This window comes from Perca fluviatilis, chromosome 3 (assembly GCF_010015445.1).
Source record: "Perca fluviatilis chromosome 3, GENO_Pfluv_1.0, whole genome shotgun sequence".
In the NCBI taxonomy this organism is placed as follows: Eukaryota; Metazoa; Chordata; class Actinopteri; order Perciformes; family Percidae; genus Perca; species Perca fluviatilis.
The window spans coordinates 38,044,686-38,104,078 of NC_053114.1; the positions used below are offsets into that span (position 1 = coordinate 38,044,686).

The 59,393-nt window shown below is 40.7% G+C and overlaps 1 protein-coding gene and 1 long non-coding RNA gene across 4 annotated transcripts; one reads left to right on the forward strand and one right to left on the reverse strand.

The window, feature by feature from the left end:
• Positions 1 to 3,474: 3,474 nt before the first annotated feature.
• LOC120556172 lies at positions 3,475 to 16,162 on the forward strand. 3 transcript variants are annotated; one of them, XR_005638818.1, is made up of 4 exons: positions 3,475 to 3,584; positions 3,714 to 3,794; positions 11,417 to 11,446; positions 15,648 to 16,162. It is a non-coding gene; the product is annotated as an uncharacterized LOC120556172 (long non-coding RNA). The 3 variants fall into 3 exon arrangements; XR_005638817.1 differs by lacking the exon at positions 15,648 to 16,162 and adding an exon at positions 13,611 to 13,673; XR_005638819.1 differs by lacking the exons at positions 11,417 to 11,446; positions 15,648 to 16,162 and adding an exon at positions 9,294 to 9,882.
• LOC120556171 (collagen and calcium-binding EGF domain-containing protein 1-like) lies at positions 11,766 to 48,922 on the reverse strand. Its single transcript, XM_039795587.1, has 11 exons — positions 48,574 to 48,922; positions 45,541 to 45,621; positions 19,994 to 20,046; positions 18,119 to 18,253; positions 17,720 to 17,857; positions 17,229 to 17,362; positions 16,966 to 17,080; positions 15,612 to 15,751; positions 14,862 to 14,897; positions 14,371 to 14,406; positions 11,766 to 13,767 (listed from the first exon to the last, which is right to left on the reverse strand). Exons 1-11 carry the CDS (start codon positions 48,684 to 48,686, stop codon positions 13,579 to 13,581), a joined length of 1,170 nt encoding a protein of 389 aa, XP_039651521.1. The 5' UTR covers positions 48,687 to 48,922; the 3' UTR covers positions 11,766 to 13,578.
• Positions 48,923 to 59,393: the final 10,471 nt, after the last annotated feature.

Here is a 59,393-nt window from a genome sequence, read left to right on the forward strand (position 1 = left end):
GTGATTATGTTTAAGAAGTCCTGAAAGAATTTGTGCTCAGCTCCATTAGTCTATATTTTCGTTTGCTCTAATATGATGACAATAGCTATGAGGAGTTTATATCGGTAATCACTGTGTCTTCCCGTACAAATCCTTCTGGCACTTAGGAAGTAACGTATTGTACATTTCCTTGTACATGTGACATTACTATTTCATGTGGTACAAGCCTTATCACAACCTGCTATGGCTGTAATGAAGGGGTGAGCAGCTGAGATACCTGGCCTTTTACATAAGTAATCATAACACTCGTTTGTTTGGTGTGAATATAAGAAGGCAAAAATGTAACGTGCAAACTAAGGCTATGTTATGCCAGATTAATTTTCACTTTGGGGTTCAGATCTGGAAAACACTGATGGAAAGTTGACTGATCCTGACAGATATGTGTCTGTAAACTCATGAACACAACGTCTAAAAATCAGAGGCAAATACCTGTGACAGCCCAAAGAATGGTGTAAAGGACAGAAGTGAATGTTTTGTTCAGCCGTATTAAAATCTGTCTTTCCCAAGCAAGCGACTGTTAGGCCTTGTCAGACCACAGTGAGCAAAGCCAAAAGTGTAGATTGGTGTTGCGCAAAAGGACTCCAATGAGCTACTTTTAATGATAGTGGGAGATGTGACACCCTTGTCAACATGCCCGACTTCACGCTGTGAATTTAAGTATAGCTCTCTGACTTCCAGTGACCCCTGCATAATTCAGTACATACCGGAAAACAGGTAAACATAAGTGTTTTCACGAATTACAAAATACATGCACACCAGATTAGGATATTCACATGCCCCGTCAGTTATCTGGTACAAAGCTGGTCCACTGTTGTGCACTGGGGATAATTGTTCCTCCTTAATGTAAGGTTTAACAATCAGTCTGGACTCTCTTACATTTTGGCACAAGATATCAGCAATTGAAGCTACTTACCAGAATTTCGGGAGCAGGGTCACACCTCAACCGCGCCTTACCTAACCCTCTGCTCTAATTCGCTCTCACATTCTGCACCCCTCCCTTCCACCCTGTTTCTTTCTTCCTCTCCTTTCTCCTCTCCTTTAGGTCCTAAGAGGGTCTGCTGTCGCCGGGTGCTACAGTGGATTCCCTCCTGAAGCATCCTTACAGCGCAGTCTGTCGGATGACCACAAGCGACTTCAGGCCTTGCACACCAGTCATCATATTTCATCAATAAATAGTTCAAATGTATCTGGTTGATGGTGTGGTCCTTGCTAGTGAATTGGCTGCTTCTTTCCAAAAAAAAATAATTTAAATATCAGCATAACTATTACCCTTCAATAAGCTGTAGGAGTCAGCGGCGAGGGTATAAGTGTGTATGAGTCACAGTTATGCAATAGAAGAAAACTTGCTGATAGATAAATGCTCACACAGTATTTAATGTAACCCAAATTACAGTTACCAAGGATTGAGTAATCGATTGAGTACAAAACATCATTCCCATTGAGCAATTGAGCATTGAGAGCAGTGCCAGGGTTAATTACATGCTCTTGTTTCATTAACGACCTTTCATGAACCAGCAGGCTGCTCTGTTATTACCTTAACTATTATCAACAGGGCCATGCTGTCTCAAAGAAAGAAAGAAAGAAAGAAAGAGAATAAAAAAACAGTCTTGAAACAACCTCTTTGGTGTTGCTGTAGCAAAACCATTAACATCTAACAGGCTGGCAGCACTGATGTCCTTACATATACTCCATTTAGTTTCCCATGTCAAGAATTTTATAGATCTAGCGGAAATGCCACTGTGCCCTCAGGCTGAATCCATCAAAGAGACACGATGAAACGCCACCACAGCCTGTTGATGTTTCCTGATTTCTATGATGGACTGTAAATCAAAATTCCTTTTTGAACTGTCTGTCAAACATTTTTATAAGTGGGACGTTTCCCGTCTTACTCCTCTACACACCTGGTGATGCACACACACAGTAGCATCCATGCACCCATACCAGCACATATACTGTACACGTTATGCATTTGCATAAAGAATATTTTTTACCACTACACCTTCAACAGCTGATCATGGTTTTTTTTAACAATAAAACACTGATGCTTTCATCTTGCCTGCTTAAGTGTAGTTGCCCCAGTTGTGTTATGCAGTAGGTAAGTAAGTGCTGTTTCTCTTATCTTCAGATCAGAAAGTGTTTTTAAAGCCATTTTGGTCCTTTAATTAGTCGAACAGTTGCTTTTAACCTGAGGAGGCTTTTTTTTTTACTGCAGATGATATTTGATATGTGTAATTTGACAGAAAATCTTGTTATGAAAAATCTGTACTTTTCCTGTCTTTTAAGTTTCACCAGCAGAGATCTAATGGTGTTGAACATTTTTAGGTTGACTCCTCATGCCTTAAAAAAACTCAGGCTAGTTTAACTTCAAGTGTCCCCCTCTGCGCTGATCTTTTTCTTTACATAGGAAAAAAAGAAAAAAAACATAACACAAAAAATTTACAGGTGCAAATGCTCATCCTGCACCTGTAAATTCCTATCAAAGCCACATATGTTTAGACCGCTGCTGAACCAAATCTAAACATCCACTTTTTATTTTTTAATAGCCGGTCATGGGTAAAGCTGAGTGGACTCTGACATGTTTGGTTTTCTTCCCAGTCAACAGATTGTGAAATGATAGGAAAACCTCCCAGTGCTTACAGATATAAAGAGTAATTAGTAGTGCTGATAACAATCTATCTACTGTGGATACCATTTGGGATCTTGACAGGTTAGTGGGTGCTTAAAAATTGGGTTGCTCATTTGTACTGTGTTTTAATAATTGTGTCAGTGTGAACATTTAAACAAGATGAATTCACTAAAGGAGTGCCTGGATCAAGCAGGTATCAAGTCTTTACAAGTTGGTTTTCACAGGGAAAACCATTGTTTGGAAGGTAAAAAACAAAGACATTAAGTCTATTATAACAGTAACCCTTTCTTTATTTAATATGAGAACAGTTCAGCAGTATTCAGCACATGTAAAGGGGAGAAATACAATCATAAAAAGAGAAAATGGCAGAAAAATACAAGCTCCTGGTGTCCAGGCCAGCAGTGTAAATCTGCGAATGTCTGCGGCTATGGATACATAACAATTGTAAAAAGGGCACTATCTCCATGCCAGTTCCAGGCAGCTGCTGTCTAAGCAAGACTTTTGTTATGTTGGGAGTAATTTTGTAATGCTGCGGGTGTCTGCACAATAATAATTGAACTATCAGCATGTTTAACAAAGAAGGCCATATCACAGATACCACTATCCTGCCAGAAAACTCAGTCTACCGGGGCCAAAAACAACAGTTTGTGATGCTGAGCTGTGTGTTTCTGGAACATGTGTACGTTCAAAGGTTGTTTTAGTCGTGCAGCAGATAACTCAGATTGGACAGATAGGCTAGCTAGCTGGATTTACCCTGCAGAGATCTGAGGAGCAGTTAACCATCGTCCTCATAAATCAACCGGAGTTTAAAATTCCAACACAAAGAAAGCCCTAGGTAATGGACATCCGGCCTAAATGAGGTACATCCGGCGGAATTTCCGTTGTCACCGGAGCAATTGAGGAAGTGGAACTAGTTTGTGTATGTCCATTTCTCTGCACCAGTGTCAGCAGGATAAGTGGCTGTGCCTGTATCTGTCTTGAAAATCAAAGTGATTTGTACAGAGATAATGAATGCTCTGGGTGTCTTAAACAGATCTTTTGCCAACAGGAGTGTCGTTGGTTGATTTAGTGGTTCGTCGGCGTACCATCACAGTTACCCAGCTGTGGTTTGGCCCCAGAATATCAACAGGTAAGTGGGAAGGAGATCAACTGCCATTGCAAAACCAAACACTGTTGTCATATGTTACAACTTGCATTTGTTTTGTAGGTAACACTTTACGATTTGAAGAATGTGAATATACGTCATTATAGCAATGTTATTTTCCCATTTCATTAAACTTGCCCGTGTAAGGTGCTGCTATTATGTCGCTGTCAGGGGAATGATTTACAGGGTGACATTGTGCAAAGAGTTGCTGCAGTTAGAACAAATTCAATTTGGAAATTTGAGTGGACATCATGTGCACATAAACACTGGTGACGTTGTGAAATTGGCCAATAGATGGTACGATCGCTTGAAGTGGAAGCAGCGGAAGTGTTCATGTTATTAACAATGTATCAATCACTGATATTTGTGTACATAGGTGGGGGTGGGTGCCTGAGCCCACGGCTGTTTGCATATTACACAGAGCAAAGGGGAATTGTATTTTTTATGTCTTCAAAGTTCAGAGTGCTAATGTGTAACAGGTAAAGTACTTGCAATAGGTGACCTTCTGATTATGTACCAATCTGTCATCCAAGAGGCCGCCATTTAGTCTCAATAGCTAAAGTACTACCTACTCAAAGTATGCAATGTTTCAGGTAAAATGTCTGGACTTGTTGATAAAGCTAATGCCAAGAAAGAAAACTTTTATTAGTTCCTCGAGGGGAATTTTTTCTACACTCTGTTGTTATTTTACACATTACACACACACACACACATGCACAAACAGGGAGACTGTCGTCCCCCCCACCCCCAAAAAAACCAACCACATAAGTTGTTTGTTTAATTAGCAATTATGACTCATATTTACCTTTATAATGGTTGGTACCCTCTAGTGGCTGTAGTAATTATGACAGGAGCAAAGCAGAAAGTAAGGTTACAAAGTATAAGAGTGCCGAATTCCACATAAGAAGGCAGGTTCGTGTGGTGGATGGATCAAACAAACTTTCACCCAGGAGACGGGGGTTTGTGTAAAAATAAAAGGTGAGGATTTATTTTATTTTTTTAACTTTACGGAACAAATGGAGACCATTACCTTCTGTGGTTCAGATATGAGGACAGAAAACGCTCCCGTGGGTCATATTTCCTGCCAGCGCTAGGGACGCTAATTTATGCTCCTGTGAGTCATATTAGAGGGTAGGGATAAATGACCTATAACGTTGTATGGTTTGGAGAACTTTTTGGAAACAAACTAGCCTACATCCACGACATTCCACTGCCGGGATTGCTCCATTGCCAGCCGGAAATTCCGCCAGATGTCACTCTTTTTGGCCGGATGTCTGGTTTTATGAGGACTATGGTTCATAAGAAAGCTTTTTTGCACACCTCTTTTGTCAGGCAGGTGCGTAGGATTTACCTGATGAAGGTCTGAGATCGAAACGTTGTATTTTTTCTAAATAAATTATTGCTTGCGTAATGGTCAGTGTGCGGGATTTTCTCTAAAAAATGAGGACTATGGTTAACTGCTCCTCAGATCTCTGCAGGGTAAATCGAGACAGCTAACTGTCCAATCTGAGTTTTCTGTTAAAAACAACTAAAACAACTTTTGAACGTACACGTGTTCCACCAAAACAAGTTCCTTCCTGAGGCTATTTTGCAGAAGCACCGCAGCTCTGCCCGGTGCTTAGCTCCATGACGATTGTGATTGGTTTAAAGAAATGCCAATAAACCAGAGCACGTTTTTCTCCCATCCCGGAATGCTGTGTGGACTAGCCAGACCCTCCTCCGCAGCGCTGTGGAGGAGGGTCTGTCAAAGCGAGACTAGAGACAAAACCACAGAGCTTAACAGTGACAGCCCAATTTTGAACGGCTCTGGTTCCCGGAAGTGATTTTACCCATTCATTCACTTAATTAACGTTTCAGAAAATCCTCATATGAAGAGCTTTAAGACTGGAACCAAGCCAACCAACTAGTGTTGGTTACTACAGCCACTAGAGGGCACCGCCATTAACATGTTAGGCAAAACAAATTGAATAACGGAAAAAAAGGCAAAGGTACAGAAACATTTTGGTGGTATAAGCTCACTAGCGGTTTGCGGGTGCGGTAAACATTTCCATGGTAACAGTAAGCTCCGCCAATTAAAGATGTCGCTGTTAAACTTGTCAGTGGTGTAGCACTTCTCCATGACATTGCGAATTAAACCAGATTAATATCATACGGGCTTCTATAGAGGCATAAACCATTGTTTCCCAATCTCATAATTCGTGGTAAATCTACCTTTGACATTATGTTGAGTTTAAGACATTATGGCTAATAATCCAAATCCTGATTTAGAATGCTTCTCAGAGCTTCATTTTGACATTACTTCTGAACAGGTAGAGTACAGTGGATTTATCAGAGCCTTTTAGCTTATAACAACTGCCTGGCCTGCTGCATCTGGAGACAACACTGACTAGCGCGTCAAAAGTGACTCAAACAGTAAAGTAGTGGGCCGTTACTTGCCATTGTTAATATAATATAATTTATATAATTTATAGAGTGTGGTCTAGGCCTACTCTATCTGTAAAGTGTCTCGAGATAACTCTGTTATGATTTGATACTATAAATAAAATTGAATTGAATAATAAATACATTATTAGTGCACCTTTAAGGACACTGGCATGGGTTCATGGGTTCTACTTTTTTGATAGCTAATATCTGCAGTACTACAAAAACATTAAGGTCTTTTATAGAACCTAATTTATTTCAAGAGCTCCTTTCCCAGGACTTACGCTTTATTTTTAACCAGATTTTCAGTCCAGGTACTGGCTACATTTACTAACACTGGAGGTTTTATTTCTTGTGTTGCTGATCACTGTGCAGAGATGCGTAGCTCATGGTAAGATGCTCCAAATAGTCAGTCAGAGGCATACATATATGGACATATGTTTACGCCTGTCTGAATTGAGAATTTGTATTCCTCTAAGCATGTAAAAAGAAAAAAGTTGTAAAATTACTGCCGCCACAGGCCAGGTCAGGAGGTCGATAGCACTAAAAAGATGAAGCTGTTGTCCTCACGCGAGGCAACTCTGCAACCAGAGGCAACGCTCTTTTTTCTCCTAAGAGAAAAGAGAGCTGTGAACTTGCTCATCCAGTTTTCACACTCTTGGCTCTGCTGCGTGCATGCGAACGGCTTGTAAATGACAGAGGAAGCCAAGGTGTATGGAGACTGAGTGCCTCAGGCTAGGGGAGTTTACACAATGTGTTGCCATTAATCCGCCCTCTCAGATTTTTCTATTCAATTCTGCCATAACAATGTCAATCAAGTGCAACTTTCCTGTAAAGCTGAGCAAAAGTGCTTGACAGATGGGATATTGTATATATGTGTAAAGTCTTCCAAGAGGCACTACTGTGGACAATCAGATCATGCGTGTGTCATATACAGTAGGCCTACATGGAAAATAAATCAGGCTGTTTCAACTGTGAGAAATAATATGTGGTAATCTATTGCTCTTGAAGACATGGCTATATGCATTTTGAAATTAAACCATTTTGTGTTTCAACCATTGATTTGTTGCCGACACTGAGCTTCGCTGTGGTAGCGGTGGTAGTGTGCCTCAGAGGGATCTGTACAGAAACAAATTCTCAAACACACTAAAACCAATACAGTGTGTACAGTAGACAACTTCCTCTGAAAAAAAGTCAGATTAACCACTGTTTTCAGGGACCAGTGCCTCTGAAAGAGCATCATGCAGAGGCTTCTTAAACAGACACCTGCAGGACAACAAGTAATACATACTGATCATGGGATTGGTGGCATGCTTTTGACACAGCTAATATGTTCATTACTCATCAGACAAGCTCCAATTCTCAGGCCTCTTAGTAGTTCCATTATGAACAGAATGACAGAAGTCGGCCTACATTCGGAAGAGGGTGTGCCCAGAGACAAGGAATGGAAGAGGAACAGGCTTCAGAGAGTAAACTATGGTGCTGAGTACTCAGCCTCAGGCACGTAACTCAGATTTAAGAATGAGTTAGCGTGTCAAGATAGCGTGTCTTGCAGCAGACCACGCCTGCACCTGTCAGGTGTTCTGTGGCATGCCTGTGTTCAGGAGATCATATGTGCGTGCCTAGCTGCATGTGAGACAGGTCTTTTTGCGTGTGTTCTCCCTCTTATTCATGCACGCAGCTGCATACCCTAGTGATGATGGACACCTGCGCTTTACCTAACCTCTGCATTAGCTATTCGGATCCCTGGAAACGTCTAAATGTTGATCAAGGATTGCAGCGGTTCAGCTGCTGGGCCAATCAACTTCCCTGCACTTTTGCTGACAAATTCAATCTGGTTACATAAACCTGCAACTATCCCAAATACCTGTGCCTGTGTGTTTGATTCACAGACTCTGACAGAAGCCTTTTCCAACCTGTGTTGTGATTGAGCAATGTTACATTTTTGTTATCACTACATAATCCATTTGTAAAGCAAAAATCAATCCTGTAGGTGACATCTAATAGGTACCTGCATGTCACAACTACAAGTGACCCCTGACATGCAGGTAATGAAGCCTACTGTTGAAAAGCGTCTTCTTGTTAAGCTGAAACAGTAGTAACATTTCATTCTTTCTATTAAAAAATGCAGAAAAAAGGCAGCATAAACTTATAAAGTTGTTCTAGCTAACATGTTATCATGCAAACAATTGCTTAAATAAACATCCAGCAGACTTGTAGCAGCATTAGCCTTCATTTGGAGTCAAAATTCGTTCAACTAGAATATCTGGCTCTTTAGCCGCTAAATGCCCAACTGTGCTCACCAGCAGCTAGTTGCCATTTGCCAATTGGTGCTGGGCAAGTAGCGTACAGTGGGTCTATCAGAGCTTTTTTGATGAAACAGCCACTGAAAACAAGGCTGATAAAAGTTGTGAAACTGAATCAAAAGGGGTTAGTGATGCTGGGGATAATTATTAGTCAGGTTCTTAAGCAACTGCTTTTGCATTATAGTCATTTGATCCACTGTAAATATATTTAAGTTTGCATCCTTTGCTTATTAAACCAGATGGTTGTAAAGGAAGGATAGAGGTGAAATATGTTGAGTTCAGCTTTCTCTGAATGGAGCACTCACTTGCTGCTGTTTGTATTTCACTCTTTGTTTCTTGTGTCCTGCATGGATAAGATTTTCTGCATAGCCAGCACCTGAATTTTATCTTAAGTGTTTGTACGTGCCTTTTCTTTCTGTCACTAGGTAGTTTACTACAAAGATGGAATGAATGACAAACTTGCTGCTATGTCGACCTGCTACTGGAAAGGTTAACAAAAGCATGCACATCTAGACAAGAAATAGGTGCAGGACAGAAGAACGTGTATAAAACAGAGATTTCTCAGTCTTGCATTCATTACGAAAACTACTTTTAGACTTTTTGTGAAACAAGAAGCGCAAAAGGTTTCAGGAATTCCAAATACAAATAATATGTCGCTGATGCCATTGTGAGTATTTCAACATTAGGAGAACCAAACTCAATTTTTGAAGAGTAATGTTTGCGATATGCGTTTGGATTACCTGTTATTTTCCCCCAGAGGCTGATGGTCTTGGCTGTCCCTTGACCTCTGTTTTCTACAGAGAACCATATCCGAAACTTGGCATCTACAAGCTTCTACAAAAATGGCAAAATCCAGATTTTTCTTTTGTTGCACTGTGGAAACTGATCTGCCCTGTGAATTCCTTAATCATTGCCTGTATTAAATTATGTCAGTCAATGAGAAGAAGATTCAGTAGCTTCCTGGCCGTCAATCCCATCATCATAAATGTGTTTATCTGCTGACACATCATTTTTAGATTAGACAAATGAGTGTATGCACGGTTTTAGCCCTTTTACTGCAAATTACACACAATTTACATTATAAGTAACATTCAACAAAGCATCATATTTTAACCACACTGCTCGGTCCCGACATAAGATTGTATTTCTTTTATATAAACCCAACAGATGACAGTAAAGAGAAGAAGGGGAACGACATGCAACAAAAGTTCCTGGCAGGTTGCCAACGGGCACATTGCAGTTCATAGTCGGCACCTTTTTATTTATTTATTTATTTATTTATTTTACCTTTATTTATTCAGGGAAAGTTCACTGAGAGGAAGCCTCTCTTTTGCAGGAACACCTTGATCACATTCACACAGTTACACATTCATACCTGGAAGCTGCCCAGTGCAACCACAGTCTGATCTGCTGGCCACTGAGCAGCTTGCAGTGGAGTGGTTGGGGTTGAGGACCTTGCTCAATGGCACCTCAGTGGTGGTAATGAAGAAGGGACAAGCGTTGCTCTATTACTTTCCCCACCCAGATTTGATCCTGTCGGTCTGGGCATTGAACCGACGACCTCCCGGTCACAAGCTCGCTTCTTTGGCCCTGAGACCACCAGGTTACATCAGGTTTTAACGACCTCCAAGGCTAAGAGTGGAAGGTAGGGAACTCAACTTCCAAAGGCTTGAGACAGGTAAAGATTGCGCATAGCTGATTTGAAATAAACAAAAATTTAAATACCTTGCCATCATGGCAGAACTTTAAATGACATTCACTGTGATGGATTACAATTACAATTACAATGACTGCCTGGAATGTATAAAATCAATCCCAAAAATGTATCGTTTAAAAACAGTGTTATGGTCCTTTGATAGCAGTTTGGGCATAGTGAGTTTGAGACCGTCTGTGTCCCTTTCTGACCTGTTTATTCATCCTTGAGTGAAACACTGAATAATGAACCACTGAGTCTGACCTCTGACCCTCTCCTGAAGGCAGCCAAACACACACAGATCCACACAGGAGAACATAATCACACGCTAACGCACACATTTGCATTTCCAAAACCACAGTATGCGCTTGCCTAACACACAACCCCACTAACAAACATGTACACAGGCCACTCTCATAAGCTACTTTACTTTACTTTACTTTACTTTACTTTACTTTACGCACGCACACGCACACGCACACACACACACACACACACACACACACACACACACACACACACACACACACACACACACACACACACACACACACACACACACACACAGTTTGGAATGACAGCCCTGTCATGCAAGAGATGTAGTTATCTATGTCCATAGTGTGCCAGTGAGGAAATTCCTCACATACTAGGAAACATCTGTCCAAATTTGATGTATTCTATCTTGATATAGAAAATAGTTACACAACTCTCCTCACAGTTCAACATCAATGGAGTTTGGCATCCCAGTGGCTAGATAGTCAGAGAGATGATGATTTTCATAACTAGAGATACAGTATATTTAAAAAAAAGTCTGTGATAAAAAAAATATATCACTACATTTTATAAGCTGCCATTTATGAATTAAGATAAAAGTTGTAAATGTAAGGCAAGTAAACGTTTGCCTTACTGAAAGTCAGACGTCTTTTCTCCTTTTGCTGATTTCATTATGATGGAGATGACAGATCTATCGTCTAAGGGGGGGTAAGTGAACTTTTTGCTTCGACGTGCACTCTGCTGACCTCCTCTCTGCTGTCCCCTACAGGCTCAGAGGAAAGCCACCAGTTGCATGACAAGTGGTGAAGGAAATTAGATAATCTCTTTCACTCTCTCACTGACATGGTTCTTAAATTGTTTCATGTTGTTTTTCCTGATCCTGGTTGCCCCGGCAACGACTCTACTGTGAGCAGTGCCTGCACGGCAGGAGCCAGAGCTGTTAGGTGAGAAGCCTGTCAAGTAACACCACACACACACACACACACACACACACACACACACACACACACACACACACACACACACACACACACACACACACACACACACACACACACAATGATTTACTGAGATCTGTTCCTCAGGATAAAAGCATCAAACACAGCAAAAGGCCAGACAGGGTGAGCTCTAACACAGCAGATCAAACACACAGTGAGTTATTTTTCAAACTTCTCTTCGGTGGTAGGTACGAGCCCAGACAGGCCCCGTCTGACAGCCTGTGGTCTATAATCACCCCCCCCCCCCCATCTGTTTATACCCAGGCATTTGACCTCTAACCTCTGATACTTACACCTTTCATAATGACACTCAGCCACGCTACAGTTCAATGGCATGTGAACAGGATAATGGCATGCGCCTCACACATGAATTCAAGGATGATTTATTTGTTTTACATAACTTGCGTGTTTGGGAAACTATGAATATTTTTGGATGGTAATTATACATGTAATGCTGTGAAAACTGTGACTTTGGTTGTCTCACCTGGTTGGTATTCAGAGTGATAGAGTGGTGAGGCCCAACTTTCAGGGGTATAACCTGGGACTTAGCTCCCTCTGCTGGTGGAGAGGGTTTACTTCAGTTAGCAGCAGTGCAATTGAAAAGGTTATTTTGTAGCAGGAAGATAGTGTGGTCAGAAAAATTTGTTGTTTTTTTTACTTTATTTGTCCAAGGTTTACCGAGCACCAGCAGTGCTACTGGTGCAAAGTGGGTTGCAAGACGAAGACGAGTGAGGAGAGGAGTATTATATATCCACTTTCCACACAAAAGTCTTCCCTGCTTACTGTTGGATTTGATTACTTTGACTCTCTGGGTGGTTTAAAATTATCTGGGCAGGAAAAGGTACATGCATCTCTCACTCTTTGGTCAACATTAAAGTTGCCTTGATCCAGACATTAGAGCCCCAGCTGATCTATTTGAGCTGCCCATTGTAATAACAGTAAGCCCTTGTTGGCAACTGCTTGAAATTGAAAAAAAACAAACAAAAAAAACAACAACAACTTTCAAGCAGCCTTCCTTCTTCATGTCTCTTGTTTCTGGTCAACCACCAAGTGAAAGTACGAGAATATGTGCAACCCTCATTCGCCTCAAACCGTTCCCTTTAGGTCATTTCTCTTATTACTGTAAGTATATGCTCACAGTCAACTTGCCTGATAATATATGGGTTAAAAGTCACTTAAAAAGGATTCTCTGCCTCCCTGCACTCTTCCAAATGCATAAATCCATTTTATCCTTTCAATTTGATTGTCTACAAATTTTAGGGCAATATTTACGTAATACTGCATGTTATTTCTCTTTCTAAACATACACCAGATTGTGTAATGTATTGTCAAAAGATTGAATGTCTTAAATATTTAGCATCTCTCTGAGATTATCTATGAACACATTTTGCGGTAAATATGTTTTTGTTTATCACACTTGACGTTGTTTAATTGTACATTTTCAAAAATACATCAGACTGTTTTTGTCCAACAGTAGGCAACATGATTGTAATACCCATGAATCTCATGAATTAGTTTCTGAAGATGCCTCAGAGTAGAGAATAGCTGCAGAGCTCAGACTTGATACTGCAGGCAGGTGCAGGGCAGGCTCGCAGTGCAGGTCCTGGGTCTTTGTACCAACGCCCTGCAGGCAAACAGTCAGTGACAGCAGAGCTTCCATGGGCAGACTCAGGAACAGGAAGAGATGTAGACGATAAAGTTCGTTTGAAGTGGTTCAGCTCAGACTCAGACATAAAGGCACTGCATCATTCTCCCTCTATGTCCTGCACACACACCCCTCACTCACACCACAGCATATGAAAAGCAGCCAGACAGTGCTTGCAGTGGTTAAGAGAGGCTGTGGTCCAATTTCTGTTTTTTTATAATCCGTATATCTCTCCGTTTTACTGTCTGTGGCAGTGTCAAAAATGCAATCAAGGCTCCTTGCCCAGTCCATCCCAGCTGTGTGGTTTGGTATTATTTACACGTTGATGCACTTTGACCACCAGCATCCTTTATCAACAAAGAAATAAAGAGTTAAGTTTGGTGTTTGTTTTGCTGGGTTTGAGAGAATGTTACTGTGTGTGGGATGTCAAAGGTCAGGTACTGAGCAGGAGATCTCCTTGTCCAGAGCCCCACTCTACAAAATCCATTTCCCCGCTGGAATGAGGAGGACTTTCCATAGAGATGCCCCGCCGCTCCCCAAACACCTTCTCCTGCAGTTCAATTATGTCATTGCGGATGTCAGCCATCATTAGCAGAAGGAAGTCGAAGGAGCCTGGTGGTCCCTGGGGACAGAAGACAAGTTGAGGAATTGATTAAGATGCTCTGCATGTCATCTTTCACTGGGTTTGACAATCAGTAAACAAATAGTTTCCTTTTGGGAGGTGTGAGGCCCTTTTCACAGATGACATGTTGGCTTGTAATAACAGGGAAACTGTTAAACATTAAAAATGATTATATATCCCAGTTTGGTGAGCTAGTTCCAGGGTCCTTGTATTGTGCTCACTGTCGTGGCTTACTAGGACACTTGATGGAACTGAGCCATTGTTAACTCAATTTGTTTCACCTTTGCGTTTCCTGCTATGAAACAAAATTCTATTACACTGATACAAAATAATACCAAATACGTATCATGCACCACCCTCTTGTATGAATCAGGCTGGCCTATAAAAGCTACAGTCCCTCACTGATTACACTAATTACTACATCCACTTCAAACTTGAAAATAAAACAATTACATTACAATTAGAATACTTTATACAATTGTGGGCAAAATGTAGATGAAGGAGGCAGGTTCAAGATGGGAAAATGATTTTTTTAAGAGCGTGTTTGTGAGTACATTTATACAGGAGCTTTAAAATTTATGCTTTAGTTCTAAATTAACTTACAGGTGGACCTCTGGGACCTGGAGCTCCTCTGTCACCCTGTAGAGGAGAAACAGCACCAATTAACCCCATTCCAACCACACAGCTTTTTAAGAGCTGTACAAACTGCAGAGCGGCAAATTGATTCAGATACATTAACATTTTGTTCTATTTAGTGAGTAACAACTCGCTATAGTGTCCTGAAAAACATTCAATTGAATGTCAAGCGGGTAAAACCTGTAATGATTATTACTGGAATAACAGTGTGTGTAGTGTAATATATCAGAAACCAGACACAAAGCAGAGCTAGCTGTTCAGAACTGCATGGCCATTTTATTTTATCACTGTATGTAACCCAGTTACAGCAGCCAATGTGACAGTGACAGGTAAAGACAATATAGACACTAGCTGGCAACACTGTAGCTCCACACATGCACATCCAGTACACACACAGACACACATAGAGACGTGAATTTAAAGCACACATGAGGAAAATGAAGATATGTAATAATGACCTTTAGTCCATCTCTTCCGTTTGCCCCAGGGGGTCCCTGTATGAAAGATAAGACACATGTATTAGCGCTTGTCAAGCTAATTCTGTGAGGAGAAACATTCATTTACTGTATGTTGTTACAACTGTAGAGAAGCAGGCTTCCTTTCAATCATAGTAACGGTGTCCTGCTGAAGAGATTATCATACATCAGGTGGTCAACTTATTTGGTGACTTTTTGACATCTCGCAGCAGGAAAAGCACAGGGCTGCGGCCCCGAGTGTTACAGTCCCCAGGTTTTATGTATGCTGCCTCACTGTCACGACATTTCAGTGTGACAGAGCCATCGTACAGCTGTGCTTTAGTCTGTTTAAAGCAGTAATGACAAGAAGTTGTAGCAGCGCTAAAGATAAATCTTGAGTCACTATGGTTTGGCAGTATTAGATGAAGAAATTTCCACCACAGAAATTCCACCACACAGGTTTAAATTAATACTGACAAAATCCCTCTCTACCATTACTTCCTCTGTTCATCATGGGAAATGAAGGTGATGGACGGTGGCTGATGTGGTCTGTCACTGCACAGTGGATTTATATACTTGGTTGTTCACGTAACACAAGGGCACTAAACTTATATTCATATGACTTGGTGACACTTTGGATCATTAGGCACAGTGAAGGTGTGAGCTCCGGGTTTTGAGACACTACTTTGATGTTCTGATTTAGAGGCTCCAGAAGGAAATAAACTGAAAAACAGATGTGGTAACCCTTCTTACCACTGGCCCCCTGCGGCCTCTTTTCATGTGCTTCAGGTCTGGCTCTGGACCCATGGGTCCCATGTCTCCCCGTGGCCCCCGAGGACCAGGCGGGCCCCCTTCCCCTGGGTCCCCTCTCTTTCCTGGCTCTCCTGGGTGTCCTGAGGAAAGATGAATACAGCGATAAACAAAGCTATTTCAAATCAGATAGTCATTAGCATCAGAGTGACAAACTGCAATATCAAGGAAACAGAGTATTTCTTTCTTCTACCCTACTTCTACCCTACTTGCTTGCTCTTTACCCTCTTCCGTTTTTAATTAATTTTGCTGCAGCTGCTTACTGCATTAACCGCAAACTTTTTTACATTACATGTCATTTAGCTGACGCTTTTATCCAAAGTGACTTACAATTGCTATATATGTCAGAGGTCGCACGCCTCTGGAGCAACTAGGGGTTAAGTGTCTTGCTCAGGGACACATTGGTTGATGTATCGCAGTGGGAATCGAACCCGGGTCTCCCGCACCAAAGGAACGTATCATATCCACTGCGCCATCACCACCCACTTTTCTAACCTTACACTACTGTTCAAAAGTTTGGAATATATATATATATATATACATATATTAATGCATTTTTTCTTTCCTTGCAATTTAACAAAAACAGTATAATTTAGACACCAAATGTGTTATTTATATTTGAAAAGGTTTTGGCCTGAATAAAGAAGGATTAAATGAATCAAACTTCCATTTAGTCGATGTCCCCACAGTGTTGCATGACAGGGGAGAATACCGTTAGAACTTGGATCTGTTTTCAGGTCCAGAAAAGCGTAAGTGACCCTTGATCATTATTGAATCACAACGGGGAAATTGGGCCCTCTGCAGTCTATTCAATGGTTAGATTAAAGAGGTTGATGTAGTATGTACGTATGTGTGTTCAGCTGATATTCTAATAGTGCTAACCCTAGACTAACCTTCTATTTCTAGTGTGAAGTCTGAAGAATAGCTTTGCTAAAGCAACACATCTGTTAATTCCATCATGTTATAGGCTGCATTATTGTGCACTTGACACTGAAACAGGAACGTCTTCCTATTTAAATTTGCACACATTTTGATACTTAGCTTACAGTTTATTTTACCAATGACTGCTGATTTCTTCTATTCTTATTTAAGTGTTGCTCAGAGGTATCTTTGTCTCTTCTGGTTGAACCATTGTACAGCGTTTGTTCTCCATGAAACATTACTTCTTTTTTGCAAACCCTTCACACAAAAAATCTATTTGTAAAGAGGACTTTCTAGTCCTCTCAGCCATCTCACTGCACCCAATCATGTGGCAGGCGATTCCAAACCTTTAAATGGTAGTGTGTGTCTACATTACCTGGGACCCCAGGAGCTCCTGGAGGGCCGGGTAAACCAGGAAGACAAGGGCTATCAGGACTTTTTCCTGCCCTCCCCAGAGACGGCTTGTCACTGCTGTTGGCCAGACCAGGTACCTACAAACACAAAGAGAAAAGACTCTGTAGGATAAATAGAGGAAAAGTGGGGTGTGTAGATGACAACATTTTAGATGAGTAATACTAGACATCTTTTAACTGTGGTTTAGTTTAGTTTTACCTCTCTAAAGTACTTTAGAAATGTTACCTGGTTGGGTGACTGTGTGTTGCCCAGCCTCAGTTTTAGCTGCAGCAGACTGTTTTTCATGTTCATAAAATCCTGACAGGTGAACGAGCAGGTGCCAGCACTCATCAGGGTGTCTGACTTCCCAGATGAACTCACTGCAAAACAAAGCATACATTTCAAAAAAAAATTCTGGCACACAATTTTGTCGTGGGTGCTGCACTGGGAATCAAACCCTGAACATTCCTATTACTGGTGTCACACTGTGCTGAGCAACACACAGTCAAATCACACTTAATCACAATTAAAGTTCACTTAAATCCCAGAGTGTAAAATAGTAAAACAATTACAGCACAAGCGTTAAAACAACCACCGTCCATATCAGAATCATCAGTATCATACCCTATTGTTCAAAATGGACAAATAATCAACGAACCCATGTACTAATGGACAATGATTTTGAGTTTGCTACTGAATTTTCATCCAAACGTAGCTCAGTTGTGACATAAACTCACAGCTGTGTACAGGGATGCAGGAGCGTTGGTCCGGTGCGAGTATGTAGCCACTGCGACAGCGACACAGGAAGCTGCCCACTGTGTTCACACACTCATGGTCACATATGCTGCTGTCTGGATGCTCACACTCATCAATGTCTTTATGTAAAAGTGTGGGGAGGGGGGGAGAGAGAAAAAATTACATTATCACAAACAAAATAAAAAATCTTAAAAAAACAAATCTCACTTTAAGTGCTGTTTAAAGAAGCATTACAGAAGTTATTTATTTGAGGACCCTCTTTTAATATGCACGTGGGTCACTGTGTGATGAAATGTTTGAGAAAAACTCCATGACAGTAATAGACATCATAGTCAAAAGTATTTCACAGCACCGGGCAGATGAGAAGGGAGTGTACTGACCCAGACAGTAAGGAGATTTGTGGTTGCGGTGTCTCTCTCGGTCGAAGCGATAGCCGGGGTAACATGTGCAGACAACTCGTCCAAAGTTATCAGTACACTGCTGCTCGCAGGGCGACGCTGCACACACATCCACGCCTACGCAGAGAGGGAGGAGGCAGAGAGTACGCCGACTGAGCAAGTTATTCAGGATCACTGATACCAACGTTACTGTAATCACTAGTGAAGCTTGGTGAGGCATTTTCTTTACATGTTTTAGCCCAATAGATGGCGCTCTCTGTTCAACAAAGGATTGAAAGCAGACTAAATTGCCATTCCTTGAGCATTTTTCTCTAAACCAAGAGTGCCATCTAGTTGGGTCAACAAATAAAACTAGTGGTTCATGAAGCTTCATTTGGACATCACTATTCGCCTTTATCACCACCTTCTTACATTCTTACAGTTCCAAATCTACAACTGGAAACTGACCAATACAGGTTCTACTGTCAGCCCACAGACAGCCCCTTAGGCTCTAATAATAACATGAATGAATGCTGAATTCCATTTAGCTGCTTCAGTTTCAAGGTCCTGGCTCACTGTCACGGCTTACTGGGACACTTGAGTTGAACGGAGCCACCGGCAATGTTACACTACTACTCCCTACTCAGTAGCTGCTCTATAGTGAGCAGTAAATTGAGATTTTGGGCACTTATGAATCAGCATTATTTTTGCATTATTACTGACAGATGTAGTGTTGCATAACTGGATTGTTAGCAGAAAGTAGTCCACACCCATGGACATTACTTTTTTTCGTTCCACTGTGGGAATTTTTTAGGGTAACTATAGTCTGTAAGTTTCACACAGAATTCAGACACCCAAATACAATTGGACATTGGGTTAATATAATGCACCATACAATAATATATAGTCAAAGTGTCTGCTGTGAAAAAGGCCTATTATAATAACTGAACCCACAACAACTTCCTTTATCTCATACCACTCTTAATTAAAGCCTCTGGCTGGGGCTATGAAAAGTGCAAAAACACTTCATCTTTTTAAATTAAATGAGAAACAAAGATAATTATAATTGTATTGAATAAAAGATAATTATATATATATATGTGCTCTGTGGCTCGACAGTGTTTACATTATACCTTGTTGCATGAAATGTACTTTAAGTTTGACATAATTATGGATAGATCACAGCAAGCACCGCTGCTGTAAATATCAAGTAAAACTGTCTGTAAAAAAAAATAAATATGCATCAAGTAATGCATCGGTCTCAAGACATAGTGGAACATCAGACTTTGTAGTAATCTTGTGTGGTCCACATTTGAGTAACTCTAGTTTTTTAAAGTTAAACTTTAAAATGTTAGTAGATCCATATGCCCAACATATATTGATATGGTATATACACACATTATGTGTAATATATTTTCAGGCACATCCATCCTTGAAAGGCTGTTGTGTTCATGGAGGAACAGTGTTCCCTAGTGGCCGATGTGACTCACTGTTATTCTGTGGAGGCATACCTCAGTATATATTCAAAGTTTTGATGCTATAGACAGTAAACCTGTTTTTTATATGGATGACCACAGCACAATAGGGCAGTTCTCTGTGTGTTTCTTTTTTGGTTGGCTGATATTTTGTTTGTTCCAGTGCAGTACACTGCAATGTACAAGTTATCTGATACGACTCCTTAAACATAATTACTTCAAAATGACAAAGGTCGACTATAGTATGTGGATTATCTGGACTTCTGTGGAGGTCCATATAGACAAATGTGGTTTTAATCTAGAAACTGCTGTAGTGGAGAAATGATATCAGATTTGGAGCATGTGAATCAGATGTGAGAGTTCTCGAGCCAATTTTAGAGGATAGTGTGAATGGTTTACCTACTTTCGGGTATGCACTGGCCCATCACAAACCTGAATCCGTCACAGCATTTCCTCCTGAAAAACAAAACAAATAGCAATCGGATGTTTGTATTTCTATCACCGTTTTCACATCAGCAGGGCCAGCCTTTCACCTTAATCATCATTAAAGGAATAGTTTGACATTTTGGGAAATACTTTTTTTGCAGCTTTGCACTCTGTGTGTGGTACAACCAGCAACCGGTTATCTTAGCTCAGCAGTTCAATCAAGATCAATAGTGCGATTTAAACATTGACGCTCATCATAGAAAAGGTTGCTGACCCATACAAAAGCACTGAAAATCTGAATATATATATATTATATATATTATATATATATATATATATATATAGTAAGTAAAAACACTTATAAGCAGATTACCTCTCCAAATGTCGGAGGGCTTCTGGTCTGTTCCACTGTTTTCACCACACAGTAAAAAAAAAAAAAAAAAAGAAGTCTTCATGTAAATATATACTGAGGAGTAGCTGCAGTTTTGGCACTACTTTTTCTGATTTGGCTTATTTCTCTTTTTGTTCCCTGACCAGTACTTGAACCCTGACCAAGTAAACTAAACATAAAGTTATTACTGAAACTCAAGTGTTGAACTCCTTTATAGTTTCTGCTTTTGTGATGTAAGCTCGTAACAGTTCAGTAAGTGCAGTATTTTTGAAATAAAGTATTGTGCAATGAATATTGGGAAACAATTTCTCCCATAATTGATTTATGGTGTTTGGCAGTGACACTTGCCCAGCAATCCCGCAACAATCCACCACATGTTACAGACATTACAGTTGGAAAAACAGAGAGGAAATGGCTCAGAAACTGGAGCAGCACAGCCACGCAACAAATCGCTCACACAACATACACACACACACACACACACACACACACACACACACACACACACACACACACACACACACACACACACACACACACACACACAAAATGGGGAAGAATGCACGACTCCTGTCCTAAAAACAGCATGCTGTTACTGGAGGGGAGTTAGTGTGCTGCCTCATTCACAGCCCCCTCATGACAACAAGTTGCTTTTATTCTCCTCCAGCCTCCATGCAGTGTAACACTAAATCACTCTGAGATCCCGCCTCCTTCTCCTGAATGAAAAATAACCTATAAAACGGCGAGGCCGGCCTAAAGTGATGAGATCCAGATGAGAGCAGCTTTAATCTGCAGCCTATAGCTGGGTGTGTTGAGAGGGATGGATAAGTCCAGGCATTGAGCTGAGGTAGAGACAGGAGAATGAATGCTAAGATGTCATTCAGTCAGTCAATCAGTCAATAAATCAATCAATCAATCAATTAGGTCAGTCAGTCAGTCAGTCATCTCAGTTGGAATAATGCATTGCAGATGCAAGTCTGTCCTGAAAGCCACTAGAAAGTTTATTTCAAGTCAATCTGGTCCTCGTGATACAAAAAGTCACAATTTCAAATATATTAACACTGCCAACATCTTTATTCAAGATGACGACCCTGATTTTATAACTACACTAACACTGAATTCATCCTAATCATCCTAAACAATTCTTACTTTTTAAGAGTACAGACTGATCTTATCGGTTATCAGCCATGACAGATCTACATTCAGTTTCTTTTATTTTTATAATTTTAGTGCCACAGCAATCTCTGGCCCCATGTTACCTTATATAAAAAACACATTTCATTTTAGCTGGATGAAGTGTTTTCAAGCAACATAAATCAATTCCTATGCAGCACTAACATAAATTTATTGCAGATGAGTATTTGCAGCACAACTGATAAATGTTGCTGAATGCAGAATTTCAGTAATGGGATCAAGCAATATTTAGATAATAAAATGCAATCTGTTTTCTCAGTTTAGCAATACTGTCTAAACTGTTAAGACTGCTATTCATTTATTTTACTGATCCAAAAAGATTGCTGGGGTGCGTGGAAGTAACGCAAGTACAAAAGAGTAGACTTTTTTATATTACTGATAAGTTTAAAAGAGGAGATGCATTCAATAATCTGTACAGGCGAGTTAACAACATTTCAGTTAGATCGGATATCAAACGGTCTTTCATTGCCAGTTCCCTAGTACAAAGTCTGTGTAAAGTCTGATTAATGTGTGAGAATTCACAGTGTGCGAGTGGGAGTTGCTGTCAGCTTGGGCAAAACTGGAAGAAAACAAACATCCGAGCGTGAAGAAGAAAGTCGATTTACACGAAGGCGGAAGCGAAGGACTACAGATAAAGTAGCGTTATCTCCGAGTCTTGTGCTCCCTCTCATCTCCTTCGTTTCTCTCTGGATTTACGGCATTAGACTAACCTCTAATGTGGTAATTCTCAACTCTCACCTCACCTCTGGATCCTTCATGGTCTCTGCACTATACTCTTATAGCTACTAACCTTCCCACACACACTCACACACATCCGTACATACTGGCCTTCTAATGTTAGTGGTAAATCATCACACATTTGCACATTGGTCAAACGTAAAACAAGCCATGACAGACCAACTGAAAGCTCCACAAGAAACTTAGAGTAAACAGAGAAGATAAAGACATGAAAACCAGAGACCAGAAACAATATGGTGGCAAATTACAGAAAAAACAACTTGTGTGAATGATCCACAGAGCGGTGAAGTCAGCTGATCTGACTACAACACACTACAAAGTGCATATAGATCGACAGGCTGTCTGTCAGTCAGAAATGCAGCAGCCTCAGCAGCTCTCCCCTGGGTGTTTGTGATGGACAGGACAGGAAGACCCGGGGCCTCTGGACAAGCAGGAGAGGGCGGAGAGAGAGGTGACCCGTGTGTTTTTGTTTTGGAATGTGAAAGCATGTTGGTCAGACAGGCAACAGGCATGACACAGCCTTTAAAACACGGACCATTACGCTCACTGGAATCAGACTAAATGTATGTGTGTGTAGACGTTTGTCTGGTAGGAATACAAGTATGCTTCTTTTATCAGTATATATACATTGTAGTAGTATTATTTTGGCATGAAAATGGACCAAAAAATGATTATACAAAATATTGGATATCAGTAGTCTTGATTAAAAAAGAAATCTGTCCTAGAAAAATCAACCTACCTTCCAAAACCCAAAACAATCTAATGGTGTGTGTGTTCACATCTGCACATACATGTGTGTGTGTGTGTGTGTGTGTGTGTGTGTGTGTGTGTGTGTGTGTGTGTGTGTGTGTGTGTGTGTGTGTGTGTGTGTGAGTCTGTGTAAGGGCTCGGATGCCATCCAGTAATTGGGTACAGCCTTTTAATATCAGTCAATGTTTATTAGCGCGAGCGATCCATGACACTAGCAAGCTCCCTCTCACTCTCTCTTCTTTTTCATGTCCTCTCTGTGCACTTTACTTCACTCGGGCTACAAATCGAGTCTGTGATTCGAAACACGTCGATTTATATTCCGGCCGCTCTATCAGACTCTTGTTTCACAACGAACTCCACTGGTTCACCAGCTGTTTACATAATCGCTGTCTCTTTCTCTCTCTTCTCTTCAGACTGACATGTTGTTGGCCTCATGTTGCCCTCTGTCCATTTAAACCTGATGAGGTGTTTCCATCTTTATTTCATTCAGAGGAATATTTTCCTTTCCTCATAAGACTTGCTCAGGCCAGGAGCCTTTAACAGCCACTTTTAAACTACAGCACTAAACAAGACAATCTGTCTGTTTGTTTTTACAATTGGTTGCACACATTTTTCAAAACTCCTTAAACCAGTTTTCTTAACCAGCATGCAGCTCCTAAATGCACAAATGCAACCAAAACACTTCATACACATCTCAGGATCAGCTGAGAGCTTCCTCTATTGTCGTCAATGTAAACACAGCCATACGCAGTCCTTCCAAAAGTTTGTATTACTCTAACACTATTCCACTGACATATAGGTGGCAGTACTGTGCCAAGATACACAGCAATGTGCAAACAAGGCAGGGAAGCAGAAGACTGCTTTATGTACATGGAGGTAAACAATGCAGTTAAAAAAAATAAATAAATAAAAAGATTTGCAAATGTTTTATGGTGTCCAAGGATATACACAATATGTTTTTGAGAGAAACACTGAATGTAAACATAACCCTTGTTTGTTTAAAAGAAAATTTAACATGGCCCCTTTAAGCTTTAGTTTATATCAATTTGTTGCTGCAATAAATTGATTCTATCTGATTGATTTATCTGTGAGGTTGGAGTAGAGGGTTAGCCATCCTGCACACCTCTCCATACAGCAGTATGGCCACATGAGGGACTGAATACTGGGCCTGCTTACTAACTTGCAATGTAATGATTCACAAAATTCACCTTAAATTCCATATGTTATGGTGGGGTCTAATTTGATGCATCAATATCGAGAAATGCCGGAGAATTAGCTTGTGTACTATTTATTATAACTTTTAACTCTAAATGTATAATGTTTAAGATTCAAAATACAACCTGACTGACTATGGGGCCACTATTGAAGCAATACAATGATGAGAGTTGTGTTGAGAGTTGTGAAACTGTATTCAGATCTGTACTCCTCAGATTTGTGAACTTGTACTTGAATTTCCGTGTATTTAGATTTTCATACTTAATGAGTGATGATGTACCCAAAAATATAAATGTGCATAAGATTGGTACGCATGTTACACACAAAATACAGCCATTTGACATTGATTTCAAGATTTTTCTGTTACACATGTACCCGAGTACACACATACAAAATGAGATAAAGTGTCACAACTCTCCACACACATTTGCAAATAATACTGCTATTGTTATTGTTGCTATTGAGTATTGGCTCTATACTGATACATTTCAAGTGTTTTCTCAACAGTGTATATTGTGTAATAAAACAAAAACAGCCAGACATGGCATGACATAACATGACATGAACAAGAAATCAACTAAGCTTAACAACCACAGCACTGCAGTGTTCAGTGGATTATGACCCAAATAAATGAGTAGTGAACTGTTCAATTCTTTGCAATTATTGTAATGAATTGTAGCCTTGTACTAAATTATATACACGAAGCAGGATATTGTTACTAAGGATGCGTTTTTGGTAGTTTATCTGTTGTTGACTTGTACTTGTGTCAGATTATCGCTCAGCCTGTAGCAGGTAGTATCTTCTACCTTCTATAGGCTGACCTGCAGTATTGACTAATTTGGCTGTTTAAGCCCGCATTTAAATTCATATGTGTTGTAATTAGTAGCAAGTTACGTATGTTTCACAGCGGATATGCTCTGTATTAAGAAAAAACATGGATGATAGATAGAGAGGTTTGGAGAGGAATTGGACAGCCTCTCTTGGCTTTTGCTAACACACTGTCAGTGCAGATATCATTAACTGTGACTGCTGGCTGCTGTTTTTGACAGCTTGTGTAGAGTGCAATAACTTACAATAAACAAAGAACTGGCAATAGATTGGACATTAGCTCCTACAATCCATTAAAACTAAATTCCTGAGTGCTCTAATACAGATCATGCACATGGAAAAGATCTGTAGCAAGTAGTGAAATGATTATTGCTGTTTCTTGTGAGCAAGATAAAAAAAAAATATTAGTCATCCTTGACAGGCCTCTGACCTGGCCTGGTGGTGTGTCTTATTAAGCCCCAGACACACCGACCAGATTGCTGACCCTTGGCAGAAAAGGCAGTTAGACTGATCACTGATCAGTCTCTCTGAGTTGGTCAAAAAAGTGCCTCGGAACACACCAAAGCGACGAGACGTAATACGTCTCCATAACAGCAGGCGGCGCTAATGTGTATTGTCACCCAAAAATGAAAACCGGCAGCTGATTGGACGAACGTGTCACGTGGGTCTGGTTTCTCCGGAAATTCAAAGCCAGACTGTCATGGCGGCTTGTTCAAAATACAATCTCATATTGTACTAAAATAGTTCACCGAAACGTTTCTGAAAACATTTTAAGCGAGAAATAGGCCATGCAGTTTCTGAATCTATCTTCATTTCAGCTCAACAGAGGTCAGTTTAAAAGATTTTCGTCAGATTTTGAGAGACTCTAGTCATGCTCATTCCGCTCCCCATTTCCGGGTTAGCACTCTACCAATCAGATGGGTCATTTGCGTCCGACTGCCGGCAGAGCCCGCCCCGCCGATTATACATGTCAAATTGGCCAAAATGAAGGCCGACGGCCCCTCGGACGAACGACGGCACGGAACACAGCGAACAGACTCGAGTCACTGACCTCGCCAGACTGTCTGACGGCCGATTATCGGCTCTTTGTGTAGTAGACTTTAAGGATGTCTGATGGTGTCTACATGCAACCTCGAGCATGTGATTACTGTTCCACACTGAGTCTGCATGCCACACTGACCCTGATCCCATTTAAAGCATCCTAAACTCCATCCCTGTCCACCCTCCTCTCTAGTCTTTGGGTACCAACTGTCACTAGTCCCTTGCAGCTACCTGCCCAGCGAGAGGTGCAGTCGGGCCCATGGACGACCCCTGTCTGCTACGGCAGCTGCTGCCAAAATCAGCACGGCAGCACTGGAAGAAACACTGAGACAGAATCCAGAGGCAGGCCTGGGCCTGGATCACTTTACACTAAAGATTATGTATTTTAGCAAGGGGTCTCCTTCCATGGGGTGGGGGTTCCCATCCAGAGTAACTGTGATTTATTTGCGCATTTGCAGGCAGGAATGCGCTACAAAGACAGTGATATTCATTATAGCACCCCAAGAAAACCCCACCAAGTCCTCAGCCTAGACAGCCCTGAGAGCAAGGCACAGTATGGATGATGCTTTCCATTGACGATGCTGTCACTCCTTATTGTGAGTCCCACTCACATTACAGAATGTGGTTCTCCTGGTTTGTAGGTAGAGTTTCTACATGTGAGGGAGATTAAAAGAGGCTTCAATATCCCTCTCTTCTGATATCCTTCGAAATAAATCACATCTCCTGTGTATCGCCTCAGATTGCAGAAATGTGGGATTAACTGAGGGGGTGGGATGTTAAAATGAGATGAGGGGGATGAAATGGAAAGAAAGGAGAGAGGAGGAGGATGGTTAAAAGACAGGGATGAAGGTTGTTGTCAGCTTAGAGTTTCCCTCTTGGGACTGGTGGGAGGAACACAGGAAGTGGAGCTCAGTGGAGGTCAACGGCCTCTTGACACACCAGGACAGGAGACCGGCCATGTGTGTGTATATGTGTTAGTGTGTATGACGTGTCAGTTTGATGGATGCTTCTTACTGATGTGGCGTATACATGTTACAATTGCAGCATGTTGTATTCATCAACCGTGCTGTAATTGATTTATTTGCTCAGCAACACACACAGTCGCAAGCAGTTCAAAAACTTGGCTGGTCTGGTTGCGTATGATGGTGTGATGATGGATTACGCTAAAACCCATTAGCATGATGAGACTAACATTGAAACACATTTTTGGAGGGCTGCCATGTCCTTTCTTTATATATATTCTTTTGGGCGTCAGTATCGTTCATTGCTGATGTGGAGCTTTTTTGGTTTTTGTCTTTTCAATGTGCTCCAACTGCTGGGATGAGCTTTTTCTTAATAAGGCGTTTTGTACATAAACCTTTTGTGTGTTTTTAAATCCCCAGGGAAAGCATATTTATTCTACTTTATAAGAAGGCTAAACTAATCAAATCTTTATATTCCAAATGTCCTAAACTCCCCAAAAAATCTTCTCTTGATCTTGGAGGTTTGGTCTCCACAAATTAAACAAAAAAAGCCTCTACGTCACCTTCCTCCTAGAGGTGTGAAGGTGTTGCGCGCAGCCGCATGCACAGCGCTTTTACTGTTGCCGTATAATTGTGTGTGTGTGTGTGTGTGTGTATTCTTTTTAAACTCTTGTGAGTATACATATGTGAAGGTGTTAGTGTGGCGAGAGTGAGCACCTCCTCTCTGTTTATTTGCTCTGCCAGCCCACTTCCAGGACCCAGGCCTCAGGGGAAACATCAGAGCTCTGGCCTAACAGAGGAAGCTTTGACTGGGAGCACAGGAGGTCTGAACCACTTCCACCAGAATACAGGCTGACCTGCACTTCTCCTCCCCTCCGTTATGCCTCACCTCTCCCCACTCGCCCCATCTTTCCATCATGTCTCCTGCCATTCTCCCATCACCACCCCCCTCTTCAAAAACACCCTTTAACCTTTCGCGGATTTCCCCACAGTCATCATTTCAGCACCCTAGGAATAGTGTCTGCTAACTACTGTTGTAAATTAACTATGGGCAAGAAAGTGAGTATGTGTATTTCCTGAAATATCAACTTCAAGAAAGTGATTTTTATGAAAATCGGTAGGTTTGTCAAAAAAAATAACAACAACCTTAATCCGCATGATCCTGTGTTACATCTCAAAATTGTATTTAAAACTTCAAGAATGTTACATGAGTGTGGGTTCCCCCATTTTCCAATTACCCCCAACATAATGAACCATGTCTTTAAAAGCCAGTCAAATCCTTAAGATATGATGAATAGCAAGGAAAATAAGTTGACTCATATAACTGTTAGGGTTACTTAAAGTGTTTGTGTGAGACCAGACCCCTTTCTTCCTGTCTATTCTCTGTTCCATTAAACACAAAACCTCAGATACCACAGACCAGATTTCCTGATGATTGAGAGTGATGCAGAATCTCACCACCTCATTGTGACATTTTGTAAATTACCCTACATTCTTCATGAAAGGGTTTTCCACAAACCACTGACCAGATTTTAATGAAATGTAGGCGAATGGTTCATTTTCACACTTGATGCCAGATTTTCAAATTGGCTCATTAGTACTTTGGTTTGTTTTGTAAGTGCTCTGCCATCAAGAGACTGAAACCTTTATGGGGCAACACGTTTATTGTTGCCTGACTTTCACTTGTTTAAAGGAAGGACTTCATGATTGTGATGATGATGATGTCTTAAACTCTTCCAGTCGTCTCTGGCCTCTGAGACCTCGTCCGGGCTCAGTATCACTGCAGGAATGTGGCTTTTTTAGACCCTCTCAACTGTGACAGACACACACAGTCTCCTCCTGTACCTGACAGCAAAGAGTGGTCGGCGTCTAGGCGTCTAACATGTGATGGAGGACATGAAGGGGGATTCACAGACAAGCTATGTTTCCAGCTATATATCTACAAATTAAATGTTTAAAGTGTTCATATTATGCTTTTTGGCTTTTTCCCCTTCCTTTATTGTGTTATATATCTTTTTTGTGCACGTTTTAGGTTTACAAAGTGAAAAAGTCCAAAGTCCACCCCAAAGGGACTTACCATCTCCAACAGAAAACACTGTTCACAAACTGCTCCAAACAGCTCTACTGTAGTCCAGCCTTTACTTCAGAGACAAACGTGCGTCACTTTGTAACACACGTTATAATGCTCGCCTAGCTGCTAGCGTGGCACGCCCTCATACTCTGCAACAGCTAGCAGTCCTCACCTAGCAACTGTGCATGTGCGACTCCCAGCAAAGACGGAACAGAAGTGAGATGCCTCACTCGGTTGCTAAAACAGAGAGCTCAACACACAGAGTGAAAAGAGGAGCTGCAGCAATGTGCAGTACAACAAAAATATGGTGTTTTTGTTGAAAATTAAACCATGTAAACCTATTCTGGTACAACCTCTAAATACAATTATGAACCTGAAAATGAGCATAATATGAGCACTTTAAAATATTGGTAGAAATAAAAAAAGGTAAATTAAGGCTAGTTTCCATGAGCATGTGAAGTGAATCATGGCCCTCAGTCCTGACTAATCAGAAAACACACATGCGCACACACGCACACACACACACACACACACACACACACAGACACATACACACAGAACAGAAAGAATCACGTCAGTCTTCAGATGTGTGTGTGCAAAAAAGAGAGAAGCTCTCAAAAGTAACACTTATTTTTACTTGGATGCTGCTTGAATAATGTTTTTTTTTCCCCCAATGAAACACACTTTAAACTGAAGGAGGGAAACAGTGACCAAAGTGGGATGGGTAAGCACAGGATAAGGGTGAGTGAGATCAGCGGTGAGGACAAGCTAAAGACAGACCGGTCATAATGAAGTGTCTGGTTGAGTTTTCATGCCATGACAGTAAAGCTGTTTTAAAGGAGGACCTTTTTCTAAAAGTCCCACTAGAGACTGTAACTGAGGCTCAAATGAATGGACTGATAAGACCAAGAAGGGCCTTTAAGCAGTGGTGTAGCCTACGTGATACGCAGGTATACACATTATACCCACTAAGAAAGCTCCAGGATTTCCATATAGCCTACCCACTTAAAAATGCCCGATGACACGCAACAACATACTTTCCATTATATTTTTCATATATTTTGATTGTCATCTGTGTTTTTCTTCTTCACATAGGCTAAATAAAGGTATTTCCACCGTAAATTGGTGCATTAAAGTGTATCCGAATACAGGAAATGAAGTCGTTGATGCTCAAAACTTCCCTGGGGGATGACACCCAGACCCCCCACTATGATATGCCCCCACCAAAATGCAGATTCTGGCCAAATATACACAACAGTATACCCATTACAATACATTAGACTACAACACTGCCTCTAAAAGTCTTCTAAATGGCCCTGTGACTGCCTTGATGTTGAAAAAACATGGAGTTATTGAGAGAGTTATAACCGCTTTCACTTGTAACTCCCCAGGTGTTACACTCACGTCCTCTATTCTCCGTTTTAAACTTTGTTACATGAGAAAAAGCTCCTTGCATTCAGAACATGCAAACCCACTGGGCTTGATGACTTCAAACAATACTGCAACAACAATGTCGTTCCAACCTGTTATTAATTTGCCGGTAATTTGTTGTGTTGAGGTATTGACAGTGACAGTGCAGCAATAAAGGGAGTGAAAAGAGCTAATGTAGAGCAGATTGTACGCAAAGCAGAAAACAAAAAAAATCATCCATTGTGATTGTCCAGAGGGACGTTCAGGTGAACACTAATCAGAAAAAGATGTAAAATGAGTTTTTTGGGAGGTCCGACTCTGGTCTGCAGCTCTACGAAGACAATTAAACACAGGAAGCGTAACTCAAAGGCCTTGTAAAAGTTTTTCTGTGAAAATGAAGACAGAGGACAACGTTAAGTGTGTCTCAGTGTAATGAAACAGCAAAACTCAGGGCGGTACAGCTTTGCTGAAAAACTCTTTTGTGAGAAAAAAATTGACCAGGTTGCTGTTCCCACAGCTTGGGATTTGTTGATCACCATCCAAAGTATACAGAGAGAAAACGCCAAAGGGAGAGAAGAGAGCGATAGTTTGAATAAGATGCCCCTGTGGACTTCTGGATGCAGTGCAAACAATCCGTAAGCGGATCGTGTTCAGTCCGAATGTGTTGCCATCATGTGCGAGTCGACTATTTGTTTCCACTTGACGAGAGCGGAGATTTTGACCGAGTATTTTAACGTTTAGCTGGAGGCAAAAAAATTCACTTTATACATTGTGTTAATGATGAGGACTGAGCTGAAGACAGAGCTGTCAGTGCCTTACTAAAATCTGCTGGATAATAAACAGACTGCTGCTAGAGGGAATTTAATCACCAGAACAAACACAGCCACAGCCACACACACACACACACACACACACACACACACACACACACACACACACACACACACACACACACACACACACACACACACACACACACACACACACACACACATATTTGCAGTTTATCAATACCACCAGACATCTACAAAATAAGACTGCATCCCCTCTTGTGTGCCCATTTACAAGCCTAAAGGATGATCTCATTTATGTGCACCTGGCACACACACAAACACACACAAACACGCATAAAAAAATATTAAATGTCGTAATATTCAATCCAGACATCTACAAAGTACAACAACCTGCACATGCATCCATGCACAAACATATTCACATACTGCACATTAACATATGCCCAGACACAAGAAACACACAATGATGCAGGCATCTGGTCCTTGTTACCTGTTTAAAGCCTAAATCAAATCACCTCCTTTCATTCTTCACTCGGGGGGTTTCCTGCTGTTTGACATAACAGGTTTCAGCACCTAATTTCACTGTTTAATGTCCATTTTGGTGTTGACCCAATCACTGCGGGACAAGCCACTGGGGCTGCTGGTGAAATGTAAATTGTGTGCGTTTTATTGCGCGATAACATGTACAAACAGCACATTTCTTAGAAAGGAAGAGGAAACTACGGATGCATGTTTTCCAATTCACATGAGAAAAATTACAACATCATACTTGCAGTTGGATGTTTTTTTTGCAGTGACAGCAGCAACGTAATAGCTTGTTTCACGACTTGTAAGAGGGGGACGTCTGACTGCAGATCCCAGCAGGCCCTGAACGTACAGCGTACAGTTGGAGACACACACCAACATGCAGCACGTAGAGGAGAGAACATGTGGTGTCTCACACACACACACACACACACACACACACACACACACACACACACACACACACACACACACACACACACACACACACACACACACACACACACACACACACACACACACACACACGTCTGCTTCTCATCATCTGCTATGGAAAGCAGCCCTCTGTCTTTACAACCAGATACAGATGAATAGCACTTAAATGATGTGATACATTTTTCCTCATTTCTCATTTCTCTCTGCATCTGTATCTCAGACACAGTGGGACTCAGTTTGCAGTCCACATAATTGACATAAATATTAGCTCGTATGATAAAGCATTTACTGTAAGTACAACTGAACAAAAATGACCTAGATTTTTTGTCTTTGACAATGAGCCCATCGTTCTGTGAGCAAAAATAAACAATTGTGCTCATTTGACCATCAGTCAAAAGAGTGTTCATCTTGACTAATGTTATATGCTAACGTTAGCTTGCATAGGTTGCTCTCCGTCTGCATTTAGTACTCATTGGGTAGCGTAGCCAGGCTAACAGTGTATTGTTGCTAACGTTACGTGCTGTAGGTTCCTACTCGCTGTCTACAGAAGAACGCAGGCAGAGCAAAACTGACTTTTTTTACAAAGATATTTTGACATGTCGCAGTAGGAAAAGCACAAATGTAAAAAGGAAAATAAACGATGGCTACACTTCATTTATCACACACCTTCTCATTCAATGAGTTTCCTTTTTATTTTCATGACTATTTACATTGTAGATTCTCACTGAAGGCATCAAAACTATGAATGAACACATATGGAATTATGTACTTAACAAAAAAGTGTGAAATAACTGAAAACATGTCTTATATTTTAGATTCTTCAAAGTAGCCACCCATTTTTTATTAATAAGGGAAAAAATTCCACTAATTAACCCTGACAAAGCACACCTGTGAAGTGAAAAACATTTCAGGTGACTACCTCATGAAGCTCATTGAGAGAACACCAAGGGTTTGCAGCGCTATCAAAAAAGCAAAGGGTGGCTACTTTCAGGAATCTAAAATATAAGACATGTTTTCAGTTATTTCACACTTTTTTGTTAAGTACATAATTCCATATGTGTTCATTCATACTTTTGATGCCTTCAGTGAGAATCTACAATGTAAATAGTCATGAAAATAAAGAAACACATTGAATGAGAAGGTGTGTCCAAACTTTTGGCCTGTACTGTATATCAGACTACAGACAAGGCAGCTAGACTAAACAGCACTGTTACATATGCAGAAAGTTTGTGTGCGTTTGGAGCAGGTGTTCTACATTTCATGCTTCCCTGGGACCAACTGACCAGGAAACATTCCAAATACTGTATACTTCTGTGCTTTACTATAAATTACTGATGTTTCTTATACAAAGAGGAAAACAAAGAGGAGGAGGGTGCGAGAGTAATAGAAGACAGAGAAACACACCAGGAAGAGTGAATGTGTGTCACAGAGCAACAGAGAGCGAAACAGGTAAAAGCAGAATAAAAGGAAAAAAATCGACACAGCAGAGAGAAAGGGAGAGAGAAATATGGAGAAAGAAATTGCGAGTGACAGAAATGGATACAAAATGACAAGAATGGGGAAAAAAAGAAGTTGAGAGGGAATCCAAGTGCGAGCGTAAAATGAATATTATGTCGATGTCTACTGAGCTTAGCTGCTGTTTTCCTGCTGAGCGTCTGAACCACTGACAGCGGAGCCTCAGTCAGCATCCCAACACATGTCCTCATCGAGGTGGGAAGCCACTTACAGAAGAGAGAGAAAAACACTCAGCAGCTTCCCTCCCTGCTCTGATTTCCCCTTCTTTCTCTTTTTTTAACGTGGTTTTCCAGGCAAATCCCCCACTGAGCAGGGTCCTCAGCCTGTCAGGGTGCAGCTATATTGCGTTTGGATCAAACAAATACCTCTGCTTCCAAACCCCCACCTTCCCCTCTTTTACTTTACTTTTTTTTTCCCTTTTCTAAATCTGCCACCTTTCTGCACTTTAGTTTTCCCAGCTGCATATTTTTGCATTTCTTTTATTATGTTTCTGTATTACTATCCTCCCTACACTGTGTGTTAGTGGCCTAGGAGCTGCCAACAAACTCTTAAAGTATAATTTAATAAATGCTCAATGATCCTTGTTAGCACTGATTAGACTAAGTATATCCGATTCATTTAGTACAGGGGTCCTCAACGTTTTTTAAGCCAAGGAACCCTTAACTGAAAGATAGATGGAGCAGGGACCCCCTACTACATATACTATATAAAATGAAGTTGCGTAATAAACTGGACCTACAATAACGGGCAGCCTAAAGCCTTTATACATACCTTTTATGCTGATGTGCACCTAATACTAAGCTATTAAAATAGCCTAATAATTGTTGGCATGGCTATATAAATCATGAATCCTTAGGATTAAGTGTATCTGTGGATTGCCTTAGTTACCACATAGGCTAGTAAGCAGTGGGGATTTATATTTGCTTAAAATATGTTGGATTCATTTTAGGACTTTTTCATTTCTGAAAAAATTATTTGGAGGCCCCCCTGCACTGACTCTGAGTACCCCCTAGGGGTGCCAGACCCCCTGTTGAAGATCCCTGATTTAGAAGACCCTGATGTTAGAGAGTGTCAAACTCCTTACAGCAGCATAATAAATGATGTTTTCCCTCATTCACTGGGGACGCTGTGTCTCTAATGTGGCCTTCATGTCTTTATCTGCCCTGTTTACGCTGCATGTGTCTTGTTAGTCGCAACAGCTGTCATGTCAGTGTCTGGTTAGCTGGATGACTCATTACCTCCGTTTATTGAATCTGCTCTGCTGTTGCTTTTTTTCTGAATTGCTGATCGCTCTTTGGTTTACGCAATTTATTTTGAATGAGTCCTGCTTTTAGTTGGCCTGTTTGGCAATTTAGCGATGCCGTAAATCGAGAAGGAAACAAAGGAGATGAGAGGGATCTCAAGACTCTGAGATAATGCTTAATCTAAAATCCTGCAATGAAGGTGTCAAGGATCAAAGGTCGCACACACTCACACACACAAGCGTCACATACAAAATACCACCGTACAAGCTTGGATCTCAGCCAACAGCTGTCAGCATGTTAATCAATCATCCCAGCAAGTCAATCAGTCAGTCAGCAAATTGGTCAGTTAAACGTTCAATCAGGATATCATTCACCCAGTAAGCAGACTCTGTGTCTGCCTTCTCAGTGCTATTTTAACAGCTGAAACTCTACACATCCTCATCTCTCAGAGGGACAATGACACCAGAGATGCTCCCCTGTGGCCTCATCCTACTCCTTATCCAAAGACACCACTGTTTCGAAGCGGTGGAATGGAATTAACAGGACACAAGTAGAGGATGCTGGTGCTCAGATGAAATAGCAAATTGAGCCAGACTATAGTGTTTCCTATCATATTTTTAGACATGATCATTTTTGACAAGGACAATGACAGATTAATGTCTCAACAGTGACCTCACTGACCTTTGGTTAGCAGTAAAGCTCTGGCACCCGTCAGTAGGTTCAATGTCTGTAATTATGCGCACCTCAATACAACAATGTACAAAACGTATTGTTTATTTCATTTGACCTGACCTCAACCCCAGCGTTAATACTCAGGCTACTAGACGGAAGCCTGGCTTCTGTCTCTCCGGAGCAAAACAGAGAATCTGAGTCCAACAAGAAAGAGAGGAGCTGTAGAGTGGAGATGGAGTCCAGGCCTGGACCTGAGTCAGGCTCAGTCGGGTCTCATTATGGACACTTTAACTGTTTCTGGGTGACACACAGGGCAACTGTGGGTGGGGGGGGGCTGTTTGGACTTGGACTTTGTGCTTGGGAAGGAAATGTACGCCTCTTGTAGACCGCTTTCAGAGTTTCCAAACATGTTATAAAGGTCTTTCACATTTCCACCCTTGTCCTTTCTGATCAAAAAACTAGAAACAAAACAAAAGAAACATGCTGAACTTTTGTTTGGCAGAATGTTCAAATTATGTTATAAACATACACTGTGGCATGACCTTCAAAACCACTGGTATCCACTCTCCAGGCATCGTGTGACCGTCCTTCATGTCCGAGACCAAAAATGATTACATGACCTGCCATAACCTGTATAATGAGCAGAGACTTTTAGCTCTCGCTTATTAAAGAGAGGGAATGACTGATGTGTAGAGATCAGCAAACAAATACTTAACCTTCAACAACCCCTTTTAGGAAGTCTCTGTGGCTCACTTCACACACAGCGAAACAAGCAAACCGTGCAGTTCAACAACTAAAACCAGCAAAGATTTGAACTCAATGAGTCAAGCCAACAACAATGTTCACTGACTAAAAGCAACCAAGTACAAATTTAAAAGCTCATGTGGGGCCTCATTTATAAACGTGGCGCACGCACAAAAGACGTATGCCGCTCTCTATGCAAGAATTGGGATTTAAAAATAGCAAACTTGATGGGAAAATGTGCGCTCCTCCGCGGATACTCTGACCCAGGCGTACGCACAGAAACGGGTGAAATGAGAAACGGCGACACCGACGGCAGATGGATGAAACACGTGAAACTGAGACCGTTGTGTAAAACAAATTGAAATATTGCCTCTCGTTGATGATATGAAGAATTCACAAAGCCATTCTTACGATTAATATCCTACACAAACACCTGTTTGAGCCATCTGCGGTGAAAAACAATACGATTACGATACTTTCGTAAATTCAAATGAAGATATATTTGCGAAAACAACTCAAATGTTCTGTAATTATATTGGCATGCTATGGAATTTATTCTCATGAATACATGATAAACAGGACAAATAATGTTGACACTGATGCTGTTTTCGATGCCTCTGTCTGGCGGAGCACATCGTTTTAATATGGTCATCATATATACAGTATCATAGTGTTTTATACAGTGTTTATTTTTATGGCTTTAGATCGTTGTTTTAAATGTTTGTTTTTATTGTAGGTCTAAAGCATGTTTTAACCATTGTGAAAGGTACAATGGAAAGTTTTACTAATTACATGCTCCTTGCACAGAACTATTTGTCATTTAGAATTAGATTAATTCCGACACCTTTAGCTTTTGGTGATGGGTAGAAAAAGGCATGCAATGCGTTATGACGCACAATGGCTGGCTTTGCACTGTTGGGAGATGTGGCAAATGGAGACCGACCGCAAGAAGACTTTCTGGCAAACGAGGACGAGTGGCCTCAGAGCCGGTTCCGACTGCCTGGAGCTGTCCTGATGGATCTCTGTGCTGCTTTGGGCCCAGCGTTACAGAGGAGCACTCAGAGACGCACTTGACGTCTTCTTTTGTGCGTACGCCTCGTTTATAAATGAGGTGCCTGGCCAAAGTAACAGCAACATGTTAATGTATTGACTCAGTTCTCTCTTTGGTTAAAGAACTATAAAAATGACTGAAGGCTAAAAGTCTAGGGCAATAGCAGCTCTGTGAGGTGGTTCTTAAGCACTGCAGCATTTTGAACTAAAGGCTAATGTCAGCATGCTAATATACAGATGTTTAGCGTGTACCATGTACACCAGTGGTGTCAAAGATACGGCCAGTGGGCCCGCCAAAGGGTCCAATCAGGCCCACTGGATTACTTCAAAGTGTGAAAATTGCAGAGAATTAATTCATTCCAATTCCATATTTACCACTTTAATCTCAGAGAATATCCAAGTTCTTTTTCCGTAAATTTACAACTTTAATCTTAGAAATTCTGGGATTTTTTCTCGGAATGTTACCCCTCTCTCCCGGGTCCGTAACATTATTTTTTTTCCTACAATGGCCTTGTTGTAGCAGAAGCAACTTGCGTTTGCCAACATCAAGCTGACAAGAAACTCTGTCACCCCTGATGTAGTACACCATCTTAGTTTAGCGGGTTTATAGTGTGGTAACATTCGCTTCTTAGCACAAAACAAAAATACAGCTGGGACTGATGGGAAGATCATTAGTTATCCAATAGTCGTGAAGAAATTTCACTCAAAACTACAAATTTCTACCTAATGGTGGTGCAAGAGGAAAAGTCTGGGGATCACCAAAGTTAGTAGGTTTCCTCTATAGGGGCCATGAATGTCCTTACAAAATACCATAGCAATCCAACCAACAGGTTGGCTAAAAATTAGGATGCAAATCGCAGCATTTTCATTTTTTTCCCACATTTTTTGCAATAAAATTAGATACATGTTAAAATTTGGAAGACTTTTTTAGGGGTGATACACAGTCTGGGAGTGAAGGTTTGCCTGAGAAGACCTCTAAATTGCACAGAAAGTTGGATTATTCTCATTGAATTGTGGTTTGTTCTGCCTTGGCTTGTAACAATGATTCTGATCTGGATTGCTTTATGTGGGAAAAAAACATTGCACACATTTTTCCAATTAGACCGTTTGTTGCATAAATATTAAAGGGACTGGGTTTGAGATAAAAAATCTTGATAATGAAGCAGGGATAAGTTAATTTAGTGTTAATTCCTGGAAAGATTAAAAGAGTTTTTAAAACGCACAGCTACACAATAAACGTTCATCCACATTCCACTAGGAAACACAGGGAAAAACAACTTGGATAGAACGATACTTTCATGAAAGGGATTTTCCGGATCCATGTGTATCGTTTTAAAGGCTGGAAATCACAAGATTACACTCGCTCAAACTCTAGCTTGGCAACAGAAAGAGGAAAGGGAATGCAGCTACAGTATATCTTATGAGACGCATTACACCAGTTGTAACAGTCAGCACGCAATCACGTAGGCAAACCCTGCATGAATGGTATAATGAGTCAATACAGGAAGTGGTTGTGGTTAAAATCTTATTAAAGCTGGCATTATGTTTTTGACAAGTGAAGCTCTTTTGTACAGAAAGCATCAAAAGATCAGAAGCAGGTAAACCATGTCAGCAATGAAGAGCCCTGATGTCTAGTGATGCTGATAAACATATTGTCAGGTCACGCACGGCTGTATGTGTGCACTGTATGTGTGGAAAGGAAGTGAGTGAACAACTCATTCTTAACAGATGAATGGTGAATTTGAAAGCAAAAATGTGCGTAAGGGGCCAACAGTGTAATGATATCAGAGACCCCCGCAAAGATGCTTCAGAGGCGAAAACGCTGCCAAAATGACCAAGGCCTGTGTGACTCAGCCTTGAGATATTTCTGGAGGCAAAGTCCAGAAACACTGATTGTAAGCATTCCTTTTTTGTTCTAACCTTGTTTTTGTTTTTTTTTCTCTCTCTCTCTCTCTCTCTAATACAGTTGCACTGTTTTCATCCAACCACATGCTCTGCACTTGGTTGTACTGTGGATATGTGTTTGTGAAGGAAGGTGAGACAGAGAAAGTAAAATAGGAGAAGTCGGAAGAATATGGAGCATGATCCTCATTCAGTTACCGCCTTCACTCGGTCAGATCCTCTCGCTCATTTGCTTATAATAGATTTGCATAATCGATTAATCTGCTGTTTATAAAATTAATGATAAGAGCCAATCATAATTTTCTAAAGCCCATGGGGGCATTTTCAAATTACTAGGATTGTCTGACCATCAGTCTAAAACCCAAAGATAGTCAGTTTACTATCATTTAAGACCAAGAAAAGCAGCAAATCCTCACTAAGGCATGGATACCCGAACCGAGCCCGACGGTACCCAACAGGCCGGGCCGGGTTCAGACAGATATTTAGAAATTATGGTCGGGTTCGGGTCAGGCTCGGTCACATCAGCGTGATAAGGCATTTGTTGTAAAATGGTGCTGCGGCTCCTTTAAGAGAGCTCAGTGCATGTGGGGGTGTGTGTGTGTGTGGAAAGTGGGCAGAAGAGAGATAGAGAAAGAGGAAGCAGAGTTGGTGGAATAAGTTTAAGTTTTGTACACAGTGTGTGCGGTGTCCGAAATAAACCCCAGACTGAAAGCCAAGTTCATTCATTTGCTCACCAGAAACAGGATTTTAACCCCGACGTTATTCATTTTGTAACGTGGGCCCTGGAGGTAACGAGTCTCCCCTGATTTTCTGACCACGGTTGGAAACGAAGAAAGCAGGAAAGGTTTAACACATTGAACATTTTAACAGGTTAACGTGCGCTTGTTGCCCCGTGTGCGCTCATCTGGTGACATTTCCGAATGCCTTCCTACAGTTGCTTAATAAAAGTGGGTTTTCCACACAAAAACGTAGCCTACATGTGTCATTAGTATGAGAAAAAATTAGATTTTAACTGTGTCGGGCTCGGACACAAATTTTGTTAATGCCTGTCGGGCTCGGGCCGGATTTGGTCATGGCTCTGTCGGATGCAGGCCGGGCCTCTAATCCTCACAACTTCCTCCAATTCTGTGAAGTGTTGTTCAGGACTACTACAGGTGTGCATTTGGAGGATTTTTCACCGTTAAACTTTAGCATATAACTTTCTTGTGTGGCTTGTATATGAAACATTCAAACTTGACTTAGCTTGGCAGTAGTACAGTACTGAATACTTGTGATACTGCCAATCTCAGTAAGTGCTGATCCATTCAGGTGCTGGAAACAGCCCGCTTGTTGTGATGTAGAAAATAAGTTTCCGCTCCAGCTAGCCATTTCTAATTTTAGTTTCTTCTACATATAAAACACTCAAGTGTATTCTGTTGAAATGAAATAAGACAAAGGTGACTTTTCTCAAAATTCTAGCAGAAATAATTACATTAAGATACCCTTCACTCTGTAAGATGATGCTGCAGAAACAGATGATCTCTGCTTATGAACTCATAAGATACTATGGAATACAAAACTATAATGATCCCACTGGGGGAGCTTGATCATTGTAACAACGAGAGAAGCATAGAGTATGGAAACAATAAAAATCAATCATGCCTCCATGACTTTTATCATCATCCCTTACTTAATCTGAGTAAGAGCCTGAGCTCCCATAGTGTAGCGTGATATTATGAGTGTTATCTGCTGCAGTAATGAGCCATGCAGGGTATTTAAACCAAAACGACATGCCAATCAACTGAAAGGATGGTTTACAGTTTAGTGGAGCTCATCAGTGCTGTCACAGTTGGACTCCACAGCTGAGAGTGTTTAGAGAGAGAGAGAGGGTTCAGAAAGCAGCAGAAAATGAACTCTCATCATCATAAACCTGCAGTAACGTCCAGCACAGACAATACAGAGACATGCATAAACATGCATGCTCACACACTGAAATTTCTCAGAATCTGGTTTCGAACCATGTATATTTGGATTGGCACGGCTGAAATCTGACCTCCAGTGAAGACAGAATGAGAACATGAAACAGCCAGAACAATAGAAATGTAGAAATCGAGCTGATTCACCCTCATCGCTGTGAAAGCCACAGCGGAGGAGGAGGAGACCTGCGGCCGGCAAGGTCTTTGTTTAGATGGTGAGAGCAGTGAGGGTTTACTTCTGCTCAACACCACAAAACCCTCTGAGACAGAGACATTACATTCACATTTTAGGCATGTAGCCTAACAGTCTTATCCACAGAAGAAGACGACGTCAAGACCGGGAAGATCGACATTTCCAGCAACCAAGTGCAAGAAGTATAAAGAGTCAAAGTTCATGACAGCAGGTTGGACAAATTTAATACAGGCAGTTTCTATTGGGACACACACATATTCATAAGAAATTGTTCTATATTTCTTAAATATCTCTGTTAGATTTTTTTTTATAAAATCTCATACATCATGTTAAGTGCTGCCATTATTTAAGTACCATAAGTACCATAATTTGCTTCATTGTTTTGATAGCAACTTAGCCCACTTTCTTTGGAAAGGTGTGAATTTTTTCCAAATGGTTAACATGTCATCTTCAATCAACTCTTGAAATATAACCGTTTCCCAGATTGTTTGAATGTGAGAGAGTAGTGCCAGGTGAAGGAATAAGAGAAGAAAACCAGAAATGATTGGAAAATGTCCAGCCTGTCTGAACACGGCAGAGCTGTTGGTAAAGATTAGTCTGTTAGACTGACCAGGTCCGGGTCAAATACAGTTTAAAAACGTCAATTGTCCAATCAAAGCTTAGCAACCGTAACTAAGCACGGCAGGCCTGTCAAGCTTAGGATTTCTCCGCATGCGTTGCAGTTGCTGTAGTAGTATCGCCCCTCCAAAACCAAAAACATAAGAGCAAAAGTAGGCTATAAGAAATTGATTGAACACTGTGCTTATCTGCTCTAAACTAAGATGCACAGGCCTACAGCTAACTACCTTACTACCAACAGTGCTAACCAAGTGTTACTTCCAAGGCCAAAAAGCACATCATTAATTAACTACATTTGTAAGAGGAGTTAAGCCCTGTTCCCGACAAGCACATACACTGTGTAGTGTGGGAGAGACTTCAGACATTTGGTCCAAAGTTTACTGGAGCACACAGACTTCCGGCTACAAACTTTAGGGTGCATCTTTATACACTGTGTAGTATTTCTCCACTGAGGACGCAGGCCATGGATGAGTTCGGAGTTCATGCTAACGTTAGGAGCTTTGTTCTGCTCTAAGTGAGGAAGCATCTTTATCCTAAATTTTTTAGCCCTACATCATGTATGCAGCCAATAGCCATCAAGTGCATATTTAAAACCTCTTTCTTGTTTGGATACGACGTAGCTGTAAACATTAAAACATTTGGCTGCAGACAATATTTTCAAACTGACTCATTAAGCTCACGATAACACAATTTGCTAGCTAACATGGGGGTCATCACTATGTTTCTATGGTCCTGTTCTCAAATAACCTGAAATGCCAGATGATTTCATACACAGAACCATCTAAGAAGCTGTCATTGTAAACTGTTTGTGCACTTTCAAAAAAAAGCAGGTGATTGGATGACTGTCATGTCCGCCGTTGTTGTTTTGAACGAAAAGTCGTGGCCTTCACGCACACATGGACCACGCACGTAGCAGCCAGTGGCTCCTGATTGGTTCGGTCTGCTGCCGTTCGGACACGAACGGATTACTTAAAGCCTGACAAGACGGATTTTCGTCTGATATGCGATCCTGCGATTCTCACGTGATCTTGTGGTATCGCGAGAATCCAGCTGCCGTGCAATGTAAATGCTCACAGGGTCCTACATAGAGTTTCAAATTGTGGGTTGAAAGCGGAGACTCACGCAATCACGGTTAAATTTAACCTTGTGAAATGACGTACCATTCCAATATACGTCCTTCCGAAGTTGTTCTGTTGCTTTTCTTCTTTGTTGAGTTGGTCCAGTCTAGTGTTGAGTTTGGAGCATGTATGTCTCTTGATATAAACTAACATTGTAAGAGATTGGTAAGGGCTACTGAATCTTCGCAATAGAAACGCTCCCCTAGCTAGCTACACCAGCTTAAATCTTCCATCAAGATTTGGCACATTTGGTTAAAATGACAAATGTCAATCCTGCTTTTGTCTGACTAAGTTATTTAGATAGTACACCTCCTTTGTGAAACTGGCCTCAGACCTACATTAAGAAGTAAACATCCAACCAGACAAACTACAACTTAAACTTTCAGTCTGTCCAAAAAAATGGAAATATGTGATGGCCGCTTCATCAGCCTTATCTGTACAACATACTGCTCTCATTGAAACAACATTGAAAGTAATATTTATGGACAGACACAATGGATCAATCTGGTCGTTCCTGAAGTCATTTGCAAAAATCAATTTGATCCAGGTCTTCGCTGGACTGCCTTGAGAAACATGGCAAGGAAAATGCAACCTCATCTAATCCACCTTCTCCTGCAGCACACATCTCTTGTAGAGCCGGAAATTAAACAAGACGCAGAGCCTGTTACAGTCTAACCTTGACAGTAAACAGATCAGATTGTCTGGCCTCACACAAGACCTGGTGCCTCATTTATTAAAGGATCCTCTTACAACCAAATCCAAGCCAAAGTTTGGCTTCACAATAGTTATCTAAACGTCAAAATGAGGGATTTACATTGATTTTCTCCTGTTGTGTACAATGTATCATGAGCTAAAAGTCTTACAACCTGCCACAGCATCTTTGCATTGGATTTATTTATTTCCTTCAACCTTTGTTTCAAGATGCTCATAAAATATGATATCAAAGGGATTTTGAAAAGATAGAAGAGCAAGAAAGGAACCAATTTCATCAAGAAATATTTCATACCTTTCAAAAACTGCCCCATATTCCTCTCATACTGTATATCATCATTGTTGCATTCGCCCATTACAAAAACACTGATGATTCAATAGTTAAACCAAATTTGGTGTTGGTAATCACTATAAGCAGTCTGTAGTCCATGTCTTCCTGTAGATAGATACAGTGCAATAGAAATAATAAAAATAGCTTATCACATTCTCTTCTGCCAGACTACTTGTACTTTTTAGGTTATAATGCAGGCCTAACTCCCTGAGGGGGATGCCTTCCCTAAATGTTTTAGCTCTGGATCCAAGCCGAAGAAGTTTAAGGACAAATTATGTTTTACAAGCAAGGTTGGTACAAGTTAGTTCAGTGCAGAGGAAAACTGCAGGACAAGGAAAGAAATAAATAATATTAGTCCCTTCTATTTTCCAAAATCTAACACTAACAAACTAACATAAAGTTAGAAAAACATATGGTAAGACATTTTAGAGTGTGGTTTAGTTATCAAAGACAGTGAGGAATACAAGCTATGTACCAAAAAAATAAAAAAAAGATTCTTAACTTTTAAATTAAGAATTTAATTTATACACAAACAAAAAAAAACATTTTTTGAGACAATTATGTAGTTGAGATGCGAGTATGGGTTTTATCCTGTTAATAACATGTAAAGTTCCCGGGAGAGAAGAGCAGGAAAAACATGGCACAATGTCGTGTTGTTTGTGAATGTATTGTGTTCATGCATGTGTGTGTATGTGTGTGTGTGTGTGTGTGTGTGTGTGTTGACAGGAAAAAGTGTGGGGTCTTCTTGTGTGGGGATGATGAATTTCAACACTGCATCTTCAGTGAAGATCATCATTCAGTCTCTGAGTGATGATCTTCAGGAAATTATTATTTCTCTCTCCCAAATGGATATATAGTTTCCAAAAGGGGGATATACAGTGTGGAGTTCTGGTAATGACACAGCTGGGTGGTTTAGTGGTTACAGAAACCATAGCCCCAGAAAGTTTCTGGATCAATCCTTCTTACAGGCATCAGCAGCCACTTGTCCTGTCAAAGTGTCCTTGAGCAAATCACTGTTCTGGGAAAGGCAGTCAGCTGAATACCTAAATATAAATGTATAGTGTAACTCCCTGTTGTTTCACCCAGCTGTGAACCAAGGGACAGTTGGGAGTCTTACCTGAAACAAGTTCTGTTCTTCCCCCCAGCTCTGACACAGGGATACTCCACGGTCAAGATCTTACTAGCTGGACACTCCGCTCTGAGAAAAGAAAGATGCATTGGAAACAAATGTGATCAACTGGTACTTTATTTATTTAAATTTTAAATTTTTTTAAACTGTTTTCCAGCAGTTCCATATTATGAAAAAGATGGGGAGTGACATGATGGGGAGTGACATGCGACAAAGGTCCAGGACTGGACGTAAACAGGGGACGTTGCAATTCATGGTCAGCCCTTTTAACCCAAGGCCAAGGGGGTAAAACCTCAAAAGTACTTTGAGATAAATGGCTACATTATACAGTATTGTACATACAGTACATGGCATTAGAGTCCGACCGATGCTGGAGTTTTGAGGCCGATAGCGACGTAAATATTTGAAAACTCAGGGAACAATACATTGGCTGGTATATTGATTTGCTGCTTTTCTTTGTTTTCTATCCATAAATCACCAAAATCATCATAAAATAAATATGGGTTTTAGACGGTTTGTTTTGATTACTTCACCATGGCCTCTGCAAAAACCTGTGACAGGCATTTTTCACTATTTCAACATTGTCTGGGCCAAAAGGTAAATAAATAAAACAAGCTTGATCCTGAACATAATCCGGATCAATTGATAATGAAAACAACTGTTACGGTAGTTGCAGCCCTATTTTCCATGAGAATCCCATAAATATGGGGTTTGGGCTGTTTGTTTGATGACTTCATCGTGGTCTCTGCAAAACTGTGACAGGCATCCTTCAAAAAATGTGATGGTCCAAACATTTAATCTGATAATCGAAAAAAATAAAAATTGGCAGAACAATCAATTGTTAGTTGAAGCCGTAAAACACATAAACAAACATTTTCCACTTGGTTATTAAAGAATCGTGGCCAAGATATACAGAGTGGGACATTTTACAGTTGACACATTTGTCCTAACATGTCAGTGCTCTCTGCTGGAAAAACTATGCAATGGAGACACCTTGACCTCAAACTTTTTCTTGGCATCTCTGTATTCATCTGCCGACATATATGCCGATACTAGGGCTGTAACGATATGCGATATGAAACCGAAATCGCGACACTCCGATCCACGAACCTGTGTCGCGGAGTGAGAAGGCAGAATCACGGCACACCCCTTCCAACTCCCAGAGTTATCCTTCCCGTCCAGATCCAATGCTACCACATCTTACTGTTGTCAGCTCTCATCCCGACTGAAGCCTTGCAGAGCCAGGAGAGGGAGGCAGACAGACAAGGGTGTGCTAGCTGGCTAAATTACCATTAGATTAGTCGTCTATCTATGATACAGTTAAAATTACTGATGAATTCATGGGTTAGCCCAGAGTTGTTAACCGTGGTCAAAACAATCATTCTAAAAATAACTGAGCGTGTTGAACGATGTCCTAATCTTTGTTACCCACCAAGAATTAGCATTGTCAACCAGCACCTTTACAGTAGGAATCAAAGCACTTTTCCTCTTCGGTCCCCTTACAGGTTGGAAGCGGAAATGTCCATTACTGTTACCATTACCATTATTCTTATATCTCATTCGAACGAGTTAATGAACCACTGAAACGATTTTGGAAACATTATTTTAAGCTACAAAAGAATCTTTGGTGTTGGATCGACCAATATTGAAATCAATCAATATCAATAAATAAGGTCTCTGTTGTGTTACTGTGTTGCAAAGTGGCATGTAATCAACGACAAAACGATGCCATGTGGCAAAAAAAAGTTGTATTACATTTACTGAGTATAACTTCATTTATAATGAAACATCATATTTAATAACCTACATGTGTTTTGTGTGCAAAACTCTTATGTAATGTACTAGTAACTAAATCTGTCAGATTAATGTAGTGGAGTAAAAAGTACAATATTATTGTTGTATTGTATATATGTAGCGGAGTAGAAGTAGAAAGTGGCATGGAAAGAAAAGACTCAAGTAAAGTATAAGAACCTCATGTGTGTACTTAAGTAGGCCTACAGTACTCGAGTTAATGTACTTAGTTACATTCCACCACCGGTTATAGAAGGTTTTTATTCAGGTACATTTTACAGCCAGGGACACAATATACACAGTCTATAGTATACTTGGTTTCAACTAAAGACTCCAATGAATATGTAACTACAGTATGAGCTCCATCAATCTCAGTATATAAATGTGAGTTTACACTGAACCTTTAAAGCATAAATCCTAAGGCTCTATATAGCTATATGCGTCCCTTGTCATTTTAAACCAGATGGAGAGAATGTATACAGGCTACATAAAAACCAAGCTAATAAAGTTGTCTTATTGTGGGATTTAACCTGCTGCTCAGCGGTTTGCTCCTCAGTGCTTTCCTCTTCTCCTCAGATTATTGGGCGCATGTGTTCCACTCACATCCTCTCCTCACCTCCTGACCTGCTGTGTATCCACCTTATCTGTCATGTTATGTCTGAGCACAAGTAACATTTGGCTCCCTGCACCGCGACCGATTCCAACCATTTGGAGTTTCCCCTTTGCCTTTTGCATTTCCTTGAAAATCACATTAGATTGGACGCGCTACAGCGGTTCATCCAGGGGTCTCCTATTTGACAGCCTGCTCTCACAGTACGTCGTAAAGAGCAGTAACCAATAAAACAGACCAAATTATATTATGGCTGTTGGCACTGTGTGCTAATCTGACAGGGAAATACTGGTTTTGAGTTTAAATTTAAAAAAAGACGAAACAATGCGAGCGGTAGATGTTCCCAAAGTGTTTACAGAGCTTTAATCTCACATTCATCTTTGAAAAAGACACATCAGTAAACTCTTATACAGATGGTGTGGTTCAAGTTGAAAAAACATACCAATGAATGTCTTGTCGAGGCTTTTCGTGGAGTTTTGCGTCATGATGAAACCCCGAAATTTGTAAACCACATATGCCTGATTAAACTTAATATGGATGATGGCTTCATCATACTGCCGTTCATTCACAAAAGACCGAGGTATTTTTTTGGATCCTCTAATCAGGTCCGTGAGACTTACCTCGAGGTGTCCACTGTAAGCGTCGTCCTGATAGAGCTGGCCCCAGATCCCCACAGGAAAACAACACAGATAGCGCCAAATGGTAAAAGAGTCGCACCATAAAGTTGACCCATGTCCCCTCTGCGCTCCGGGACAGATGATGTGTTCAGGGATAAAACGCCTTCACATCAGCAAAACGCTAATGTTTTCATCCGCCAGTGACCCGCGCGGGTAGTAATATCAAAATATCAGAAATCCTTGTCAAGTATCCCGCAGAGGTGACGCACATGGAGCCTGAGGGATAATAAGTGCTGCATGCGCGGTGCGTCCGGAGCACCGTCCTTAACTTTACGCACTGAGGCAGAGACCCCTTGGAGAGCTACTGAAGGGTTTACAGCCCAGTGGGTTCTCACTATAGTAATCCCTCTGGATTTACATTCCTGCCTTTAAAGAAGAGACTAAGGCACTGCTCATCGGTGGTGATGACGTATATATATACTACTAATAATAATACAAGTAAACATCATCAAATAAATTGAATAGCGCCCTTAATCCCAAAATGTAAATTGATATGCTGATATTTTGAAAGCCAACACATTTATAAATTTTCGAAATAACAAGATCCCAACACACTTATCTGTTAAGTTTGGTTTGGAAAATAGGCTAAGTTTGAAGGGAGGAGGACTCAAAAATATAAGAAAGATTTTAAAAATAGCCTCCATGTAGAGGTCAATTTTCTATGCATAATCATCTGCTCATTATTTCTGTTTTTTTTAATCATACTTGCAATCACAGCCTAATTACTTGAGCTGTAAGTTCAAAGTTGGCCTGCATGTAGACTGCTATTTGATTAACCCAGCACACAATGTACATTATTTTTTTTTTCACATGATTATGATGAATTGCAATATCCACATTAACATCTCAACACTAATGAACTCATGCAAGCCCTGTTGCTTGTACATGTTCGTTTCTTTTTATTAGTCCTGAAAAGATTATTCTTCATTACTTTCACAGGTCTTTCATATTACTGTGAAATACATAATGTCTGTACTGGCCAGCTAAGAAGGTGCTGAGTCTTTATTCGTCTGCTTGACATATGGTTAATATAAAATAACATTAATACAAATTAGAGCCTACCCTGAATAAGTAATTGAATGGCCTACAGAAACAATCCTATAGTAATCCTGTAATACATTTTAGTGGCATATTACACATACATCCCTGCAGAACTGTTATTCAGTAATGTATATACTAATACTTTCATATAAGATTAAAGAAATGGCATTAAGTAGAATAAGGTATCATTTCACACAGAGTATCACACACAGCACAAGTCCCTTTCTGATTAAAAACACTTTGTTGTCCCTGAATATGATATTTTCTTCAGGGTGATTTGGTTGCCAGTTGCATTACTGGAGTTCCTGATGATTCCTCAGAAGAAATAAAGGGTTATTCCGTTGTTGTGACATCAAATCTGACCAATAGTCACCTCAGTAGAAAGCGCAGAGCAGTGGTCAGTGGATGGTCAGGCGATGTTAGGTAACTCTGTACTCAATGGTCTCTTACGGTGCATGGGGTTCTTGGCCACCGTTCAATAGAAACAGCTGGTTTTATTCACCACAAATGAATCATGTTAGAAATACACATGCACTCACTTACACACATACTGTATACATGCATGCACACGGTAACTTGGTCTTCTAGCACATCAAATTAAACTGCATGGTCTCCTTTGGCTCCATTCCCTCTAGAATCAAATGAATTCATAAAATATATAAAGCAACATTATAAAAGAACCACAGCAAAAGGCAGCTGTTGAAATGGCAGTCTCTGCTTCATTATTACGACCACACAGGTCACGTTTTCTCTTGTTCCCACGAAGGAGAGTCTCCTTTCTTGGTTTACTTTGGTTGTGGTTTTTATTTGGTGTTTTTCTATCTGCTTATAAGCAGACTGAAATAAATGTGTTTTTCATTGAGAGCTGGGGCCACCTTCTGCCTAGCGACCACCTTCATATCATTCCTGGATAAAACTGCCAAATTGTGGAACACATAAAAGCCAATACCTTTAGAGGGGATTCTAAACTTGTGGCATAGAATGGGCACAGCTTTGTTGCTCATCACCTTAAGCCACTGTGAATATGGTGCATTTACCACTTAGTACCACTTACTACTAATCAGCTAACATAACAATTAAAGTTCCCAGTGGACTATTTAAGGCATGCACTGTTAGTACTGATCTGATGAAGACACTGAGCAAATTGCACTAATTGCGATTGGGAATTTTGTTATGATTTGACAGTTGAAACAAAGCCATTTTCTAGACCACGTGTCAAACTCAAGGCCCGCGGGCCAAATTCGGCCCTTTGCACGTTTTGATCCGACCCGCATATATCACTTTCGCTTCACAATACATTTTGGCCCTCCTAGTTGTACGCCAAACCAAAAAGAAAAGAAAACGTTTTTTAAAACTGTATTTACGCGACACTCAAACCAGAATTTGTCAGTTCTTTTGACTTTGAGACTCAGAAATTTCCCACAGAAGCAGATAGTTTGCATTTTCAGGCTGTGAAACAGGTTGCTTTGACTCAGCTCTGCGGTAGCCTACTTTTAAAAAGTAATCAGAATGATTGTTTGGCTTGGTTTTTGCTGACTTTTTAAGGGCTTTATGTCAACCAAACTGTAAGTTAAACAATATGGGACATGCCATCATACAATCGAAAATATTTTCCTTTTTCAACTAAATAAAAGCATGTCAATAAACTATACATTTCTGGCCCTAGATGTGATTCTCATAGCGTGGCCCTTGGTGAAATTGACAACCCTGTTCTACACCATTCAGTTCAGACCAGTTTCTCCTACCTCCTGGGACTCCTGGGAAAAGTGTGCATTAAATGAAAATAATAATAATCTTTTTAGCCATTTAACACCAACTTGTCTACTAAAAGACACACTAAATCATGACTGTCTTTTTTTGCGTTTTTTTTCTGATATAATCTAGAACTTTCAAGTACTTTCATTGCAGGAACCAATGAGTTTTTAGCAACAACACACCATCAACAAAACTCAAATGACATCAGGAGTACTTCAAGGATGTGTGTTATTTCCATTCTTATTTTTGCCCTACATTAGCTTCAGGAGCACAGGCCTTGATGATAATATCTCTGTTGAGTATGTGAAAGACATTAGCCTCTCTAGAAGCCTTATCTTTTTAAGTCTCTTCTTTCAGACAAGTCCATGCAAGTGGAATTTCAGCATCTGCACATGTGAAAAGGTATGACCCTGAATGGCTGAAGGAGGTAAGAGTTACAAATTCCTTGCATGTAATACATGTTTTGTTGTTGTTGTTGTTGTAGTATCTGGGTGGAGAGTTTATGGCTCCAATTGCTCATGTGATGAAGAGGCATCAAAGCTCCTTCATCAGTTCAAAGTACTGACCCACGCAAGTATGTCAGTTGATGACCTACTGATGGTGTTGGTGCAAGTTTAGATCATCAAACAGGGAACTGCCCCAAATCACTGCAATCTCTCAGCTCAAGGGTGTGATGAATCCATCCCTCCCACCGCATGGCCTTCACTCATACAGAACTGGGAAAGTATTCCCTCCATCAGGACACCGCATGTCCAGCCGTCTGCTTTTACACACTGCAGTCTTTAACTTCAACTTTGACTCTGATAAGCTTGACGCCTTCTACTCTTTTTCAAAGAAATTGTATGGCTTAGTTCTTTCTTTACCTTTGAATAGACTCCATTTCCCAAACCATTTCTCAAACCATCTCTTCAATGTTGTGCTGTCAGTCTTTTTTAAGAGCCGGTGTCCCCTTTCATAAAGTAAGAAGTCTTATACACTGCAGACATTACACAATGTTAAGAGAGAGGATACTGCACGCACTTTTGTAGTTTTTGGCATTCATTGATATTTAATCCAGTCAAACTCCTGCACATCAGAGACATATTTGTAATCTTAGAAAATGACTGTGACTAATTCTATTTTCTCTATTCTCTTTTCTCATTATGCTTTTTGTCCTTACAGTCCGTCATTAAATGCATTGGACAAGTAACATTTCTCAGTCTCTATTCGTAATAAAATCTCCCTTGCTTGAAAAACATCTCCCTTGCTTGATAAACGTAACACAAGTGTCATAAACTCATGTCACAGAGCTGCACAGAGATAACTTATTTTTACATGTGTGCTCGAAGGGACCTCTCTTCATCTGTGTGATTTATTCATAATTAATAGTCTTTTACTGCCATTAGCAACACCCCCCATCGAACACTGCTTGTCAATAAAATACTGACAGGGAGAGCAAACATGGCCAAAGTTTTCATTTCTTCCATGTTGATATGTTGCTGCAATTCTGTTTCTATTGCAATGTAGTTCTGTTGCTTGGAAACTGAGGGAGATTCAGAAATATGAGCGCCGCATGCCTTTCTTATCAAGTAGTAAACACCTGACTGTTCAAGCCAAATAACACAGAAGTGATCCATCAGTGTCGGAACTGATCATGTGGAAGGAAAACCTCTTTTGTAATACGACGTACATTGCACAACTCAAACGTTTTGGTGTCGGTTTATGTTTAGCAGACACAAAAGTTAATAAATTGACATTTGGCTGACCTTTGGACACATGCTTTGACTTGCTTTTTTATATCTTTACGTCATAATTTTTTGACAATTTGTTGGTTTTATTACAACAGACAGCAATGGATTTAGCAGAGCCTGTTCCACAGACTACACTTTTTAAATATCTTCACCGGGTCTCATTGTTACATTTTCAGAAGGAGTTGAAGTCAAGGTGTCATGTAGTACAGCATTTATTCTCACACTAACACAGACCTGGGGCCTTTGCTCCACCGGGACCATGTATGAACTTGAACGCAGCGGCATCACTTCTTATTGTTTCATGAAATTCAAACTGGAAAAAGTACATTTCTTTCCTGGTTATAAAAAGCTCTAGAGATGTGGCACAGCCAATGGAAAATTATTTTTTGGTTTACTTTAAAAGTCCTCCCACCTTCCAACTGCTGTTCAACATCTGACTTTCCACTTGAGAACCAGCTCTCTTTTGGAAAATGTTATTTTTAATACAGGTTTGCTGTGTTGACTAAAGGTAAAATTCATGTACAGTCAAATCATTTCATACAAATTTCCTAGAACTGTCAAACTACTCAAATCTCTCAGTTTCCCATTTTTTTGTCTGCAGTATATCACTGTAAACTATTAAATCCTGTCTCCTGCATTTCGTCTACAGAGACAGGTTTCCAAGCAACATTATTTGGAGATGTGCACACATGCAAGGGGTAGTAAACAAATCAGAATGACTGACAGCTCATAGTGAACATGAAAAGTTATTTTTATGCCTTAAAGGTCCCATATCATGATCATTTTTAGGTTCATACTTGTGTTTTGGGTTTTTACTAGAACATGTTTGCATACTTTTATGTAAAAAAAAACAACAACCTTATACTGTCTGTTTGAATATACCCAAAGCCCGTCTATGGAAATACTTTTCACTCCCTATTCAGCACCATTGTACCGAATTTGGTTGCAGTTCCAACAGAGTTCCACTGGGGGTGATCGCAGGCGAGTGCTAAATTAATGGGACTCTATGGAGCTAGACGGCAAAATTTGCCTCCTTCGGCTGATTTTCGTTGAGAAATCTGAGATTTGATTGTAGTTTTTGTCAGTTTTTGCCATGTTGAATCATGTTCAACATGGATTATAGGTTGAAATTTGAATGAATGAGTACTTATGTCCTTTTGTTTTCTTACAGGTTGAGTTGCATAACACACTAGCATTCTGCTAATGAATGGTCAGTGAAAGAGTAAGATTTATATATTTGAATGGGACAATGCACATTAATCAACATTTCTGTAAATGCGCCAGTGTCGCCACAGTCGACTAATTTTATACATGTCTTTATGGTGGGAAGAAACCGGAACACACAGAAGCACAGGGAGAACATGCAAACTCCACACAGAGTGTGGAGTTTGCATTTTCTACAGGGACCCATTCGAACCCAGAACCTTCTTGTTGTGAGGCAGATGTGCTAACCACTGAGCTGCCCGATTACAACAAGAGATCCCGCTTGATGACATCCGAAGCAGAACCAGAATGTCAGAGTGAATATTTCGGCGTGGTCTTTAAAACATTAGCAAACCTCTTTCTAGCATGTGTATTGACAGGGAGAGCCTAACCTGTCAGCTGTGCTGTCGATGCCTCGAGAGAAAAAAGGAAGTGACTCAGAGCTTGCCGTGAAGCAGTATCTCTGGATGTATGACATCATTGACATTTTAAAAGGCTTTTTAGAACAAAAAATCCACTTTAAAAAAAACGTAACACTCAGCAGTTTGTATTTTCTTAGCCTCCCCTTTTGAAAGCAACATTCAAATTACTAGACAAAAAATTATATCCTGAGAAAAGTGGATTTTAAGGGGTATAACTTCATAGAGTCCCATTCATTCTGCACTCGCCTGTGCACGCCCCAAGTGGAACTCTGGTGGAACTGCAACCAGTTCAGAAGCCGGGAGTATCGAGAGAGTGAAACTTCTTCTTTTCTTTGATATACCTGTATTCACCCTCTCTGTTGATTGAGCATTTTGATACTTTCACAGTATTTATGTAGCACCTCAACCTTCTTTATAATCAAAAAAGACATGGAAGTCTCGCTTTTCACAATATGGGACCTTTATAAGTGTAAGAATAGACATGACACAGTGGCAACGTGTTTTCTACCCTTCTGATTAGCACGCTTTCTCAGTAAATTCATTGTGAAATACAGTCCTAGCCAAAGCCATTCATGAAATGTTCGTGTATGACGTAATGGTGGAGATAAATTGCCATAATCAAAAGCTGGTTTCTGGCTAAAAGTTTTCTCAGCAGCTCACACCCTTTCTCCCATGTGAATTCACACTGCAATTGTGCCCCCTTTAAATCCTACACCTACTGTACCTGCACAAGCTCCTATGATTTATAATTTGTAGAACGCTTTCAAAGGGAGAGTTTCTTTTACTCTCACAGGTGCACCCAGCAGTCAGCAGCTGAAAACACAACCACTTTAAAAGCAAGTCCGGCTTCGACATAACTCAGACCTCAACACATGTCGCACCGTGCAGCACTTCAGCCATGTGCTGAACCTCTGTCAACTGTGATGGATTTGGCTCAGCTCGGCGGATGATGACGTGATAAAGTAGAAAAAAGAACGACAACAGTAAAGGAAGATTCTGGGGACAAATTACGAAACATCTGTTTCAAAGCCTGAGCATTGTGTTATCACAGGTGAGATGCTGCGAGACATCAGGCTGCGATGTAATGGGGAACAAAAACGTTGCAATGTTGGAACCGGTTCATTCAAACTATAATTTGATAATTTGCTTGCTTATTGTGTCCGTCACATGATGCCCTCTGGCACCAACATTTTCAATGAGGGATCAATTGAAATTAAAAATTTTGTTATTTTCAGACAGAGACAGGCTAGCTTTCCCCCCCTTTTTCCACTCTTTGTACCCTAAGTTAACCAGCGTGGGTTGTAGCTTCTTATTCAGTGTCCAGAAGAGAGCTATCGATCTTCACATCTAAAAAGAAAGACAAGAAATTGAATATGCCGATTTAACCAAAATGTGAAAATATTCCTTTAAAGGCAATTAAAGGCAAAAAAAAGTATTTGTATAGCACATTTCAGCAACAGGGTAATTCAAAGTGCTTTACATAAAACATTAAAGAAGAGTTAAAAACAATTTAAAATATAAAAATGACAGTGCAGTATAGGAAATTAACAATTATTTAAAGAAAGGCAGCATCAAAAAGATTTAAGCCTTGATTTAAAAGAACTGAGTGTTGCAGCGGACCTGCAGTTTTCTGGGAGGAGTTTGTTCCAGATATGTGGAGCATAAAAACTGAACGCTGATTCCCCCTGTTTAGTTCTGACTCTGGGGACAACAAGTAGACCTGTCCCAGATGACCTGAGAGGTCTGGGTGGTTCATAATGTAGCAGCAGGTCAGAAAAGTATTTTGGCCCCAAACCGTTCAGGGCTTTATAAACCAACAGAAGTATTTTGAAATCAATTCTTTGAGGGACAGGAAGCCAGTGTAAAGACTTCAGAACTGGAGTGATGTGATCCACTTTCTTGGTCTTAGTGAGGACTCGAGCAGCAGCTTTCTGAATCAGCTGCCGGATTAATTTTAAAGTGAGACCTGTAAAGACACCGTTACAGTAGTCGAGTCTACTAAAGACCAAATCCTGCTGAGACATACAGTAGGTCCTTTAGCCCTTGATATATTCTTAACATGACAATAGGCCGACTTTGTAATTGTCTTAATGTGGCTATTGAAATTCAGGTCTGAGTCCATGACTACAGCACGATCTTTGGCTGTGTCCGTTGTTTTTAACATTGTCGATTGAAGCTGAGCGCTCGCTTTTAATTGTTCCTCTTTTGCTCCAAAACCTCAGTTTTTTGTTCATCACCTCCAACATGAGCAATAGCAATATCTAGCTTGCCTGATGGAATAAACAAATAAAAAGAGCACTACCTGCGGAAACTCAGTCCTTATCAATGCAATATTTTAGGTAAAACATGTCACAATGTTTTTGTTTTTTACAAGAGGTGCAGTGTAGATTAGAAATACCACTACAATGAGATATCACTAAAGTCAGACAATAAGGAAATAAAAGATGACAACTTTAATTTACTGAGAGAAGTGCAAAAGACTGTTACCAAGGAAGTTCAAGTTGTAGATACAACTTTGAGTTATTGGGCTGAACCACCTGCAGCAACTGTTGCAATAGCACATTACTCCCTAATGGTTTACTTACAGTAGGCTATTAGTTTATCTGTTGAAATTGGGAGGGAATTTATCTTTCACACTCAAAAAAAATCCTGTCCCATGTGTGACCTCCATCAGTCACAGCAGTGGTACTTACACTAAGTGTAAGGGTTTATACTGGCTTAGTGGGAGGGTGTATTTTGATGAATGAAAAGCTGTGTAAACTGATTCAGGTGGGTACCCCTCAACTACATGCTAATCAGTCAGGCCAGAGGGGGATCGCACTGCAGTAGCACCGTGACCCGTGCGAAGAAAGCTCACACTTTGTGTGTGTTCAGTGATCGGTTTAATGGGGTAGAAACGGTGGCTATGTCTGGAATGCCTCCCAACACGCCCGTGACCTCCTCGGACGGGAGGGATTACAAGCTGTGGGAGAGAACGGACCTTCTTTTTTTCACACATATCCTGCGGTCAGACCTGCAGATCAGCAACATCACAAGGCCACAAAGGAAGTCTGTGACTTTTAGGTGCTGCCCTCGACAATTTTTCTGCACATGCAGGTTTACAAGGTTTAAAAAGACCCCCTGACTGACTCTAGTCTGAAAGATCTGCAATACAAATACTTAGGGGGGGGGAAGGAAAACACTATAGTGTTTAGTTTTTTTTGCATCAGGATCTCTATAATGTAGACCTCCTTCACGGGAAAGGTTAAATACTTGATCCTATTGCACTACATGACATTCAAAATCCATAACCAAATGTAGCATACTGTGTGATTGCATTTCATTTCCAGCATGCATTGTCACAGGAATCAGAGCCCTACGTCTGGCAGTGATCTACCACTTTAGCTAAATGGGACCACATGCAGGCAAAAGTCAGATATACGACAGTGAAAAAGTGTGCGTAGTTGGAACGCTATTCTCCCAGCCGAGTTTTAATTTACACTCTGACAGCATGAAGTGGGGAACTGAATGGGGAAAGTGTATAAATCTGTGGACGAAACTGCGAATTAAACAGCTCTGAAAAGATAATGTGAAACCCTTGTCGTGAATCAGGCTGTGCAGTCAGGCTGCACCATACCTAGCACAGCTGTGTGGCCTGGGACAAACATTCCTGCATGCAGTAAGTCACACACAGAGATGGTGGTAGAACACACACAATGGAAAGCACAGGATTATCCATCATTCCATTCACGCTCAAAGGAAATATTTTATGTCTTAACTGACTTTTGGAGGTGACGTCCCAGAGGGAACAGAGACAGGGCGACTAATGGGGCCAGTTTTTCTCTCAGTAATGGTACACTGAGCCAAAGCGAAGGTCTGTTCACTGTCCACTCAGCTCCATGCTTCCCAGGGTAATCGCCATGCTTTAATAAAATGGACAATGTGCTTCCTAGGAACCCAGAGCTACAGTAATTAGATCAACTGGATGACTAACGATGACAAGCAATTCTAATTAGAGCTGCGTACTAAATCTCATTCCCTGTATGTGAGGTCTTGCTACCACACAGTGTCAGCATGTGTTCTGTATGTGCGTGTGGCTGTGTTAGACAAACAATGTGAAATATTGCAAGGGCTCTTAAACTGTGAAAAGAAAAAAATAAGTGGCACTCACAATATCAATCACAGACAGCTGCACAATGTATGTATTGCATTTATGTTTTACCCACCAGCTAGCAGCTAGCAGGGCGAGCTAGCTACCGGCAGGATACAAACAGGGTAGTTGAATTTAAACAATGTCTGAGTTGAAGACGCATCTTGTTGTCATGTAAGGCCCCTGTTCATGTTGCACAGACATTTTAATTGCATTTTGTCTGTTAAGAGGCACAAAGGCACTCTAAAACCTGCCCTGACAACTGCCGTTTTAGCTAAGTGGAAGCTCATAGAGGTAGCTACTCCAGTTTGCTAGGACTGATTCAGGTCGAGTTTTTTTCAATCGAAAGTACTCGCATATTTATAGCGATCAAGATTAAAGGTCCCATGGCATGAAAATTTCACTTTATGAAGTTTTTTAACATTAATGTGTTCCCCCAGCCTGCCTATGGTCCACCAGTGGCTAGAAATGGCGATAGGTGTA

What these genes read in the sequence shown, in the direction of transcription:
- LOC120556171 (XM_039795587.1), bottom strand. Translation starts at nt 48,686, where the DNA reads ATGGGTCAACTTTATGGTGCGACTCTTTTACCATTTGGCGCTATCTGT. An exon ending in CTTACAGTGGACACCTCGAG is followed by an intron (nt 45,622 to 48,573) that starts GTAAGTCTCACG and finishes TTCTTTTCTCAG; the next exon opens with AGCGGAGTGTCCAGCTAGTA. An exon ending in CAAATCTCCTTACTGTCTGG is followed by an intron (nt 17,858 to 18,118) that starts GTCAGTACACTC and finishes TTTTACATAAAG; the next exon opens with ACATTGATGAGTGTGAGCAT.